This window comes from Amblyomma mixtum, chromosome 10 (assembly GCF_055824585.1).
Source record: "Amblyomma mixtum isolate Tamu chromosome 10, ASM5582458v1, whole genome shotgun sequence".
Classification (NCBI taxonomy): Eukaryota; Metazoa; Arthropoda; class Arachnida; order Ixodida; family Ixodidae; genus Amblyomma; species Amblyomma mixtum.
The window spans coordinates 176,981,896-177,053,984 of NC_143021.1; the positions used below are offsets into that span (position 1 = coordinate 176,981,896).

General features: G+C 47.1%; 1 protein-coding gene across 1 annotated transcript; it reads right to left on the reverse strand.

Moving 5' to 3' along the window:
• Positions 1 to 275: 275 nt before the first annotated feature.
• Positions 276 to 43,099, reverse strand: LOC149327843 (uncharacterized). The gene is made up of 9 exons (XM_089564982.1): positions 42,977 to 43,099; positions 41,157 to 41,239; positions 14,867 to 15,073; positions 10,172 to 10,370; positions 7,505 to 7,738; positions 6,329 to 6,462; positions 3,545 to 3,662; positions 2,687 to 2,968; positions 276 to 467 (listed from the first exon to the last, which is right to left on the reverse strand). Exons 1-9 carry the CDS (start codon positions 43,097 to 43,099, stop codon positions 276 to 278), a joined length of 1,572 nt encoding a protein of 523 aa, XP_089421108.1.
• Positions 43,100 to 72,089: the final 28,990 nt, after the last annotated feature.

Below are 72,089 nucleotides of genomic sequence, written 5' to 3' on the forward strand. Positions count from 1 at the left end.
CCCATGTACTGTGCGATGTCAGTGCACGTTAAAGAACCCCAGGTGGTCGAAATTTCCGGAGCCCTCCACTACGGCGTCCCTCATAGCCTTAGTCGTTTTGGGACGTTAAACCCCATAAACCAAACCAAACCCAGATCTTATACGCACGGCTCCTGTCCTTACTTGAGCTTTAAAGAAATATCCTGCTTCATCGACATCGTTGTTCATTTATTAAAACACGTTTCACTCATTCATGCCGTCACATTAGCAAGTGCTGCCATCTTTCCATCATTTTTTCAAACAATAAACTTCCGGTTCCTGTTTTCCCGTAGGACCTTCTGTGCGGCCACCAGCCGCGGGAACGTGTGGGGGAATGCGCCCTTGACTTGGCAGAAGCTGTCGTTGTAGACTTCGAAGGCGAGGTCGAAGAAGGCCCAGCCCACACGCCTGAACACCTTGTCGTCCAGGGGCATCACGAAGCGACGCATCTGCAGCCGTAATGAGGGAAGCGGGGGAGTAAACAGAGAGCCACGCATTGTCTGTTGCAGTTATCACATGCTCATAAATTTCCGGATTATGATTTGTGAGCGTTAAGGTGCCAAACGCTCAAATGGCGGCCGATGATGCTTGAAATATATAGAGCGAAGGATTGCACGACAAAGGCGGCACACTTCAAGAGCGTCATCATCCCGCGGCTTGTTTCAGGAACCGCACGAGAACAAAACAAAGAAAAAAGGACGTGCGCAAAAAAGCATGGCGGACCTGTTGAAGAGGCGACAAATATAGCTATGTAACGCGAATGTCTACAAAAGTAAAATAAAAACCGAATTGGATACCAACAGAAACATTAGAAAGAAAAATCAGAACGGTGTTCGCACAAGCGACAATAAAAAAAAAAAAATGCCGCCACCATCTGGAAGACGTTGAAGTAAAGAGCGTTAGCTGTTCGGTAGCGCCATCTATTGTCCATGTGATGTACTGCCACCTGATTAGGCTACTTTTGCATGCCTTTCGGCGAGCGGGCGCCTGCCGCCTTGAGGTCGGATATTTTTTTACCAATTTGAAGAGAGAAAGTTTTCGGCTCTTTGGAGGGCCCTTTTTCCTTACCTCAAGATACCCGGTCGCCATGAGGTATGAAATAGTGAGCTGCCGAGTGCTGACGACATTGCCACCATGATAAGCCTAACGATAAAAAAAATATGAACCTAATAAGATAATATTGGTGTCCAACATGTCCTCCTCATCGAGCCCTTTGCGAATGTCAATTAGTTAGATCATGACGTTATGGGTTAGTTAATTATAAACAATTAAATATAAGCATAACCACAACTAAATATTAACTTCATTAGTAAATTTTGGTGCCCAACCTGTTCTAGCCATATAGGGGATTCCAAATATGTAATTATTTTTATGATGCCTCATTAATTACTGAGTTAAAAGCAATTAAGCATGGGCATGTGACTAGTTAATTATGACGTCACAAAAGCAGTGACGTCCCCAATAAATCACCAGTTGGCTTGCTATATCGATTTACTATGGGGGCCGCAATCTTGAATTCCCCGGACTTAAAAAATTTCACGCCGAAGGGAGGTGGTAGCAGACGCCAATAAATCGAGAAACGTGATGAATAGGAGCTGACGCTCTTTAAAGATAAACAACATCATAAAGCAGCTAACGGGTAGCGACAAGGCCCATGTCCAAAGACTGGACGCCGAGAAAAGCGATCTCCTCCGCAAAAAAGGTAACGGCCGGCGTTCTCAAGTAAACTTGCTGCTTGTTTTTTATTCAAGTTAGTGTTAATCTCCCGGAGGTCCCGTGACAGTCACTTGACTTTGGGACCCTCGCCTGTATACTGAATTTATGTAACCAATATCTACCCAATAAAATCTGATCTTAAAAAAAAAGCTTGCACTTTCTGTTTGCGAAGGCTTTCCAGATGTTACGCGCGCAATAAGGGAAGGGGAGGGGGAGGGGTGGAGAGGACAGTAATCACGTAACGACTGCAGTCGATTTCAGGGAATTAGCACGACCGATCAGCTTGCAATTAATGCATCTTCCGGTGTATCCTTACATGCGGTTTGATAGCAGACAATGAGATTTAATAAATGTGCTCCCTTGCATTATGTAAATCGTTGTCTATATTTATTGCCACACTTAGCGCTTTGAGCCTTGTAGAAGTTTACAAGTTACATGGGGCAGCAAGCTTGTTCGGTTAGTGCCGTACGCCAGCCCTTCAAGGTTGTTTTCTTAATCCTGGGGGGGGGTGGGGGGGGGGGTGTACAAGATGGGATATCAAGGTCAGCTGTATGTGATCCGTTTACATCCCGGCGCTCTTTTGATGGAGCTACCATGGATTTTCTTTGTTTTTCGGTCAGGCACGCTGAAGGTACGTGTCATATTACACCAGATGCGGGTCGGCTTATTGCGAGCCGAAGCTGGAATGAACACGATGCAGGCATGACCTGTATTCATACTAGCTTCTTAGGCTCTTCAGTAGGTTCTTCCGTCGGTAGGGTGCGTACCGACAGAAAATGCTGTTTTATGCCATCACGAGCATTTAGTACAGGAACCGAAGCCGGTGATCCACAGGAAACCCTCACTTCATTTCGAGGCTTTCTTAAAGGATTTCTCAGCAGGAGTCACGAGAGTCGGGTAGTGTGACAAAGGACGGTGGCTCATGTGACAAGTGCGCTAATACTGCACTCGCCTTTTTGTCCACCGTCGCCGCCGTCTCGTAGGTGAAGAGCAAGGCGTCGCCGAAGCCCAGCGCGGTCAGGCTGTCGCCGTGCTCCTGCTCGCTGGGCGGCTTCTGCAGGCAGTAGGCGGAGAAGGGCAGGGCGTAGCGCCCCACGCAGGGCTCGCCGAACTTCACCGGACTCGTCACCTTCTTATTCATCCTGTACGTCACGAGGGCCAGCGTGGAAGACAGCGCCACTTCGACCTTTTTCTCGCCCTGCAGGCCGAACTCCAGGAACTTGAATATCTGCTCCTGCATCATGCGCATCAAACCGCCCCGTTAAGGAGTGACATGAGCTAAGCGAGCTGTCCAGGCGCTACCTGAAGAGAAAAAGCAAGTGTGGCACCTATATGAACCTATACGGGCATAAATTACTCCAGTTGTTGCTTTCTCTCAGTCAGCTTTAAGCGGGGAGAAGCAGTTCTAGAAGCGAGAGGAGACTAAAAGTGACTTGAGTTCAAAGTGGCTTGAACCTATAGTCATATGAACGAAATCTCAGTTAAGCACGGTCTCCTCTGTCTCAAATCAAATGTCAAGGTCAAGGTCAAAGCTGAAGGTCATATACCCAAAGGTCATAGACATATAATCACGTGGTCATACTACCATAGCTTGAGCCATACCTCGACGCAGTTAAGTTTCGTCCGACCTTGTGAGGCATGGATGATCATCGTTTTATCCTCGTAGAAATCTGAAGTTGTACCCCTAGTAGTAGAGATCTCGTTCTAAAATTTCCAAGGAATTTACTGAACTGCAGAGGTCCTGTCAGTCGGTAGTTTCAGGTCTTCTCCCCTGTCTACAACCAATCCGGAAGACTGCGGTCCGACTTACCAGTGCGGGCTTTGTCGCATCTTTGTAGGTCGTGGGCGACCACGAGCTGACCGGCAGGGAAGTGCATGATTTGCCAAAATCTTCCACGTTGTGGGTCACGAGTATGAGGAGGCTGATTCTGGGCATGAAAGGCACAACGAACCGCTCGCTAAATGTGGGCAAGGACACTCGCGTATGCCGCGTACTAAGCGGGTTCCTGAAGCAGCAAAGCTGTGATGTTATGCTTAAAGATTGCACATCGATGTACCGGACCTGTGCTGGCACCGCGGCGGCCTTTTTCGTTTACTCACTGCGAGTGGAAGCAACTCATACGCTTTCGCATAGTGGACATAGAAGACAGCTGTTTTAAAGTACACGGAACGAGCGAATTTGTTACAGGCTTTGGGATAGACGGTGACCGCATACCAGTATTTTAAGGCAAGGTCATCGATACGTGGCGGCTTACGACTTGACAGTCTGCGACATGATTTATTGGCTTGCGGCCTATAGCAGGCACTCCCCCTCGAGCCCATGGTCCAATCATCGAATTTTCCCTCACGTAATAATATGGTGAAGACACTGCCATATGCGTACATATCGACGATCCATCCTTATGGTGACGAACGTCAGCGCAGCCATTACAGTGGAGCGGGTGGAAAATAATAGCTTGAATGACGATCCGCATCCGATCGGCTTCGCTTAAAATGTTCTACGAAAGCAATTGGCGGTTTGAACTTAGGTATGTAAGATGTCTAATTTGTGTGCAATATGGTCGCCATGGAATCCCACGTAAGAGCAGACGTAACAATAAATGAAGGTCGATGCCCGCCCACATGTCTTTGCTGTGGTATCGGCAGCACGAGGTAGGAAGGGTGCTCGGGCCGACGAAAACCTCATCAAGAGCTACGGCACGTGACCTGAGGCTGCTCCCATTTGAAAAAAAGAAAAAAAAAACTTCAAAAAGAGGTTTCTTTCAAACGATGAAGTGAAGAACCCCGGGGCATTATTTCCAATGGGCTGCCCGTAAAGAAAAATGGCGGCGAACAATTACAATGCTCTAAGGATTAGAACGCATTGATATTTTTTTTACAGCGAGAGCTGTTATATGTAACCCTCTCCGGCGGATGTTGACGCCTTCGTGTCCGCTCACTTGACCGGTCACCAAAGCCACTAAGATTTATGGTCACGTGGTCCATCACGTATCGGTCGCATGTCATCATGTGATCAGCGCCACCCAAGTGATCATGTCCCCGACCGAAGTTGCGACAAAGTCTGCAGGTTTTAGACGTTATTGTAGATATTAGCAATCAGCTCTAGACAGACAGCAGTACGGCGACAGCTTTCGCCGTATTTATCCCGTCACACAGCACAGAGTAACCATTTTACAGTTTTATGAAAGGTAAAAATCACAAGGCAACCACATAGTCCGCCCTTCTTAAATAAATAGGCAAATTGGTCTTGAAACTTTTCAATCAGTCCACGTTTAAGGAAGAAGCGGTTGCAGAACTACCGTGATTAGTGGTTCCCGGCTCCTCCTTTCACCTAAAAATGTGAGAGCGCGAGCATTGTCGTATTTCAGCCTCTCGATCAAAACCTGACAGCCTGCATGCTTTGTACTTTACCTGCCCGAGATAACGTCGACACTGACACTGAAACCATACTCTTACACATGGATGTCGCTTGTACTGCCTATACGGACTCCTCTGGCGAAATTTTTCGTGCACGCTAGAGGGCCGTTTAAGGAAAAATCGAGGTTTCTTCTTTAGTGATAGACTTATTTTTTTTTTAACGTCTTTATTTCTGCATTTAGTAGGCCGATACCTTGCGGCAGAACTAAGGTGCTTCATGGAGGTTGGGGTGGGGGAGTGGTTGAGGGTGGTTTATTTATTTATACAAATACCTCACAGGTTCCACACTTGGAACATTGTGTGAGCAGAGGGGTTACAATATTTAGCAGACAAAAGATGGTACAAAGTGGAAAGAACAAAAGTAAACAATATTAAATACATTGGACTGCAAACAATTATTACACCGTACTTGAAGAAAACCGTATTATATTGGCACAGAAGAAAAGACAGCAAACAAATAGCGGCACAGTTCTAATGGAAAATGGGCTAATTTCACTAAAAATGGAGCTTCTATAAGCTAGAAAAGGTCAAAATTTTGTTACATGAAGGCAAGCCGAAGAATGCCAAACACGACAAATGTCGATGGCACAATTTCATGGCTGCGGGCCTAGCTCATGCACTGCGTGACGCGCCACTGGCCACTTCGCCATCAGTCCGTGAAAATGCTAAATGCAGGCATCACCTTCATCAGCCATTTCCGCAAGCAAACTGCGATGCGTCAAAAAAGCGCTGAAACGCAGATCCCTGAGGCTAGGTCTCACCGTCATCCATTTCAAAACGATGGTCCGAGTCATTTTAGTTCTCCATTTCGCCATTCTGAGTCGAAAAGAGGGAAAATATGCCTTTATATCTTGCGAACGAACATTAGCAGTGCCAAGAAACGGCACAGAATCTATTTTTACTTAGAGCAAATATTCGATTCAATTGTCCGCAGTGACCCTTTAATTTTGAAGCCCGTCAAGCCAAGAACCACAGGCATGCGTTTCAAAGCGGCCTGAGCAAGCGCGAATTGAAACCACGTATATGGTTTGTGAACCGCAATGCTGTTTAACTTTGTTCCATTGCGACTGTGGAATATGTTACAGTCAAAAAATAGGCCTAGAGCGAATCGCTCATCTGCGATCTCGAGCAACACTGATCGCGGCTATATGAGGGCTCTGCTATAGCAGCCACTTGCTTCATGTCCTTGACGGCCCGAAGGACATGCTTTGCCAGCTGTTCCTTGGAGGCGAGCTCCCTGCCGCTGTCCAGAAGCCGGAGGCCCAAGAAGAGCTGCGACCCTGTGAGTGTCCCCACGTATGTCGCCAAGTTCTGCGCAGAACAGCAGCAGAGTGTTACTTGTGGCTCCAAGCAGCAGCTTTTAACAAGATGACAACATGAGCATATACACGCAGGGACGAAGAACGCAGGACAGCATCTTGTTTTCTTTAGTAACTTATAGTACCCATTCCCCGCATTTAGCCACAGTGTATTTGTTTATCTGTTTGACTGTAGCCGGTTTTGTGGCAGGCTGCTGCTCACCTGCCCAGGTTACCTTTCATATATATATATATTACCTTTCAGCATTACCATTCATTATATATATATATATATATATATATATATATATATATACAAACACGCGAAGAAGAAAACATACGTGGTGAAGAAACACTACTTTGGTGACACTACTTTGGTGACGTTCCTTCCAGGGACCAGCCTTCGTCTGAAGAAACTGAGCTGCGGGCAGTCTCTTAAATCTATAACATCAGCACATACATTTAAGAGTGCCCGCAGGTCACCAACCGAGAGTGATACCATCCGTTTGCAATATTGAGCCGATTGCCGGTGCTACTCGGGCGGTTTCGAAACCAATGGAGCATATGTCTATTCTCTCACTAGTATGCTATTTGTTTCACGGGAATTATTTCAAAATGAACAACATAGGTATTGAAAGGGCCGTCGTGTGACACTGTTATAACGGTGTAAACTCCAGCCTTTAGTGTTTCCCCTTCGTCATTCGAAGCTTCTATAATATTTTAAACTGTGTTCAACGATTTCTGTGTGTGGTGCTTATACTGTTTTATGGCATGATTGCACATTACGCCACAAAATTCTCAGTTGTTTTTCAGGCGGGTCAGAAAAGATGGAATGCCCGTCGAGAAAAAGAATTTCTCTCAATTAAGCCACATTTGTAACATCGTAACACTGTCTCTGACAACTTTGCCTTTTGCACGTCCGGTCGTTGAAGCTAAGAAATCGAAGTTGAGTAAGTTTACCTTCGTTAACCAACTTTTTGGTAGACGTTGCTACCTGACGCTGAACACAGCCAATGTCAACATCACAATTTTGAAAACTGATCATGGTAACTTGCCTTGAACACGGCGGATAGCTTGGGATCACTCTTGAAGTCGGCCACTTTCCGTTCGAGCCCCATGACACCCAGCACCGAGAGCGAGGCATTGGGGAAGATCTGTTTCGCTCCCAGCACATAGTTGTCGGCCAGTTGTTTTCCATCCGCCGAGGCCGCCAGGTCCATGTACAGTCGGTTAGGCGAGAAGCTGACACCGAACGCTGTAGGCACGGACTTATCTCGCATTGTGGCAACCTGGGAATGACGCGGTGCCGTTTTTGAAATGTACGACCACTCGGCGGCTACAGATAAACGTGAGCTACGGAAGATAACGTGACATTTGAGATACGAATTATTTGCGAAATCGAAGAGACTAAGCTACGATTAGTTCAGACTAAAAGGAATATTACGGTATGATTAAAAAATAGTACTACCATTTATGAAGACGAAAAAAATGCCGTCTTATATTGATGGAGACAGTTTCGAATACTTGTATAAGTTTATATCATTGATTAAATACTTTCCATTAGAGGTCACGAATCTCAAACTTCGGTGGTAGGAGGTACTTTTAACGTTCATGAAGGCTGGCGTTCCGAGATAGCTATGCTTCATTTGCCTATTATTTCTTTACACCGCATAATAGAGACACAGGCCACAAGGAAACAAAAAGGGAGGTGATTGACCTCCTGAGATGGCACTGTCCTCGCATGAATTCAGCAGCTAGAACGCTTTTGCATTTTATAAAGAGGAATGCTAGAATAAAATTTCACTAAATAGCAGAAAAATCTATCTGCAAAAAGAAATACGTATGCATGCATGCAAAATGCCTACGGAAACTCTCCACAAAGTTTGGAGGGAAATCATGTGCACTAGTTACTTCATTTGACTGTAAAATAGGAGTGGCAGTACGCACGTGGCATTTATAATATACTACTCAATGACACGAAAAAAAGATATGATTTTAAATCGTAAAGTTTGGGTTCCGTTTCTGCTATGAGTTCAAAAAGCTATCAAAAATGTTTTTACTTAACTGAAGATAAAAAGAAACTTTGATTTCATAGGCGCTCTTCACAAGGATTATTTGTGACCGTGTTATTGCCACAGACGCATTTGAGCAGTTTTTCTTAGGTAAATCTAAGCAAACTGCTCGCCATTGTACGCCTCCACTCGATGCCGTAAGTCGTTGGTTGCATTTTTACTGCGGTTTATACTATTTATACATCATTATGAAAGTAAGAGATGCTGATCCGACTTCTAATGTTCTTCACATTTGTCAGCATGTTCAGTGGCTTGCCTTATTCCATCCCAGAACGAACTAAGGAGAAAATGCTCTATTCCGCCAGTCGCCAATGGTGGCCGGCTTGAAAAAATGGCGAAGGCACTTTGGCAACTAAAGTGTTGAGAGGCGAAAGCCGAGGACTCATTGCCGTGATGACTTCTGGTGGATGTGACGTCACACCGTTCCCGTGGCTATATCTATACCCAAATTGTGCATCTTTCGGGGATCTTAAGTGTTAATTACGCTTAATTACACATTTTCCCACCTAATTTGACACAATCCGATGTTTTTCCGACCATTCTGTGATAATTTTCACTGACGACTTCCAGTGGATCTGATGTCACACCGCTCTCGTGGCTATATCGACGTCCGCGTTATTTCGGCGCAATTTCGACGTTCTTGCGTATAATTAATTAACTAATTAATCTACAGTCATCAAACTTGTCTTCTAGGTTCATTTTTTTCCTCCTCTATCTGAAGAAGTCACTGGTTTTCTTTTATCCTTTTTAGTTCCCCAGTTAAGTGCGTGTGACACCCTCTGCTAACGGGCGACAGTATGAGCCATTAAAGGCTTTCGCCTTAAAATAGAGCTCGACTGCAGCGCCACCAGAAACGCTGCTTCAGTATGGCGTTCGAGTGATCGAGCATAGATAGTCACCTAAATAACTTTCAGTACACTCGATACGCAGCCTAAAAGAGGTATTTCGTCTTTTATGTTTCAGGCACTTGGCGCGACAGCAGTTACCAGTTGTGTTAGCAGACGAGATCTGCAAGGCACAGAAGTGCGTTCAAGACTGGGCGACGCAGCGTCGACTGGCGCGGACAAGCGACCCATCCGCAGTCTGTCCCTCACGTTGCACTGTCTCTTCTAGTAGACTTAATAGAAGTAAAACTGAATTCACGTGTACGCCTGCACAACCCGCGGTAATTATGTGGAGCGGGGAATCCTGCCTAAAGGACCCACCTATTATCTGTACGCCATGCACTAAAGCAACGTCAGGTGGTGCGCACCGAAGATTCCGACATGCTGTAAAAATTTCAGTCTCCTTATGTGGACACTTGATAGCACTTTCGGGATCTTTTGCGTGAATCAGGAAGTACCCATTTCATGAGGCGAATAAGCAGAAATGGTGAAGATAGGGTTAATTTGTAAATTTTAAGTTAAGTTTTTATACGTCCTACACAGCGTCTTAATCCCGTAGACTGGTCATAATAGGCTACGAAAGTGCTTCGACACCAACATGATGGTCTTCACAGGTGGAGTTTTAGGGCAGTTTTAGTCCTAGAATTCGTATGCGCCACCCGCTGCGCAGATATGCATCAATAGTTTCTCCGAAACCATTCAATGTCAGTTATTGCTGGCAAGCGTTACAGTGGCGTTAACGGAAGGTAATGTTCCGATACGATACCTTGAGGAAGGTTTTGAATTGCACATCTTCTGTGCTCGAGGTGAGCGTCGAGTTCACCATTTCGACGTGCGTGAACACAATGATGTCGCACAGGGCCTCCTTGACGGGGTACATGGCCGCGTCGTGTGCAGCGCGGCCAACCGTGCAGACCAGGTACCCGTAGCCGGTGGAAGCTGCAATGAGCAACCGAGGCCCCAAGCTGGGGTCAGCAAACGACTGTGGGGCAAAAGGGAGCACTCAGTGAGCGCCTTGATAGTCGAAAAAAGAAAGTAACCTGACTCCAGTATTCTCTAGACGGTGTGGTATCTGAAGCCCAGTCTCTTCAGCGTATATATAAGTGCGCCGAGGCGAACTTATAACAGTGAAAAAGTGAACAGAACAAGTGAAAAAGCGAGCACAGATAACGGCGAAGAATGTAAATAGAAGGGCACTCGGGAACAACTTAATATGAAACATTCATTCATTCATTCTTTCATTCATTCATTCATTCATTCATTCATTCATTCATTCATTCATTCATTCATTCATTCATTCATTCATTCATTCATTCATTCATTCATTCATTCATTTGAAGGAACCAAGTTGCGCTATAAAAAGATAGCCACAGGAAAAAGCCAAGGAGACAGACAGAGCGCAAACTGAGTTTATTTGTGTGAAAGTGCCTTATATAGTCAGAATCACAGCAAAAGAACAAGGGGAATGAGAGAGGGGGGGTACAGCCAATCAACTTCTGGTCAACTACAGGTGCGCAGAAAATAGTTTTTTTTTTGCTTTTTTTTGCCTTGGCTTTTTCCTGTCGCTGTCGTTTTTATAGCGCAACTTGGTTCCTTCAAAGCAATGCACCAACTTTCCCAACAAGAAGGTCTTCTAAACCATTCATTCATTCATTCATTCATTCATTCATTCATTCATTCATTCATTCATTCATTCATTCATTCATTCATTCATTCATTCAGAATTCATTTCAAACAACGAAGTGGTTGTCCAGGGTGACGTGGCAAAAGGCATACATTGCCTGACGAGGCCACTTGGGGGAGATGCCAGCACTACCTAGAGGTTCGGGCATGCATGAATGATCAGACTGTGATTGATCGCTTATTCTTTCTCAACGTGTATACATGCAGTGAAATGGTTGTGAAACCCAATATATAAGCAAAAGAATGATTTCATGGCAGGTACCTCAAATAGCCTGGAATAGATATATGAATCCTAGGGCTAAGTCTATAAATAATACAGCACTCCATTCATTTCAAGCAATGTACCTTGGATGCGAAGGAGCTAATTTCTTTGCACTAAAGTCACGTTACGTAATGACATCGTAGTGGCCGAGCGGGAACGCTTGCAGTTGGGCGACGTGTCATTAAAACATTAGTCATGATACGCTTTTCAGATTATTTATTTATGTACTTATTACAAGTACCTACAGCATCCATGAGGCATTATAGAAGGGGTATCAACGACTTGCACTTGAGGCAAATTTGACAGCTGAAGACCAGCGCTCGAGACTATTCTGTACAGCTGGTGAGTCCCTTAAACCAACGTTACTTCTTCTGAACAGAAATGCCACAAAACATTTAACATCAGAACTAAAGGAATATTGGCACTGACTCCAGCTGATAACTGTTCGAGTGCGGGGGTTAGACCTCATGTAGGAATATTAGCATGGGTCCTGACGACAGCTCTAACCTTAAGTGATAGGAGCAGAATGTGCACTGATACATGAAAGAGTCCCGGGTAATTTCATTTTCATCATTCGTTTGTTTATTTTCATTAAAATGCTCTAGATCGTCAAAGGACAGTGCTTGCACCCGGTATCAATCCGTAATGCCATTCTGGAACGCGTGATTAAGCACAGCCCACGAGATTGATTATCTTGAACTCCATCAAGCAGGCTGTTGTGGTAAGCCGTGCATTGCCTGCCTAACCAACGGCGTGCCTAATCCTGCGTGCTAATGCGGACACCGCAGCGTTCCCGGATGCACGCTCGGTGGACGAAACCTACAGACACGCGTCTGTCCGCGGTGGTTCTAACTGTAATTAGTGAAGATTCCTTCAAAATATTGAAAATAACTGTACAAAAGCGGTGAACTGCAGGCCTCTATACTCTGGGTTAGATGGGAAGAGAACTGGGTAGAAGAAAATTCTCGGGGAGAACCGTTCTATCCTCCCAATATTTGCAGCCTCCCATCGCGGCTAGCCCTACAGATCGAGCCCCACGCGAGGAAGGCGTCGGCATTTCACAGTCGCAGAAAGCGAGTTTGCAACAGTTGGCGCAAAGAGCTTTGAGACTTCATATGCAGCGGAGTTACCACTGGTCACAGTGAGCGCCGCCTTACTTTCTGTTCTGGAATAAAACCACTCGATGACGCAAGTAGTATTGCTGACGCTTTTGCAAATGGCTCGGTGACTATACTGTCTGGCTCTAAACCTATTACCTCAAAATGCGACGATATTTTCAGAAACTTTCAGACACTTTTCAAAACACATACCGTAAAAGGGAGCCTCAAAAGGGTGCGGGCGGGAGCCGTTAGAGTGTTTTAATAGAAAGCCCGATATTTATCTCTGCATGCAAGTTATACACATAGCACTTCCTCTTAGAAGATGAAAGGGATTTTTTTTTCAGACGCCTGTCCAATTGTTCTCTAATGCTCGTTTGAGTTACAGTGAGAAGGTTGACGACCGCAAAAACACAAAACCACAGCATGGGTAGCGGAATAAGTGTAGCGAACATTCCACAAACGACAGACCAGCAGTAACGAGCTTTGATGAACCAGCCCGAAAAGGCAACAGACACGTATAGAACAAGGACGACGTAGACAAAAGCTAGAGCGCTTCCGTCCAAGTTGTCCTTCTTCCACTTGTCCGTTGTCCTTTTGCGCTGTCTCATCAGAGATCATGGAAGACCAACCAGCCGAACATCAAGGGTTACTCAAGTCATGAACTGCCACTAGGAGGCCACACAAGTCACGCGCACTACACAGGAAAATGTAGTGCAGTTAGTGTGGTAGCCAGCATGCGCAAGGGAAAATTCATGCGGATCGAAAAACCGCTTTTGTGGCAGTCGAAACAACCCATTGTGATGTGCGCGCGACCTGTGCCGGCTCGTTAGAAATCAAACTTTTTTGAGCGTCAAGCAGAGATTGCATTTTCTTGAAATCTTCATTTCTCACCAGATTGTCATGATTTTAATATGAAATATAGAGCGCTAACTTCATTTTTTTTTCTCTATTTTCAGTGCAATGACTGTATAGACGCTTTACAGCGGCGTATCATGGGGGCTGCCATCTTTGATCACGTGATCACGCCGCCATTACTCGCCTCCTGACCGCTCGGCGCGCGCCTCGTCGCGACGGCTGCTGCGTCTGATGTTTCGGTTCAGACAGGCAGTGTTTCGGCTGATACGGTTGTAAAGAAGTGGGAAGACGACACTGTGGTTAGTCCGAAGCTTCGAAGGACATGTGAAAACCCTCATTTGATCACTTTAGGCGTGAAAACGTGATCGGGCTTCATGTCGCGAAGAGCCGCTGAGCTCTCCGCCTGTTCGATGCAACGGGTGGATCGCCTGAATGCCGCTGAAGGCTTTGCTTAATATTTTTATTGTTATTATCTAAAACAGCAAGGTGTAATGACCCTGCGGCTGCGCAGGTCGTTGTCGTATTGTGTACATGCATGCGGAGACTGCTCTAAAACGCTCACATGCACATCGTACTCATTTGTTTACAACTTGCTAAAGGTGCTTAGGAAGCCTAAAATATTTTATCTTGGTTTGCTAAACAAAGGAAGGCGACAAAAATTCACAAACAAACAAATGTTGCCCGATCATGTAAGCAGTACCATGCATCAAGCAGCCTTCACAAGTTTGCACGCAATCGTTTACAAGGATTCCGCGATATAATTGTTATAACGCGCACATGGCAGAGCGTTCACTACAAGAAGTTCATAATTAGGTCAGCCTCACATAGTATAAAATTGTAGTACGTTCCATGCCCGATATGCGGACATGAAAATGCTCGTGGTCTCGTTGGTTGTAAGTAATCAGCCGGAGTCACTTCTAGTGACTGTCTCGCATGGACCGCGAGGAAGGGGCAACCGCAGAGCACAGAAGCCGTAACACAAATGCTTTATTCCGATTTTGGCCCACAAAAACCGCGCTGCTTGGAGCGCAGTTCAACAGTAGCACCAAGATGGTGTGTAATATGCGCACTGACGGTAAGCGTTGTCCGCTCGCACGGCTATGCACTGCACAATCGTTTTTTTTTTTGTGACGTTTCGGTGGCGGGACAGCTTGTTCATGCGGCTATGTTGAGCACTTACCCTCGCAAATTTTCCAAGATCGAGTCCTTTCCTTCTATATTCGCTGTCTGCGCTGGCGAACGTGTGTTGCGTTCGCCCGTTCGGGAAGGGTGCACGTCCAACGCGCGCGAACAGCTAGGGGCAGTACGTCCTTGTGGTTCCGTGAAGCTCGCAAACGATCGCATCCCGCCCCCTTAACTGTTTGTCGCAATTCTTGCAATCCACAACAGAGCATGTATTTTCTCTTTCCACATTTCCACTGCTGCGTAGAGGCATACGCCGGCGACTTAAGAGGCAAGTAATGATGCCGTGTTCCAAGCGCACCTGTGGCGCCATCTGGTCTCAAACGGAAGAACTTCCTATTTTATCCCCAGCGATCTTTCTTAACCCTGAAGTACTCACGTGTGCGCGTCGTTGTCGTCGTCGTTGTCGTCGTTGTCGTAGTGGTCGTCGTGGTAGTCGTCGTGGTTGTCGTAGTCGTCGTGGTCGTCGTTGTAGTTGTCGAGGTTGTCGTAGTCGTGGTCGTTATCGTCTTCATTATAGTACTGGGCGGCATCGTTGTCGTCGCGTCTGATGTCACCGGTCTCGGCATGCGGGTGGTCTTGTCCTCTGCACGTTCCATGCAAAGCAGGCCAAGGTTGACACAAAGCGTTTTCATAAGGCAAGGGGAATGTCGAAACGCTTCTTCTATGGACTGTTGCAAACCGCTTCCGCTGCCGATTCCAGGGATCTAGCGTTGCGCAAAGAAGTCCATCGAGTAACGGGGCGACGCCCAGGGGTCCCTTTCTCTACTACCTGGTCACGAAACTCCGGCCAAAGTTCCATATAGAGACAGTGCGCGCCGCTAGTGGCGCGGCTGTCGGCGAGGGGGCACAAATGGCTGCGAGAGCCCTGTTCGCAGCGGCTGTTTTCCGGCCAACGGTCTCAATTAGCTTGGTATTTGTGCTTTCTCGGGATCGGTATTTGGGCTTAGAAAGAGAAGTTTATTTTTTCTGTTTTAACATAGAAAATACAAAACAAAACAGATGAACTTAATGCTCTGATCAGTCAAGCACATGCTCAGTGACGCAGCACTGAGCACGTCAGTAATGCAGTAAAAATGCCGATACTCGACCGCCGCGCAGGACGATAAAGTATGTCGACCATTTGCGCAAGAACTCAGCCTCGCTCATTGACAGAGCGTCCATGCATGCTTGTTCAAAGAGGCGCGTGCGCAGGCGCTGCAACATTGGGAACATTGTTCTTTGCGGACGCCCATTTAAGGATGCCACTCCACGCTGCCGCCACAAAACGAACATGCCGACACACAAGAGCACATTTGTGAACAGTTCGCGTGAACTAGTGCGCGCTTCGAGGCGGGTTAAAAACATGCGTGACACTAATGTCCAAAAGATGCGCGAAATAACACACTCAAACATTGCGTGCTGCAAAGTTTCAAGCAGACCGCACTGCGGGCATCGGGCGGAGGGCGCCACGCCCCACGCCGCAAGGCGGTCTCTTGTGGGCAGGACCCGCCAGCCTCGCAGCCAGCCGAAGTCCCTGACATCTGCAGGAAGCGTAGCTGAGGTCAGTATTTGGGAGGTATTTGGGCTTAGGATGGACGCTACTTTGCTGGTTAGCACCTGAAAGCTTGGCGGCAGCATCGAGACACTAAAAACCCTATGCGATCGACGGCGGCCGCTATAGTAAACCTTGTTAGCGGCTGTTTTCTGGCCAACAACTAACGCGCTTACTTTCTCTCGTTGCTTTTGATAAAAAAAAAAGCGATTTTTGTACATGGGTCCAGCCTGCGCATTCATTTTCACCGCAACTTGCCTGCAGTGTCACTCTGGAAGATCTAGCTTAGCGCTCAGTAACGTATCTATATTTCCGGGTTGGGCCTGTCTCGGCCGAGTCCTCGCTTTGATCTAGGTGCATAAGACTGCTTACGGCTGGTGTTTAGCTTGTGATGAATACTGCAATCTCAGAAGAAGATGTTATGGTGGCATTTTAAGAACCGGAGTGGGCGCTACAAAAGCGATCTCATGACGATTGCTCCGGCATTTTGATGATGCTATCTCAAACGTTTTTTTTTTTTGCTGACACTTTCGGAAGTGGCAAAGCCAGCTGCTGAAGACTCTTGCTATATAAGGCATTTATGCACACTCCGTCACGTTGTGACTACGGAGGCGCTGGCGAGTGCAAGGAAATTTTGAAATGTTTTGTTCATCGCTCATGTGCTGGTTTTACGCTACCAAAATTAGAGACAAGCTGTGAGCGCGGCCCCGCAATAAACCGAAAATGAGCAATGATAGTAATTACGGAGCAACTTGTACAAAAAAAAGCGGCAGGGGTTTAATGTAGTTAATCGTTGTTAAACCGAGCAGATGTGTGAACGCATGTGTTTAGCCTGTTTAGCGCATGGTTTTCCTCTGCCGGGTCGTCGGCATGTCTGGCGACGATATTACCCAAGCTCTGATCGCGGTTAAGCTGATCTAATGTGTTCGTTCCGCAGGTGGAAGTCGATGAAGACGACGGTATGCAATGTACGCAGCGCGAGATTGTGTTGCAGTTCAACACGAGGCTGTGCACCCTGGCCAATCCCCCGCCGTGGGTATGTGCCATTATGCCTGAGGACATCATCATCATCATCACGAGGCTGCTGCGATAGCATAGTGCTCTCGTGCAGTGACTAGCAAAGCTGGACAGTTCGCGCCGGCGGGGGTTCGAAACCCAGTCGCGGATATTTAATTTTATTTCTGCACCCTCAAAGTCAGGCACGCCACAATGTTCTTGGTTGGGTTTGACTCCGTGATCTTTCGTACCAAAAGCCACCAGCACATTCTCCTGGAGAGTACAGCTGTTTGAAATGAGACATCGTCACATATTTATGCTCAAGTACGCTGGTAGGCCTTCGAATTTCCGTGGAACGGCTCCGGGCCCGAGTTTGTTTCTCGCCTTGCAGCGACACTGCTTCTCAGTTGAACACAAACTCGTGAGACCAGATCCGTGTCGGAAAATGCCTCCCGCAGACACGGACGTGCTTGCAGTCGAGGCTAAAGCCACCGCTTTCCTGTCGAGATATTGCCCGATTCCATATTTTACGCTGCTCGGCGTCGCTCGGCAGACAGCACCGGGAGGCCTTTTCCTGCGTGCCTCCGCAGCATGCTCCGCAGCCGGAGCGGCAACCCGTCACACAGCAAGTATTCGGCATCGCAGGCTTGTGCGTCATGTGCACTGTGCTTGTTTTGGGAACGAAAGCAAAATCAGAAGAGAAAATTTGCTGCCACAATGTCGGCACCCCATTCCGCCCGTAGACTCGAGGCCGTAGAGACGCTCGCTGCTTGCTCGCGTCGTTGCCCCCACATAAAGGGGCTTTACCCCCACAAGACTCTTAGCGCCGCCTCGCGGAAGACGCGGTCAACATATGAAGCTCTCCCATAGCGCTACGGAGAAGATTCATGGCCATTCTACTACTGAACGAGGGACCGCCTTTTCAAGCGATGCTTCGAATTAACTTCAAAAGGTTTTTAACCTGAGTTACGGTGGTTCCCTTTCAAATTTGGCGTCGATAGCGAAAACGTGTGCACAGAAACGTGTAATGCACAAAAATATCCTTCTTTTTTAACCTTTGTTGTCTTCCCTGTAAGAAAGCTCATCCGCATAAGCATCTCACCCTCGGCTACATGAACGGTTATTTCATTTAAAGAGCAGTCTTGAATTGCTCACCGCTGCTTAACAACTGAGGCTACCGGCAGAAGCTTAACATGCAAAGCCTAATGAACTGAATCGATTTAAAACGTGAGTATAGCTGATCACGTGCCTCGAATCGAGGAGCCCGTCATGTTTTCAATTCGATGCAGCGTGGCATAACCAGCTTCTAGCATCGCATAGCATTCGGTTTGGTTTGGTTTGGTTTTATGGGGTTTAACGTCCCAAAGCGACTCAGGCTATGAGAGACGCCGTAGTAGAGGGCTCCGGAAATTTTGACCACCTGGGGTTCTTTAACGTCCACTGACATCGCACAGTACACGGAATTCTAGAATTTCTGCTCTAACGAAATTCAACCACCGCGGCCGGGATCGAACCCGCGTATTTCGAGTCAGCAGCCGGGCACCATAACCAAAGAGCCACCGCGGCGGACTAGCATTCAGCGTAAGGCTAGTGCGAGGAAAGTCTACATGAAGAAAACAGAAAATTGGCAGTGGTTTAGCTCTGGTTAAACCTAGAGGATTGCGAAAGCAACGAGGAGAGAGAGAGGCGATGTAGAGCGCGCGGCAGCGGCCCCGGCACGCTAGCTGTGCGCCGCTACTGCGCATGCGCAACTGGCGAGCGCGGCGGCGGCACCTGAGTCACCCCCGCAGCGATGGCGGCGGAGTGCCAGCTGTGCGCCATGTGACATCACTGCTCCTCACGCATGCGCAGTATGGCCTTTCGTTAGCTGTGCGAAATGGCTCGGCGACTCGCGTAGTGTTGCTTTCAGAACAACAACAACAAAAAAAAAAGGCTATCAATTGAACTACATCGGCTTACCAGCATAATTTTGGTGCAGTTTTAGCGCGCCTTCCTTGTAGACAGCCGTAAAGACAATACATCGCGGCAGGTTTTTGCGCATACGTGCATCTATTCTAAAAAATAGAGAAAGGAAATAAATGCAAACATGGCGTCCGCGCAGCGCCTAGCAGTCTCTAACAGGTTAAGTGTGTTCTCATACCTGCCACGAGCCTGATTTGCGGACGTAGCTCTTGTAGTCATGAGATGATCAGCAAGAGAAGGCAGAACCATCGAAAAATTTAGTCATAAATGGTTGTTGCGTTGGCTTGTGTATACTGGCCACCCAGGACGCCATGCTGCGTTGTAGGTTTTTTTCTCTACCAGTGCGCAAGCTTCTTGCCACAATTGTGGTAAGGCAGGGGAGTGGACAGGTGTCTAAGTAATAAAAATAAGAATAGGGGTGCTCATGCGTTCAAAACTTAACTAGGCCTACGAAGGCTCTCATTTTATAGTGTCAAGTGTGAAAGCGGATGCCGAAATTCTCAGGCCGAACACGGTTGTATTTACAGAGCATGCACTCCTTGCCTATAGGGCAACACCATTTGACTTCAGAGCCAGCTAGCGGCGGCGGACACTGCGTCACCGTTCCCGCACTTACTGCAGTCTTGTGACCATTGGCTTACAGATTTTTGCCACGACGAATGATGCGCTGCTCCTCGTTACAACTAGGGCCCCTTTCACTTGTGCATACGCAAGCCAGTATCATCTAGTAGGCCTCCAGCATGAGAGCGGCAGCGTGCTGATCTCAGGGAGTGCAGACCGCATTGCTTTGAACACGTTAGAGTAAATATCGATTTCTGTAATTTTATTTTTTGCACAGGTATCCGCTGCTTCTTACGGTTAAGCACTTAACAGTGCCAGACTGTGATCTGTGCCCCTAAAGGAAAGCCCTAAGGTTTGAGAATTGCGTAGAAGAGGAGCTTATGAGAACTTCCGCTGCTTGGCACGTGAGGTGATAAAACGAGGGATTAGGAGAACGTGTCTGCACCACGTCATGCACCCGTGGAATTGATAGAACACAGTTGCTCACCATGATATGAAAATCTGCGGGTTTCTCTCATAGCGAACAATGAACTGCCCTAAATTAGCACGCTCAGACAATTTCCAACGACAGAGTTATGCAGCATTTCTTAAAAGAAATTAAATGATGGTTGATTTGCGTTGTTAGGCCAGATGCGAATTAGGTGCGCTAAGAATTCGGTTTTCAATTTGGTTTAAGTGTCCAAATCCGGTGTTCAAGGATGGCAGCTGTTCGGATAGCGATAATGAGTTTGGTCATTCTATCCTTAACATTAAGTAAGGAGTCATTAAGGATAGCGTCTGGAGTCGCCTCCAGGTCCTTAGAGAAGCTCTCAGTAACTACCGCGTCCCTGGCTCGGCTGACGAATACTCGAGCTTTGATGTATGCCGCTTCGTTACCAGGGTTCCCCGAGTGAGCTGGGACCCATATCAACTCAACAGTTCTAAGTTTTTTTGTTTGACCCAGTATGTTCATTGCTACCTGAGGAATTCTGCCCCTCGCATAACTGCGTATGACGAATTCAGAGTCGCTTAGTATAATATAAGCGTAAGTGTTAATGATGGCAAGGGTTATAACCGCCTTTTTTAGTAGTGCCGGAGACTATCACTCTGCCTTGCGTGTCCACTGCTGCTAGTGCGAACGCTTGTTTCTGTGGGTATTTTACGGCGTGTACATATACCGCTTGTTCATAACGGCTGTGCATACTGTGCAGAGTTCTTGCCCTAGCTGTGCTGGAAACCGCTCCGGCACAACATGCTCAGCACACTAGTCACCTGCAGACAACCACATTCCAAGAGCTTCCTTTCCAATGTGTGTAAATCGGGAGGAGAAAAACAAAGCTCTTCGGTGATCCTCGGTAGATCGTTTGAATGCGTTCGCATTTTCTGTTGCTGCTGCTTATGTTGTAGCTAATGCCCACATAAGCGGAACTGGCCATTCTCTACATTTATAGACTTTTGGGCGCCCTTATAGCACTCTTGGTGCAGTGGTGCAGCGGATAAGCTATGCAGCGCTGCTCCGGTAAATGGCTGTTTCAAACACAGCCTCTGGTAGGGCTACTGGGACCACCCAGGTAGATATTCCTGAGATACCTTCCGCGACCAATAACTAATTTAACTGCCTCCTCCCACAGTAAGCACTTTTCTCACAATCCGATGGGCAGGTTGTGATGACGTCACAAGATGACGTCATCTAGGTGACCCACCTGCCACCTAGGGTGCTTCTGTAGGAATTTTTCGAGTATTTTTTGCTCACGGTCTACGACACCGGATTTTTTTACGACACCAGCTCCTTAACGTTCTTGCGCTAAGTCACCTAAAGTCACCCAATTTAATGGGCAATGAAACTTCTTTGACGTCCTGCGGATGATCAGGATGTTTGCAGGACATCCAGCGGAGGTTCAGTGCCGATCGCGTACGCACCTGCAACACCTTTTGCAATTGCCTAGAGTCGCGAGACACTTCCGGACGATAGGACAAAATGTTCTGCAAACCGAGAACGTGAAGGACGCGATGAGCGACCGCGGTTTGGCGGCCCTCAACGCCTCGTGCGATCCGCCGCGCTTCATGCCACCACGCTTTATCGGCTCATCCGGTTTGGCCTTATTTCTCTAAGTCTGAACAACGAACGCTTGTTGTGAAGGCAAAATAAACATAAGGAATATCACTCTGAGCCCTGAAAATCGCAGACAGGGTGGAACGTACAAAAGTTCTATTTGGCAATGGCGCGAAAGGTTTAAAGCTCCAATTTTAAGTACAGCCGGCCAACTGTTTAGCTGGCGTGCGCGGCGGCCGCGTTTTCCGTGCTCCTGTAGCTTATGACGCTGCAAACTTGCTAAGATAGCAAATTTAAGCAGAGGCTCACTAAGCCCGTGTTTAATGTTGAGCTTTCCCTAAGTTTGCTTCGTCACTAAGCGCAGGAGCGCAGAAAAGCGGCCGTCGCGCACGCCAGCTAAAGATTTGGCCGGTTGTACAAATTAGCTATGAAGGGAACCGCAGTGGAGGACTCGATATTAATTTCCGCCGCTAAGGATTCTTCAAGGGTCTCTCGGGCGCTGTGTGATTTGGGAAGACGTGCTTCTGTTACATTTCCTTGAGGGTTTGGGAGCCTCGGTGTGCTTTCATGGTCAACAGTAGAAACCACAGTGAATCATTGTACTTTTGTACTTTTCACATCGTGCATTGTGTGCATTGTACTTGCAAGCAGCGAGGTATTAATATCTCGATGTTTGTTTCATTGTTGTCATCTTGCTTTTCAAGCAGCCCTCACCAACGAAATCATCATCATCATCATCATCATCATCAGCCTGACTACTCTCACTGCAGGGCAAAGGCCTCTCCCATGTCTCTCCAATTGCCAGCTACAGCCACCGTATTCCCGCAAACTTCTTAATCTCATCCGCCCATTTAATTTTCTGCCGCCCCCTGCTATGCTTGCCTTCTTTTGGAATCCACTCCGTTACCCTTAGGGACCAGCGGTTAACTTGCCTTCGCATTACATGCCCTGCCCCAATCCCACTTCTTCCTCTTGATTTCAACTAAGGTATCATTAATCCGCGTTTGTTCCCTCACCCACTCCGCCCTCTTCCGATCTCTTAACGTTACACCTATCATTTTTCTTTCCATAGCTCGCTGAGTTGTCCTTAACTTAAGCAGAACCCTCTTTGTTAGCCTCCATATTTCTGCCTCGTAGGTGAGTACCGGTAAGATACAGCTGTTGTATACGAAAGAATCAACACTGCACCAGTTCTAAGGCCAGTACAAGGTTCTCGGGCAGACCTTAAATCTTTTAGCCTCGTCTCCACCACTCTGCTTTTCCTGATCCCTCGTAATCCTGCGTGACGTCACTAGTGGCAGCGTAACCACGATGAAGCAGTATAACTCGCGATGATTGCGACAGCCGGACCGCGAGCAAAAATAGACGTTGTAGGCTTGGTATAAACGTACCAGGCTTGGACGGCGGGCTGCTGGGAGGGAGCGAAATGTACTGCGCTGCATCTGTTTTTCCCGTCAGTTCCTCTTCAGCATCGCCAGCTGCAACGTCAGAAAGAGGCACGTTAACATGCAAGCAAGGAATATTCCCGAAATCTGTTCGTGAAGCACTGTCGCACGGTGATGCCTGTTTCTTAGCTTTCTTCGCTCAATTGTAGTGTACAGAAGTCTAACCGGTCGGTGCGCCTAAATCCGATTCTCTCCCTTGTTCGCAGCATCAACACAAGGCCCAAAAGGCGGAACACTTTATATACTAGGTGTTTCAGGGAAGACCACCAATAATGCTAAAAATATTACAGTTTCCGAGGTAAAGAGGAGCTTTTGGAGCATAGTAATACCGGTGTTAGCGGGCGTCAAAAAATAGGAGATTCATGTCAACTAGCAAAATGATTAGGTAAAGTCTAATAGTTAGCTCTTAACTAAGACAGACAGGCACGGCACCCGCTTGTAGTTAGAAATTTGTAGCCGGCTGTTAAAAATCCAGGGGGGGGGGGGGGCGCTTTGTTGACATAAAGTGCTGTGAGGCAAAAACCTTGAGTGCGGTGTAGCTGCTTGTGTCACTGATGTGTGGATAAGCTTCGCCTCTAAGAGTGGAACGCGAGAGCATCTTGCAACGCTGCCAGGGAGTCCACAGAACGCCATCGCCCGTTCGGCTCTACGCCTTGCTCGTCGGTAAATTGGCTTTTGAGGAAAGGAAATGTATCTGTCTCGCACATCTCCGTGGACACCTGAACCTCGCCGTAACGGGAAGGGAGTAAGATGGGAGTGAACGAAGACATTCCAAACCAGCGAGCTGGCATGTCGGATTGGTAGCGTGCTCGTCTCGCACTCCGGAGACCCTGGTTCGGTTCTCCAGCTAGACCAATTTCGTACTGGGTTTTAGTTATTTATCTGAACTGACTAGAAAGGTTACATCGTGGTGGAGCAGCGCAAAGGACGGGACACAAGAAACAAGGAAAGACGTACACAGGCGCTGACTATCAACTCGTCTTTCCTTCAACGTCAACGTCTTTCCTTGTTTCTTGTGTCCCGTCCTTTGCGCTGCTCCACCACGATGCAACAGCACCAACTAGCCCAGCAACTTGCTCTTCTAGAAAGGTTAATTAGGCTAATTTGTTAATTAAGCAATTAACTAAACTCAGTCCCACTTGGAGCATCACTATACGATTCCGTAGGAAACCGCGACGGCGCGAACAGATCAGCTGCTGTGGTCACTGTGTTAGACCACTGCGTCATCACCGCAGCCAAATAATTGGTTGCATGGCTACCAGCCAAAGTTCAATTGGCCCCGTTTGAAATTCGCGCACTGTGACGTCAAGACAATTTCGACCAATTGAAAAGCGTGACATTTCTGTTGACAACTCCTGCGTACAACTATGAGGCATTAAAGGCTTCCGCCTTAATAATGGCTGTATCACCTTTTAGAATCAGCTTTTTTTTATATATCAGCTTTTACAATTGGCGCACACGCCTCAGCAGCGATCGGGTGCGCAGCACTAATCAGCCGCTTTGGTGTTGCTTTAATTTGTTCACAGCACAAGCGCATGCAGAGGAACATCAACTCTAGGAGTGGGCGGCGGCAGAGGAGGCAACGCCGCAACCTCCAGTTTATTAAGGCGAAAGCCTTTAATGCCTCATGCTGTCGTTAGCAATCCGTGTCGGCAGCCGTGTCTGCGTCCGTGTCTGCGTCCGTGTCGGCAGCCGTGCCGACAGATGTGTCCGCGTTTTGACGGGTGTCCACTGAGATATATAAAACAGTTACTGCGTAATTTCCTTTCCTAAAATACAATTATCATTTTCTTCATTACGGTCTTTCACTCCACTTCCTCCCTTCCTGTACGGTGCGGTTAAGGTGTCCACCGAGATGACTGAGAATTACAGTGCCATTTCCTTTCCTCAAAAAGCGTTGCGTTTAAAGGGCAAGGCATCGCGCCGAACGGGTGGTGGCGTTCCGTGGACTCCCTGGCAGCGCTACAACACGCTGTCGCGTTCCACTCCTAAAGGCGAAGCTTAAGCGCCATTAATTAACAGTCAATTAGTACTAAGTGATTAACCAGTAATTAGCCATTAATTAGTAATTTGTCATTACTTCGTCATCAGTTATGTGTGACGTCATCCAGTGGTGACGTCACCAGTGTGACATAGGCAAAGTGGTGCGGAAAACGCTTTCGCCTCTACGCACTTTAGACAGTCAAAGTGCCCCCTAAATTTTGCGTGCCCAGCACAGGCATTAGTGGATGTGGGCATGATGACCTTTGCATCACTGTGTAGAGCTCGTTCCTCCGTTGCTGTAGCTTGTGAATCTGCACAGGTGGACTTGCTGTGCCACCAACCCACAGCATACAGCATGTGCATGCCGATAACAATGTCGGTGTCGTTTCTTCACGAGTGTAGCTCGTGCATCTGCACTCGCATGGCAGTTTGCACGAGCGTTTGCACGGCAAAGGGTCGGGTTTTCCGACACCGTGTACGAGCTCTTAATGTTTTGTTTGTTATTTTCATTTACTTCTTGAGCTTTGGACGCTCATGCGTTCTATCGCAGTCTGCCCACTTGGTCGCCTAGACGGTGCAAGCAGGTGCATTATCGTTGCCGCCGCAACGAAAACATGTAATACAGATCTTGTACGTAGACCTAAGGGGCTCATGTTAACAAGTTTCAGGACCTGCTGACTCAAATGTCCGTCTAACATTCTTCGTTGCTTCTATCCCTTGTTTCATTCGAATACATTGCTGTTTTGTGTTGTACCAGCAGTTACCTTACTTCTCTTACGCCCTTTTTATTTTTTGTTGGGCACAATGAGATTATTTGTATTATTATTATTATTATGTGTTATTATTATTAGTAATATGCATTAGTATGTATATGTATTGCACCTTTTTTGCTTACCACGTGAGCCAATGCTCCCCTCCCCCGTATATAATACCCTCGACTAGAGGTCCCGAAGGCGCATATTGAATGGATAAATAAAATAATGGGGTTATAGAATTGAACAATATTTGCGTGTTGCACGCACTGCCTCCCCTAGAGGGATCATCACAGGGATAACTGGAGGGATCATGGGATCCATATTGTTTCTTTAGAAGATGCACATAAGACTAGAAACACAGAAGAAAAATTATGGGACGGGTTACTAAGCCTAACTGCATGTTAAAATAACTTATAAGCAAGTATCCCTAGAATCGTTCAGCTATAAGCGTGTATAAAAACATTGCTCTTTTTCGGGATTTCTGTTGATAGATATTTGGATTATTAAAAAGAAAACAGATATCAGATTGAAACTCATCGTGTACGTCCACTATGCCGCTTCTGACGAAAGGGGGCTCAAACGGCAATGGCCAGACGTTTCGAAAATGAGCTATGAACTTAACAGCGTCAATAAGACGTGATACTAGAATTGCTATGAATTAGTCTCAGCGCCGAAATCCCGCTCGATCACTGAATCGATTACTTGATTGGAATGCGGTTGCTGTTCTCCACAAGCCTACTTCTGCCATACAGGCAGCGGAGAAAGTGAAGAGCTTTTCTAGTGAATGTCCCTTTCATAACTTCTGTTTAATAATCTTTATTAACTGCCAGGATTGTTTGATAACAAAAGGTATTAATCATGAAACAATAAGATTTGATGCGATTCTGCATTGGTCTAAGAGACGGAGCCTTGCTCCAAAAGCAAGATGCACTTTAAAGCAGCAACGGCCTGAACAAAAAAAAAAAAAACTAACAGAGGTTTAGCGCTTGTTAAACATAGTGATTCGTGCGAAAGATCTGTTAAGCACGGTTACGCATGGTTAGGTGTTGGAGTCGGTCCGGCGCGCCTAGTCCACGGCAAAACTGAGCGACCGAGCAGCAGCGAAGCAGCAGCGAAGCAGCTGTTGCCCCGCTAGTCACATGGTACAGCAGCGGCGAGGCTCCGAGCGAGCGCAGCTGCGGCGCCTCCCCACAGCGAGTCACGTGGTATGACGTCGCTTGCCCCACCTACGCTCAGCCGGCTCAAGGTCAAACGCGAACCAAACTTGACCTTGGGAGTTATGCGAAGCGTAGAGCTTTCGCTTTAAAACCTTTGTCGCATAGAAAACCTTCAAAGTAACGTTGGTTTGTGGTCACTCGAATGTAAGGAATGGATAATTTTTCCTCACGTGTCCCAAAGACGGAGTAGTATATGCCCAGCAGTAGCAGCAGCAGCAGACAGCAGACGAGGAGGGCCATGAAAACCTTTTGCTTGTTCTCCTCTTCATCTTGGTCGCTGAGAGGAGTTAGAGAACCTTTAATACCGTGGTTACAGAAGACATTGCTATTCATGAACGTAACGAACCTAATCTATTCGCCCCGCCGCGGTGGCTCAGTGGCTACGGCACTCGGCTGCTGGCCCGAAAGACGCGGGTTCGATCCCGGCCGCGGCGGCTGAATTTCGATGAAGGCGAAATTCTAGAGGCCCGTGTGCTGTGCGATGTCAGTGCACGTTAAAGAACCCCAGGTGGTCGAAATTTCCGGAGCCCTTCACTACGGCGTCCCTCATAGCCTCAGTTGCTTTGGGACGTTAAACCCCAATAAAACCAAAACCAAACCTAATCTATTCAGTAAGGCTGAGATCTGGGCGAGTTGGTATGCATTCATACTGGTGAACAGCGCAAAAAAGGCGGGACAACAACAAGACAAGCGCTGACTATCAACTGGGTTTATTGAAGGACGGAAGGGTATATACACAAAAACATAACACAAAGAAGTAAGAGATAGTGTGAAAAGGGCCGTGAAAATCAAAACTTATGTCACATGTGAAGTGATGTAAGCCAATTCCTTGTTGCTAAGTGCCACGGAAGGACTGCTGATGCATTCTACACCTTGCCTGTGGATGTGATGCGCTTCCATTATTTCGCGCGTGAGTTTATCTTTATGGCGGAACAGAACTTCGGTTTTCTTGTACTCCGGTGCGCACTTGCACTTTTTGCAGCGGAACTTTGTGCGCGGAAGCCCGCCGTCCTGTTCCGATTTCCTTTCTTGCTCCCTTTCATGATGGCATTTGCACTTTTGACAATGAGCGGCAACGTGGCTAAGAGTGTCACTTTTCCTTGTGTTTTCATGCTCCATGAGCCTTTTGTTTACGCATCTGCCGGTCTGCCCGAAGTTCTGTTCCGCCATAAAGATAAACTCACGCGCGAAATAATGGAAGCGCATCACATCCACAGGCAAGGTGTCGAATGCATCAGCAGTCCTTCCGTGGCACTTAGCAACAAGGAATTGGCTTACATCACTTCACATGTGACATAAGTTTTGATTTTCACGGCCCTTTTCACACTATCTCTTACTTCTTTGTGTTATGTTTTTGTATATATACCCTTCCGTCCTTCAATAAACCCAGTTGATAGTCAGCGCTTGTCTTGTTGTTGTCCCGCCTTTTTTGCGCTGTTCACCAGTATGAACTAATCTATTCAGAAACATGGGCCGTTGCTTCACTCAGTATTTGGGGAGCGTTACCGTCTTGACTGTGCTTCTCGCCTTTTGAGCATCGCCATGAGTTCTTACTCACTCGTTTCTCGTGATCTACGCATGGTGGGACTCATTTCAGGCTTCGCTCCCCCCCCCCCCCCCCCCCCCCCCCCCCGCCTCCGCACAGCTTGGGAGTGCCTCCTCCTGTTATTCCTTTTCCGTACACAGCTGCGCCTAGCATTAAACGCCTACTGCCAGGCTCCCTTTGAGTCCTTAAGGATCCAGGTCAGGAAACATTGATTACAGAGTGGGCCTAGTTTTCATAGCCCAATGTCCCCACTGTCCTTCAACAAATGTGGAGCTACATAATTTTCACCTTCGGCTTATCTCATTTCCCTTCCTTGCTTGCGGACAAGCTTCAGTAAAGCATTATACGAGCTACCAAGCCTTCTACCACACCACACCACACCAGGCAAGCGCATTCTTTTTCAATTGTGCTGTAAGCTTGTTCCCTCGAAGTAAGCTTCCTGCTGACAAACAAAATGGGGTGTTCTTCCCCTTTGTCGTTTTCTTGCCGTAGTACCACACCCATACCTCTTTCGCTAGCGTCACACTGCACCAGGAAAGGCCTCGCGTAGTCTGGGGTGGCCAGCACAGGCTGAGTTGTCAATGCCAGCTTCAGGGACTCAAACGCTTGACGTTTACGATCGTCCCATACAATGTTATTGGGCTCCTTTTTCTTGAGGGCATCCGTAAGTGGACTCGCCTTTTCCGAGAACCTGGAGCTACTAAGTCTTTGTCTGAAGGAGGCGTCAGAACCACGAGGCGCGATAGACGTCGGTTGTCTTATAATGCCTGGGCGTAGCGTTAATATACAGGGCGGGTCACGTAATACGGAGCAAGATTTTCAAAAGCGCCTAGCCCTGCGTACAATTGGGCCCAGCTGGATATTAAGGCATCGGTGTTGTTTTTTAGGGACAGCGGGGCAAAGCGCATAACTTTTTTACTTATCGTCATATAAATATGAAGCACATAAACGAATTATTTTCCTATTTAGGTCACAAAACACGTGCACTACAATTCAGCTTCAGGCTGATTAAGGTCTTTCACAACCACTGAAAGAAAAATGCGAAGTGAGCCTTGGTTAACCAGAAAGCAGTCAAATAGCGTCGAATTTCTCCATACCACTTTTTTAGGCAACGCGCTGTACAACTAGTTAGGCACCCTGGATTACCGCAAGTGCTGTTTATTGCAATTAGCTATTCGTGTTAACAAATGAGAAGCTTAAGAAGGCCCCTGGAGTTCTTACGACTGACTTATATTAGTAAAAGGCTACATGCAATGCGACAGCGTGGTGCACTCTATAGATAGCTTTGTCTCTTTTCCAACTCTTCCCTTCATAGAGTCCACCCTATGTGAAGAAGAATCTGTGCGCGTAATTTTGAGAACGCAAAAATACGCCTACGCAGACTTGAAGGCATAGCTGCATCAGAGCGATGAATCCCCTAAAGGGAATCTGAAATGGTTTTCTGAGAATTCGAATCCACAGAGCTCCTGGGTAAAGCATGCAAAGTGTTTTTGCACTAGCATTTGAAATTTTCACGTCATCATCGATTAAAACCGCAACCAAGGTCGGGCTTCTCCTCACTGCGTTGGGCAAGTGCGAGGAAACTCATTGTGACGTCATTATCGCTGAAATTTTAGATGTCCGCAGCATTCGCCTGCATAATGCTGTGCGTCGCCCGATGTCGTAAAACAATGCTTTGTGAGATTCACGTTCAATGGCGTTGGTTCTTTTCCATAAAACGCCTCTTTCTTCGCTGGAAACGTAGCGCTGTCGTATGTGACGTCACCATCGGGTCCTCTGCCCTTTGCTGTGCACTGCAGAGAAGCCTCAACACTGACGCCGTTTTATTCGGTGATTACGCCGCCATTTCAAAAGGTAGGGCAAAACGATTTCGTAGGCTTTAACTGCATGTGTCACACATTCGGACCATATAAACTCATTGAATTCTAAAACCTCCTCAGTTGCACTGCACAAAGCGTATGGTGCGGCTCAGACATGGAAGAGCGAAAATGATCACCCCAAGGCCAATATTTATCTTCCAAGGTGGCATATGCCTCTTTGTGGGGTTCCGCCGAAGAAAGGTTATCGCGGCGCTATTAATTTAAACCGCGGCGCAATACTTACAGGCGTGCTGCCGGTGTGAAGAAAAAGAAAGGAATGAAGGTCACGCAGTCGAAACTGTTTCGCGATATATTTCCATAGAAAATACATTTATAGAATAAATTCAAGCCGACGACTTAGTCGGGCAAGCAATTTAAATGTACCATAAAGCACCGCGATCCCTTTGTAGTTTTTTAGAGAAGGAGTTGCGTGCTATGTACGCCATATTGCAGAAAAGATTGTCCGGCAAGTGGGTAGATGCTTTAAAGGTACACTAAAGAGGATTCTGAGGTCGTATTTTTACAGAGGGAACTGGATCTACACGCTCAGAGCATTCTTAGAAACTCCGAATTATTGTCCTGTGCGGCCGTTGTCCCTATTAAATCGAACTAAACGGCCCGGCTCCCACCTTATATTTTTTTTTTAATTTACCTCTGAAAGTAGGCGGAGTCAACCAACACGTGGAGTGCCTTTCAGCCAGTTGTTCTTGAATTTATTTAGTTTTTTAAGTTTTTGTGAAGAAGTAGTTTACGTCTCAGACAACGTAGCTGAAAATTAGGTCCACGGAAATAAAAATACGCGTGGATTTTTGCTTTACGGATCACTCCGCCGACAGCAGAGTGGCAAGCCGCCACGTGATTGGCTTAAAAGCTCTCCAGTCGTTGGTTGACTCCTCCTTCTTTCGGAGGTGACTTAAACAAAAACAAAGGCGGGAGCCGGGACTGTTAATTCGATTAAATAGAGAAGTCGACCTCACAACAGAATAATCCGAAGTTTCTAAGAATGCTTGGAGCTTGCAGGTCGAGTTCGCGTGGTAAAAGGACGAGCTCAGAATCCTCTATTAGTACACCATTGATGAGCCGCCGCTCGAACACCACGGCGATGCGCAAAAAGTGCCCCAGAAAGCAACATGCTGCTCACTATAGAGTGCAAGCAGTGCACGGTAGAATTTTCTGACGCGTGTGTCATCGCTGAGCGCAAGGAAAAAGCCACTAGGAAGATTTCTCAGCATTTCTGATCAAAAAGACCTATGAACATTGTCTGAGCGAGCCATCGGTATCATTTACGAAAAAAGAGCTCGCATATCTGGCCAATCAAGCGCCATCACTGGGCCCACGTATCATTACCTACCGATGCCTTTTGTGTCAACATTTGCCCTTTTTCTTTTCTTTCTGCTCCTTGCTATGTATATCAGCCAAGTGATGCGCGATAAAACTGCATTTGCAATAGCTCCGTTACGGTGTCTGCTTGTTCCGTCCTGTACATTGTTTCGTAGGTTTTGTATCAAGAAAATGTGATGAAGGACAGCACATCAAAACCACATTTATGGACAAAGCTCCATGAATTGTGAACTGAACAAATATTACTTGATATGGAAGACATGTTTTGAAAGTACCCATGAAAACTATGAAAGCTGCAGAGGACAACAGCGATATCCTGTTCGTAAGATAGGATGCGCTTTTTTGAAGCACCGAGGGAAGCACGTCTCTGCTTATCATTTTTCACCACAGTACAAGTGACTTTTCGTATTACTCCGTGTCCGTCTCCGCGAATAATACCAGTGAAGCGGAGAAAGATCGAAAGCGAATAAAAACAGCGAGAGAAAGCAGAGGCAGCTATATTCTCTTAGGTCGAAGATGATCAGATGTCACAGTCAGTAATGTTCTTATTTTCGTGCCCGGCACATTGAACATTACTGCGACCACAACGAAAAGCTGTTTTGAGCGAAAGCTCTACTACTCGAGGTACAACTCAGAGTTTAACCTGGCTCTGCGCGTTTGACCTTGAAGCCCGACCAAGGTCGAACCAAGCACACACCCTCAAGAATAACAATGTATGACTATATGTATTGCTGCGCATAGCCAAGATATACTTGTATGGTGTGGTCTTACCTAATGACCAGCAACTACGTGACGGATGACTAGTGGTCACTTAGGCTTTAATTTTGATCGTCAGAGCTTCGATTCACATCGCCTGATGTGACGTCATGCGATGGCGTAACAATGACGTCGCACTATTCTTCGATATAAAAACCACCCGCGTTTCTTTCACTCGTCTACAAGGTTCAGCCGGGTTGAACCTCATCCAATTGCGTGAATCGACAGACCATGCGTAAAGACCTCGATTCTTTCCTTCGCTTATCCCATTGTTTGGCATGTTCCGGTCAAGGAAGGTGGAGCTTGCATATTTATTATATTAGATGTTTTATTATATTAGATTTATTATATTAGATATTAGATTTATTATATTAGATATTTATTATATAGATGGCGAGATCCGCGGACCGGTTACTCGAGGCGCTAGCTGCTCATGCGCAGACGGCGCCCAGGGGCGCACACTATCCACTGAGCCGGCGCAGCTCGGTTGCCATTGAAGGAGATCACGATAGCGGATCGCGAGGAGATAAATTTATATTGTTCTCAGATCTGCACGGGAGCGGTTTTGGCCCGCATTGTTGATAACCCGGAGATAAAAACACGAAGGAAAAATCTAACCTCAAAATGAACGCCACTAAATACCTGTGCCGAAATCGGCATATCGGCGGCCGGTATTCCAATCACTGCGATATGCGAAGAAAGGAATTGCGGACCGCGCATAGCTTTGGGACTAGCCAACCAGATGTTGGTCGGTATGGCCTGTGCTATTTGCAATGTAGCTTCTCTCGCCGGGTTGACCGATTCGCCGTGTCATATGTCTAAGATCGAGCGAACAGTTGACGCTGGCGTGATATTACTATAATTGGAACGGTGTACGGCCGTGACTTTTGCAGGAAAGTATCTGGGAATCTAGTCATTCCGCCAGCAAAACAAGGTCATCGATCAAAAGAGCTACCACGTGACCACAGAACAAGGAAAGAGCGTGTGGGTGCGCTAGAAGACGTTCCCAAGCTTGCGTGCGCATGAAGGGGCATGCAAAACGCACATTTCCTTAATGAAACTGATTTACTCGCAACAAAAAGACACAAGAAAGGAGTGCTTCCGCATCTACTTACGTTGCTCGAACGTGCTGACTGTTTAAAAAATGACAAACATAAGTTTTGCTGAAAGTGGTGTTTTCTCTGTTTTCAAACTGTAGGTAACACTAGTTAAAGACAAACATTTCGATATGAAAGTGACGTAATTGTTTTTTACTGAAATATTAGTTTCTGAAACAAGCTATTCGCTCCACTAATCCGGATAGAACAGCGGGGTCTCATATTGAAGCAATGCCACCGCTATGCTTTCGTTTGCCAAAAGCGGGGTTGCCAATCAAAAAATTTCATTACTAGTATAGGCGCGCTTCGCTTCATCTGTCGCTTGTCGTAACGCTCTCGCTAAGTAATGCTAAACATGCGCCAATCATTCGGCTGAGGTCCATACGGTCCCACAGCCGCCAAACGATGGCGTCTCTCTAGAATAAGAATAGTCAGCACGAGAAGTGCAAGCATGAAATGACTTATGAATGTTTTACCAAAGTGGAGCCGAACCAGGTTCCGAAAAGGTACGGCAAGTTAGGCAGCGTCGTGACAAACAACCCTCTACAGCTGGAGTAGAGGCCTAATTTGCTAGGGTAAGGGTGCGGGCTAGTTGGTGATCCATAACATATAAATACCAGCGCAAAACAGCAGGACACACGACGAAGAACGAGGACACAAGCGCTTGTGTGTCCTCGTTCTTCGTCGTGTGTCCTGCTGTTTTGCGCTGGTGTTTATATGCAATTTGCTAGGCCCTTCATGCAAGACGAGTTCGGAAAGCCTTGCTGCCTGTGCAATAAATACACCGTTACACCTGTGACCTCCCGAGTGTGCACGAAAGACACTAGGAAATACTCTCATTGTGTCATTGTTTTCATAGTGAGTTACGACGTGAGCATCATTACGAATGCTCTCACACATCAAATACAACCACCGTAAGGATTTCTGACTAACTTTTTTTCGGTGTATTATACTATTGGTATCTTATTTCAATCTGCAGGACCCGATCGAACATGAGCCAAGCTAGTACGGTTCACTGTGTCTGTGTTAAATGACTTCAGGGTACGTTGCAGATTTTATTTCGGTTATTCTCGCATATCGAAATATACAAAGCGAAAGAAAGGCAAAACTCAGGACCAGGGAACAACTACCGTCGACCCTGTCTGGCCTCGCGGGACTGCGCTCGTATGCATTAATTTCAGAAGCATGCGTTTCAGGGAAACAGTGTGCTCACCTTCGATAAAGGAGCTGCGGTCAAAGTCTGTAAGCAGAGGAAAGAGGTGTTTTTGAACCACGCTGGTCGACATGAATTTGCTCAAACGTTAGGGAACAGGCGGAAGAGAGAGGATGGTATGAGCAGTCGCGAGAGTTTTCGACTTCGCTCACGAGACGCAGAGAGGGGGTTATTGATATTCAAGAAATCTGTTCAGTGCGTGTCGAATAAAGAGCATATTTCGCTTTAAGTCTGTTGTTCTTAGCGCCTGACACGTTTTCCAGAAGCGCTTGTCCTATCTCATCTTTTTTTCTGCGTACCTATCTAAACAACATTGTCTCTGCTATGCTTCAATTTCATATCACAGCTTGCTGCAGCAGGTTGACCAAAGATGAACACGACGCTCCCCTTCCTAGCACACGCTGTCATGGCAAACGCAACGGCGTTGGCCAGATGTCCGGTTCGACTGGCGGTGCAGCTCACCTGTGGGGTCCTACTCGAGGCCGCCTTTGAAACATATGCGTAAGCCTAGTATTGTTTCCAGTATGACTTCCACACAACCCAAACCAACTTGTTAAGTAACAAGCCTTTCGTGCCAATGATTAGGCGCATTTCTACGTAGCTTTCAGTAGCTGTCAAACATTGCGACACGAAACGCTGAAACAACGCACAGACACGAAGTTTACGCGCAGCTACGTATCTCTGTCAGGAGCATATTACGCACACAGAGAAATTTAAAAAACTGAATCTACGCCCAGCTTATTGTCCACATATCGCAACCGCAAGAAACCCAGAAAGGCCTGACGCGTGTATTTACGAAGACCTATAGAATGTAGAAAAAAAAGCAATAACGAACGTGCATAATGGGTGAGAACCACGTAGAATAAAGCGCCAGCTTATAAACTTCGGGCTTATACAGGACATTAGTCGCCTGGAAAGTGCCTCAGATGGTTACGCCAGCGCCCCGGGAAACAAGAATACGAGGCCTTTCGCTCATTTTTGCAGCTAAGACCGGCTAGCGCCAAATCGCTGCCTTATCTGCCATCGTTGTGGATGTCGAAATCGGCAAGCGCACTGAATAACATACTCATTTAAGTTGATGCCAACATGCCCTTTTATTGTGGTTCGTTCTAACAAGAAACCTCGGCGCCACCGCTACATGTTCATTCTTGCACTCCCTTTCAGTACGTAGATAGCGATTAAGGCAGAATCCCCTAACCGATCAATTATTCAATCGAATTCATCTATACTCTTTTTGAACACTGAGGGTACCACGTTGGAGCCCGTGCTAGTCACGAACTAATTTCACAGAATTTGTGCGGGGTTGTAACATCCCGAAGCGACGCACGGGATGGACACCGTAGTGGAGGGCTCCGGGTTAACTTATACCACCTCGGGTTCTCTAATCTGCGCTGACATCGCACAGAACACGGGTCTTTTTGCATTCCGCCGCCATCGAAATGTGGCCGCCGCGGCAGGGATTCACTCCCGCGACCTAGGGTCCAGCAGCCGAACACCGAAGGCGCTGTGCGCGGGCTATGACAATACAAAGGCTATAAAAATGCGAATACGGCTTCTATTTCACTTTATATTAGGCTTCATTACCTGGTCAGTATAGTTTGCTTCCCAGGGAGGAGAGGCTCACTCTGGTTAGCGAAAGCAGTGCACTTGAACCACTGCCATAGAGCGCCCAAATTGATGGGCACGGACACTCAAAGAAGGAGACTCGAATACGCCGCTCTTGCAGCGTGACTGATCAGTGCTGGGTGAGTTGGCTCCACCGTGTAGGAAAACTTGTCGCTAACCTCTTCCGCAGTTTAGCTACGTCTGAAGAGCTTCGCTATCCATGCGGGGAGGACGTTAGAACAGCCTTTCGAATTCACGAGCGGCGACTCGGTTTAAGTTGTTCGCGTGGCCGCGACAAAATTTTCTGAATTACGACACAGAGCTGCGCACATAGTGGTGTCGTCCGAATCACCATTCTGTAGTACATGTTGGTCACAGAGAATTTGACATCATGACTGAGTGTTTAAACCCCAATTTTTTTTTGTATTGTAACGGGCCAGTTATAAAAAACCCTGATGGCGTTTCCGTTGCAAGCCCGTAATTTCGCTCTGTATTGGATTGGCTTCGCGCGCTAGGTATGGCTTGCGCGTTTCAACAGGTACTACGCTTGCCACGGGCCTTATTACCGTAAATAGATCAAGGCAGTTCCCAGCAAACGTCGATGTCTGCCTGTTGTCATTGCCTCGATTTAGTTTCGCCTGTGGCCATCTGACATAACCGGCGAATAGCGGATAAAAATATTGCACTTTCGCGAAGACAGGTAACAGACTGCATGCGCCGCTGAAAGCAGTGTAGTGCATCTAGCTATGAATGATGGCCGCCTGCAGATAGCGAACGCGAAGGAGCTCTACCCTTGGGCACAAAGGCTTCTCTGGGAGAGTATTGCACGATTGCATTGACTCCGGGATAGCACGGATGTGTTAACCCGACCGAACACGAAAGGGAAGGCAGTTACATAGCAATTTAAGCAGCTCAGTAACGTTAAGGAACCTTCCGCAGTGGTGGCCTATTCATTTAAGATATCGCCTTGCATGCGGGAGGTCTGGGGTTCGTTCCCCAGTAACCCCGGGTACCAACCGGTGATGCAATGGATACAAGCTCTCGCCTAGCCTGGCGCTCGGATTATTTGGGGTTAAATGCTCCGAAAATAGTTCTTTGGCACTGCCCTGCGTAGAGGACAAAACTTTGTGTCATGGCGCTCTTTCGCCACCAATGCCGTTGGGCCATAAAAATGCATCATCAACATCATCTTCACCAACATCTACATTGAGGAACTTTAGCGAACGACTCTCTTTCTCTTCATGGCTTCTGCCAAAACAGAGAAGTCTGGACCCTCTTCGTGCTAAGAAATGAAGTTATCATCTGTATCGTGCGCAATTTTCAAATGCGCTAAGTAAGGTCGGTAAGCCTTGATTATACCCGCCTAAGATTCATGCAGCAACGTCTTGGCCACAACGCTTAACTTTTTTTTCGTTATCACACTCTTAATAATAGCGGCACACGCAAACGTCTTCCTCGTGCACTTTGTTCACGAAATGAGCACGAACCACCTGCTTGAATCTCTCGGTGTCTCTACCTGCGCTGTCAGAAACGAACTTCGCGGGAAGCCTTTTTTTTTTCATGTGTAATAATAATCATCATCAGCCTGACTATGCCCACTGCAGGGCAGCGTATTCGCCAACTGCAGCCTGTACAGCCACAAGGCTTGAAACCACGGTGAATTGATCACGGTGACTGAAGATTTCACAACGGCTTACCTAAAAGGGATAATAAATCCCTAAATAATGCTTAAAAGTTTATACCAACGTATTGTTACTAACCATGTAATATTTAGTTTAAATTCAAAACTGATATTCCAGCGCTGTGAATAATCTGTGTTAAAGTATGCAGGAAATGTTTTTTAAATCTTAAACGGCGTTATATGCCACTAAGCATCACGATTTGCGACCTAAAAGTGGTAAAAATTAAGAAATGAAATAAAAAAAACAATAAAATTACAGTACAGAGAGCGGAGTCGAACGGCCGACCTTCCATACGCAACACGTGCCTCTAATCCACTGCGCCATAGCGGCGATGTCAAGCCGTCGTTCTGAATGAATATTTATAACCAGCCTTAATGGTGGCTGCTACCTGCCGGTGGGCGGCGCTGTCATCGCTGGCTGTACCGGCTGCATTTGGCGAACACGCGGCCCAGGGCCTCTCCCATGTCTCTCCAATTAACCCTGTCCTTCGCCAGTTGCGGCCATCGTGTCCCCGCAAACTTCTTAATCTGGTCCGCCACTTAACTTTCTGCCGCCCCCTGCTACGCTTGCCTTCTCTTGGAATCAACTCCGTTACCCTTAAGGACCAGCGGTTGTCTTGCCTTCGCATTACATGCCCGTCCCAAGCCCATTTCTCTCTCTTGATTTGGACTAGGATGTCATTAACTCGCGCTTGTTTCCTTATAAACTCTGCCCGCTTTCGGTCTCCTAGCGTTACTCCTATCATTTTTCTTTCGATAGCTTGATCTGCTGTCCTTAACTTAAGCTGAACCGTTTTCATTAGCCTCCATGTTTCTTCCTCACAGGTGAGTACAGGTAAAATACAGCTGTTGCATACTTTAGCAATAACTCCAGTGTTCCTGCAAAACCTTAGCTGAAAGGCTTCAGCTAGGACTAAACACCAAAGCTCATTGTTTGCTTAAGGCAGGGCAAATATCATGCTACCGTGTGAAGTGAATGAGCACGGAGGTATTTGCCGTCACCCGTAACAAGCAAATTTCTCAACCCGAGACAGCAAAGGTGAATCTGCTGGCCTTACTCACCACCCATAGCAGTCGTTGTTGTGCCCTTGCAGAACGGTCGTGGCTGTGTGCTTCTTCTTCTTCTTCTTCTTCTTTCCTATTCTATTCTTTCCTATTATTTCTCGTCTTCTACCGCAGCTGAGCGGGTTGAGCCGACAGGGCACGCTCGTATCGCAACTATCGAATCACGTGACTCGCTCCGCCCCGCCCGAGCTGCGTATGCGGTCTCGACGGCACTCTCGCAAGCGCCAGAAATCACGTGACGCGCATTTGGGTATATAAAAGCGTGTGACGTGTGCGCATCTTCGTGTGCTTACCTTAAGAGAGGTTTCGTTCATCTTACTAAGTTCATCCGGCTTGAAACATAGGTAATCTTTTTTGTACCTTTTACTGTTCAGTTTGGCAGCTCGCGCAATCCTCCTTCTCCCCCTCTTACCCGTACATAGTACAGAATAGCAAGCCGGAGAATAATCGTTCACGCCGAGTCTTCAACTATTATTTGTAAATAAATTTCACCGTTTCAATTTAACCGCGACAGCCATATGCGACCTACTCTGCGACACCCGCAAAGACTATTACTCAATCTGTATTTTGTCAGCCCCTATTTTTCGGGCCCAAACATGGAGGTCAAAAAGGAGGGTTGAAATAAATCTGAAGACTTTGTAGCCTGCATTGGAAAGAATTAGCGATAACAATCAAAGACGAAAAGAACATTATGGATCACAGAATAAGCTGCCGGTAATGATATCCTAGCGCAGATCAATGGGGGAAAATGGGCTTTGGAGGACGAAGTCAGGGGGAAAGGGGTTGTGCACAAAGGCTACACATACAGGGTGTTTCACCTAAGACTTTCTGCAATTTTTAAAAATAAGTTATTTGAATTAGATGCGCGCTTTTTCTGGCATAACATTGTCAGTGGTGTAGTACATCATAATGCAGCTAAGACGTGCTAACTAGCAGGCTTGTTAACCAATATTTAATAGTTAACTTTTAAACTATTACCGTTGGGCTCCTTAATTATTGAGAGGCATGTAGCCCACCGTAAGTAATACCCACATCAGTTTTTAGAATTTCGAAAACGCGGTTACCCTTGGCGCTGTGGCCCAACAAATTTCGCCTACATCGCGCCAAAATACATGCGGTTTGAGAAGCTTGAAGGCAAAGCAACCTCTCCAGTGAACCTAACTAGCCGAAATAGCCAAAATTTGTTGGGCCACAGCGCCGAGGATAATCGCGTTCTCGAAATTCTAAAACGGATATGGACATTACTTACGGTGGGCTACATGCCTCTCGATAATTAAGGAGCTCAACGGTAATAGTTTAAAAGTTAACTATTAAATATTGGTTAACAAGCCTGCTAGTTAGCACGTCTTAGCTGCATTATGATGTACTACACCACTGACATGCTATGCGACAAAAAGTGCGCATCTAATTCAAATAGCTTATTTTTAAAAATTGCAGAAAGTCTTAGGTGAAACACCCTGTATATGCCTTAGAGGAATATATACGGCTAATACGCATATGCTAGAGGCAATATTCTATGCGTATTAGCCGTATATGCGTATAGCTTGTGTATTCTATTCGTATCGCCTATATATGCGTATTATGCTCTAACGCATATATGTATATCGCCTTTCCGCACAATTTCACTCTTAGCCCGGCGCATCTTTACTGTCCAGGTTTTTAGCGCAGATTGGAGGCTTCCGCGTTTATTTTAGGCATCACTGCCATATTCTGATATAAACTCCAGAAGAACTCATTCTCTTCAAGGAAGGGCGTAAGACAGGGAAATAATCTCACAAAAGCTTGAATTTGGTGGAATTTTGTGAGGTGATTAGTGGAGAAAACATGAACACTGCTGAATTTAGCACCTAACGAGAGAAAGTGAAACGGTAGGCGTAGAATATATGCGAAACAAAAAATTCAAGCAACGTGCCACCACCGAGAAGCACAGGTAATCGGCACAATATTGTAAAGGGGTGGCCTCACTCTGGTTCTTCGTAGGACCGGTTTCTCCAACATACTACCAATATTGGGCCGATTACCTATGCTGCTTGGGCAGCCTTGGAAGGAAGGAAGGGTTGAAATAAGTCGCGAGATGCTGGAAGTTCACCTTGTGCAGTTGTGACTGCGGATCACCAAAATAAACGAAAAATCATCAGGACAATAAGATTAGGTTCACGGACATTCGACATAGGCAGCAGCTCTCAAGTATGCGTCAGAAAGAAAGTAAATACCGCCTGCCCCAACCTCGCCTCTCTCTTCGCAGCCACGCTCCGGAGCACTTACCACGACCATGTGCTCGCACTGCCATTTTTTTTTTCGTCATTCTTGCCAAAGGCTGCTAACAAGTGGGACGGCCTGCTCCAGTAAATTGCTGCAATCGCCTACTTCTAACCGCTTCTGGATCGGTTGATACTTTTTCTCACACACACAAACAAAAATTGTGTGCCGATGTTCAACGTGCTTACAAATGTCTGTGTTTATTATCTATACGCTTTAAGTATTCCCTTATGTAGCAATCTCCGGCGTGGACTGCTAAGATAATAAAGTGCAGTGAAGCTGTATCTTGTCAGCACCTATTTTTCGGGCCCAAACATGGAGGTCAAAAAGGAGGGTTGAAATTTATCTGAAGACTTTGTAGCCTGCAATGGAAAGGAAATTATTAGGGGTAACAATCAAAGACAAAAAGAGCATTATGAATCACAGAATAAGCTGCCGGTAATGACATCCTAGCGCAAATCAATGGGGGAAAATGGGCTTTGGAGGACGAAGTCAGGGGGAGAGGTGTTGTTGAGATCGTTTGCGTTTTCATTAAGTTGATAGTATAGAGGATGTTGCCATACTGGCATAACTGAAGAGAATATTGAGATGGCATTGTGCTGCGGTGGACGTATTTTGGTTGATGATGATGACTGCGACGAGAGAAATATTTTAGCTGTTCTTCCCTAAACATAACGACCTCATTATTTTCGTTTTTCTCGTCATTTGAACATACGTCTTGTTTCCTTTCTTCGCCCTCGTGTAACACCCTTTTTTCCCCTTTATTTTCTTTTGTCTGGCCTGTTCATACTCTCACCACTTATGAAATTTGTTGCGAGATCGAGAGATAGAGAAACAACTTTATTGCCGTAGAATATTGGGATCTAGGGCAGGTGGGCTTGGTGTGGCCCTTGGTGGGGGCGACTTCCTGAGCCCATGAAACGAGTGCTAATTGGATGGCCTTGTCTGTGTGTGTCTGCATGTTTGCATTTTACCGTGCCACGTATGTGTTTGTACTTTGCCGAGCAGCATCTACGTATATTGCGTGTTCGTCGGCAAGGTATGTGGCGTCTAGCTTTCAGCTCGCGGAGCTTATCATGGCGGCCAGTTAGCATGTTTTGGAGATATGTTTTATGACGAGGCGGCTGTGAACCCCTATCCGAATTGGAGCCGTGGGGTGGACGTCGCCTATGGGGTTGACGCTGATGTGGTCAAGTGTGAGCCGACGGTGCTTTGGTGCGGGAGAGGCGGTGGATTTGGGCGGTTTTCTGTGCCTCTATGAGTTCAGTGAACGTGTTGTAGATGCCGAGTTGGAGGAGATGCTGTGTGCTGGCGTACTGGGGCAGCCTCAGTGCCGCTTTGTACTCTGAACGTAAAATACCGTTCACTGCAGCTTCCTCGTACTTCCAGCGAAGTTGATAGTAGGGGTAGGAGTCGACTGTCCTGCTAATGAGCAAAGCTTGCGTGAGTCGACAGAGGTCGTTGTCCTTCATACCCCTGCGGCGGGTGCTGATGCGGCGGAGGAGGCTGTTGATCTGATTGGCTATGGTGCGGAGGCGCTGAATGGCCTCAGAGTTTTGCTTGCTGTTCTGTATTAGTATACCAAGAACGGGGATGATCCGGACCGGTGGTATGGGATGTACGTCGACTTGGAGCACAATTGGCTCTTGCGGGTCAGGAAGTGGCAGGCAACTCGTCTGTCCCTGATGGCCAATGATTCGGACATTGCGGGGGAGCACATGGGCACGAAATATGTGAAATATACGTGCAGTGCAAGCGCTGCGCATAGAACTCAGATGATGTGCTTCTAAAAAAGGTTATTTTCCTGTCTTTTTCACCATTATCCTCACTTCACAAATTGAAAAATAAAAAGAAAAACTGCTCCTTTCTTTTTTCCTGCCCTGCTCACTAAGCGCTCAGCATGCGCGCAAACAAATGCGTTCAGCATGCGACGCATTTTAAACCACCGTTCTTGCTTGCGCGATTTATTGCTGTGCTTTCAGTGTCCACGCGCTCAGCAATGAGCATTTCTTGTGTGACAATGAGCGTCTGGTTTTTTGAGCAAGACTCTTCGCTGATGTCGCAGAGTAGATCGCTTATGGCTGTCGCGGTTAAGTTGAAACGGTGAAATTTATTTACAAAGAATAGTTGAAAGTTCGGCGTGAGCGATGATTTTCAGGGCTTGCTATTCTGTACTATGCACGGGTAAGATGCGGAGAAAGAGGACTGAGATAGCTGCCGAAGTGAGCAGAAGAAAGGGACGAAAAAATTAGCTGCGGTTCAACCCGGATGAATCATGTAAGATGAGCGAAAGCTCTGTAAAGGTAAGCACACGAATATAAACACGCGTCACATGCTTTTATATAGCGAACAGCGCGTCACACGATTTCCGGCAGTTGCGAGAGTGCCGTCGGCTCCTCCGCATGCGCAGCTCTGGCGAGGTGCAGCGTGTCACGTGATTCGATAGCTGCGAGACGAGCGAGCGCCGTGGCCTCAACGCACGGAGCTGCGGCAAGGCATGGCGAATCACTTGGCATGACGTCAGAGCCAAGCCTCCGCTTCTCCTGGTTTGAAGGTCAAATTTCAGAGCCGCATGACCTTCAGGTCTGTACGGGAGGAGTAGAGCTTTATCTCTGAAAAATGAATTATCGGGCACTGAAGAGGCTGCACAAGCCGTATCATTTTAGAACGGCACGAAACGAAGACTACCTAAAATAGCGTCACGGCTCTGGCTGAGGTAGAAGACGAGAAAGAATAGGTGAAGAGGTGAACGTCTACTTCCCGAGGACATCATCATCATCATCGTCTACTTCCCTGTAGGCGTGTATACGACAGACAGTTTGGATAGCTTACTGAGCAACGCAAACAGCATTTTCGTCGCAGTGGATTTTAATTCGCACCACAGTACCTGGGCTAGTAGTTCAGACACCTGCGGCCAGCTTCTTCGGTCATGGCTGGCCATGCATGCAGTGGGCTGCTGCAATTCCGGAGCAGTAGCATTTATGCGAGGAGCTTATCGCTCAGTCATAGATTTAACATTAGTTACTCGTGGGGTGGGGTATCTGCATGGTCAACGCAGGACTCGGGTACATCTAGTGATCACTTTCCAATAACTTTTAATATTCTATCCTCTCTCCTCAGAAAAAGTGGGGCGACCATGAAATTTGTAAATCACATTTCGTACAAAAAATTAATGTCTGCCTTACTTCCCTCTATAATTAGCTCGAGTCGAGCAGAAAGAGCTCAGCAGACCATTTCCTTTCTGCAAGATGCTGCTGAGCATTCTGTATTCTCCGTGTGCACTTCAGCCCCTGACAGACAGCCGTCTCCATGGTGGACGTAAGAGTGTGAGAAAGCTTATCGTCGTCGCAAAGCTGCCTGTAAAAGCCTTTCCTATAACCGGAGCCCAGCTAACTGGATAAATTATAAGTTCTTCTCTGCATCATTCAAACGAACTGTCCAGAAAGCCAAAGAGGAATTTAATCAAAATTTAAATACGTATCTCTCAAGTCGCCAGAATAGGAAGGCTCTATACAGATTTATGGCGCACAATAAGAACTCTCTGGGCGCCAACCGCACTAAGTCAATAGTGTTGTCTCCTCAGGAGGCTAAGCAAAACCTTGAACGTATCGCTCAGGGGCTGGCTTTGCGTTTCCAGATGCAGAAAACAGAACCTTTACACACACTCGGCCCAAGCTCGGACTATACTGAGGTTGATGTGTTGGTGCTCCTGTCATTTTTTTCCTCAATGCAGTCTGCCGCCCCGGAATCTGATGGGGTTACTGTGGGTACGTTGAAGATTTTAGCGCAAGACTTCACCACTCACCTTCTAGATATCGTTAACGCGTCATTGAAAAAAACGTGGATTCCTCAGAGTTCGAAGATTCCGAAAATAATCTTACCTTTAAAGAATGCAGAGAATGGGTTTCAATGAGACAATATACGGCCAATTTCTTTAACCTCAAATTTAGTCAAGTTGATCGAAAGAATAATACGCAGTCCCCTCACAAAGCATGTTAATGCCGTAAACGTCCTCAGCTCTGCGCAGATTGGCTTTCGTCGCGGTTGTTTCATATGGGCCGCGCATGTGGATCTAGAAAGCCGAATCAGACTTTCAATGCGCAAGAGGGACGTTTCGGCCTTGGTGACATTTGATGTTGCTAAGGCTTATGACAGCGTGGAACACACGGTCCTTCTTAACAAACTTGCACAGCTTCATCCACCGCACTACATTAATCCCTGGATTTGTGAATTTATAAAAGACAGAATGTTCTTCTGTCCAGACGGATCTTTCTGTTCTAATACCTATGTCCAATCCAGACGTGTGCCGCAAAGATCTGTTCTGTCACCGCTGCTTTTTAACATATTGGTTCGAGACATCCCCATTCATCCCAACATTACAGTTTTTGCATACGCAGACGATATAGCTTTTTTCGCGTCAGAAAAGAATATTCATGTTCTTTGCCATTCTTTGCAGGCATACCTGACTGCTCTTGAAGATTGGTTGGACCAAATTAGTTTATCACTTCATGGCAGCAAGTGTGGCGTGCTGGTATTTCCTCCAGACACCCCTTTGTACATCTCGCTAGTCTACCGTTCCACCCCAATTCCGCAGGTGGAGTCGGTTAAATACCAAGGTGTTACTTACGACCCAAGATTGAACTGGCGCCAGCATATTAAGAATAATGTTATTAAAGGCGAACGTGCTCTAGGCAGGCTGACACGGGTAGGCAATAAAAATTTTGGCATGCGTCGCGACACCTTACTGTTTCTCTACAAAGCTTATATGAGACCAATTCTGGAATTCGGTTGCGTCTTGTTCTCTGGCAGCGCGAACTATAAGCTGCAGCCTTTAGCCTTACTGGAAAGGCGTGCCCTACTGCTCTGCCTAGGGCTCCGAGAATCGGCTTCCAATGCTCTCCCTTATCTGGAAGCCCGTATTCCCGATCTATATTCCGGCTTTCAACTACTCACGGTGCGTACTTTCCTCAGGTCTTTTGACCCGGCCTCCGGTGTTAATACTCCCATTTTTCTTTCCCACCCACACCTGTTTTTCTCTTGTCATTGGCCACGTTATCAGCTCCCGCAAGTTAGGTTTACGCAGAACCTGTTGGCCCCGCTTCAGGTCGATCTGACCTCCTTGCAACGAGTTGCTGACACGCAGGCTGATCCCGTCTTCTGTTACGACCATATCTTTCCGTCCCATGCAAAACACATGCCCGCAAATATCCTAAATGGTCTTCTGGCTGAGCACTTACAGCATTTTCCTCATCATGCTGTTCTCTCCACCGATGCTTCCGGGAGCTGTGAGAAGGCGGCAATTGGGATATATTCACAGGATCTGGCTTTCAGCTATTCCGTTCGTATCTCGGATTACACTTCTGTATTCTTTGCGGAGTTTTTGGCACTCGATTTTGCTCTTCTTAAAATTCCGACGCATGTAGCACAGGTACTTATCTTTACAGACTGCCTTTCAGTTTTAGTCGCTCTCCAAACTTCCGGCACCTCTCTATTGATGCGTTCCCTTAGGTTTTTTGTTCCGCGCACAGTAAGGGAGGTCCGCTTTGTCTGGGTACCTGGTCATTCGGGAATCTATTTCAACGAGGTGCCCGATTTATTGGCAAGGTCAGCTTTCACTGCCCCTGTAATATATCCCGTACCGCACCTTATTATGTTGGAGACCACCCATTTCCAGCGATTCCAACATATATCAGCCAGCTTGGGGGATCCGTTGCTGAATACCGTGAACTTTCAACATTTAAAGTTCCCAGGGAATGTTCGATCATGTAAGACAAGGCGGTGTGAAGTGTCCATGACGCTTCTGCGATGCAGAATCCCCCACCTCAACTTGTACTTATGCAGATGCGGGTTCGCTTCGAGTAACCTTTGTAACACATGCGGAAAAGTTGAAACAATTGACCATTGTCTCCTCTCTTGCCGGCGGTTCGCATTTCAGAGAAAACAGTATTTGGAAGGCCCTCTTTCGAGGTTAGGACTCCCTTTGTCTTCACCAGTTCTGCTCTCGTTTGGTGCGAGCGCCACGGGTTTCTCGTTAAGCTCTATTTGCGGCTACCTTCATGATTACATCATTGCAACTGGTCGTTTACCCTGCTAAATCCATATAAAATTCCACCGAATGTCCAAAAAGCGCATTTTAATTGATTCCTGGAATATCTAATTTGTTTATTAATTAAATTTTTAACAATTCATACATATTTTCTAATCTAAAAAATTCACTATTTTACTTCGCTTTTTTCCCGGTTTTATTTTTTTTTCCCTTGGCATTCACCACCGTACCTTGGCCAATCCCCCCGCGTGGGTATGTGCCATTTTTGTATGGTGAAGAAGAAGAAGAAGAAGAACCAAGCTGCGACGCCAGAGGTGAAGAAGAAGAAGAAGAAGACGCCAGAGCCTACCAGCTCACCCTACCAGTCTCTGCGCAGCACAGTCCTGCCGAGACTTAGCAACGCTCTAACGACCAGGCACTCAAGGTGGCTACTCCTGTTCCTGAGCTGCGTGCTTGTGATCTCAGCCGCCGTCTTCGTCGCCATCGCATCACTGGGCATCTACTTCAGCAAACGCCGGAGCACGAAACGGGGATCCGCCGACGCCGGAGGTAATTCCTTCTGTTGCCCAGAAGACGCTGAGGATATGGCTCGATTGGTGAACACCACCATCAATCCATGCCGAAATTTCTGCGCCCACGTGTGCTCTGACGTCATCAAGCATGGCCTCTGGAGGCACCTCGAGAAACAGGAAGAACTCGCGAAGATCATGGTGACAGGTTTCTTGCCGAAGGCATTGCAGAAGGTCGAGGCCGCAGAGTTCATCATCGCTTACTACCAGTCATGCCTAAAGGCCATACCGAACCGCCATATTTTCGTGTCCTCGTTAGCCACTAAGCTGGCTGTGAACCACAGGGATCTTCTTGTAGCACCTAACACCACAAACGCTTTAACTTACGCCGCTATATCATCGGTGAAGTACCAGCTTCCTTCCTTTCTTGACTTATTTTACCACCCAATCTTTTCCCATGTTTTCACGAGGGTAAAAGATCGATGCCGCAATGACACCTTGTCTACGCATCTTATGTCAGATAGTATGAATACCTTGAAGGATGAATTTGACGCTACGATCACTCTGGAAGAACTCTTAGCAGTGCACGCAAAAATATGCACAAGGTTAACCAAACTTAGCGATGCGGTGACAGAATATTCGACATCCGATGTAAGCGACGCCTTTGATACCGATGTATGGGATTTAAGAGACTTGCGAGCCGCTGTTGCTGCGATCGGCTTCTCTACTAGCAAAATAATGGAAATTTACGTTGAAGGGGCCGGCAAGATAAGGATCATGCACGACTTGTTCTCCATGAACGATTACGGTGACACAGCCGTCGTCAAGGCTGCTTACATGCTCTGGCACAGCCTTGCAAGCGTCGGGGAAGAGTTCTACGCTTCCTACGACGGTTCGTGGCCGCAGGTTTTCCAAATATGCAACGACAGCGTAGAGACGATCAGAGAAATTTGGGACCTCTTTACGGCAGAAATTCTAACAACGCCACAGAAAGACGAGCAGGCAATCGTGACATTCGCCGCAATGAAGAAAGCAGTCTTCTGGGACTGTCGTCGCAGCTGGCTATTCGAAGGTGAAGACGTTGCAAAGCTCGAGAACCATTTTAAGGATTTCACTCTCATGACTCCTACAGCGTCAAGTACAGTGCCAGTCGCTCTTCCAAAGCCAATGCCCGACTTCGGTGAAAACTTACTACGAGGCCGAGCGTTTAACTTTGAAGCCTTTAGGGCGCGTCTGTGGGGCCTGGAGGCTACATATATCATGGACATCGGCATCATTTCTGTCATCAGCGGCCGATATTTCCTGCTGCCGGCGTTCTTCTACGATGCCATCCGACGCAGCTCACCCACCTCGGAGCTGGCGAACATGGCTGCCCTGAGTTGGCTGCTGGCGGAAAGCATGTGGTCTGCTGTACTCTACGGCATCGCGTGGAATGCGAGAACTGAAGCCAACCTGGAAAACCTACGAGCTTGTTTCGTCAGGGCCTACTTGGGCAGTGATCGGATTCCCATGTTGACGAACGCCACGATGGCCGCGTCTCTTGGCTTGTCCTCGCTTCTGAGTGCTTTTCATCATCCCGATTGGAACACTACCCGAACGGTGATCAGCGCACTTCGGATGTCGCACGGCCAGCTTTTTTACTCTCTCGCTACCTATCTGCGTTGCCCGTCAAAAGGTTATCCAGAATTTTCGGGCTATGTTAACGTGCCACTGATGTACGTCAATGACTTCGCAAACGTGTTCCACTGCTCACCAGATTCTGCTATGACAAAGCTTGAGCTTTGTACTCTTAGTGCAAGGTTAACATAATAATGGATGTATTCCCGTGAGCGCCTTTGCGGTACTGCGGATAAGTCATGTCTGCGATCTTGGGGAGCGAAGACTGTGCGACCTCTTCCGCTATTTAATCCTAATTTTTGTTTTACCTGAGTTAAGAACTTTATGCATCCTGTTGTTTCGTGGTTTTCTTGTAATTTACCCTACCCGAAGGACAAGTATTCGACCAGTAGGAACTAATTACTGCATTTTTATTTCTTGAGTCTGCTTCGCCTGTGTAGGCGGCATGAGAGCTGGCATCTTGAAACTCTAGCGAAGGTCGATACTTCGCACCTTTGTGAACATTATCAGTACTTCCTTTGAACAGCGATGTTTCCAAACGAGCGGCACATAATAAAACTTGTCTTGCTTATGAAAGAACCCATCAAATATTTTCTGAGGTATAATATTCGGTTCATTTACCTAATGTCAAAATTGTTTTGAAAGGTTTAAACGCATACGGACGGAGAAATAAAAACATTTCGCAAAATATTTCGAGGCACGCAGGCCCCGTGGGTCTCCGCACGACCACACCCTCGGTATAGACATTCACGTGATGTTGGTCTATGACGTATGTGGCCAGGCTGACGGCGACATTCTGCACGTCCTGGTCCGTCGACCACAGTGAGGTCTCCCAGTCGACGACGGGCAGGACAGGAGAATGTGGGTAAGGGCGGTGTTGGGGTGGGAGCACAAGGTTAATACGGGGGCACCGGCGTAAAATTATAGGGGCTAGTGTAGGCAGTTTCCGCGTCTGGATGCGACGCCATATTGACTGTGCTTTGCAGGGAGGGATAGGTGGCGTGGCGGTTAGAATGAGGGGACCAGCGGTGGAGCTTGTGGTGAGTTTAGCAATGCAGTACATGGGCTCCTTCGAGAAATCCCACGCGAGGTCCAGCCGTGCCCTGGTTCTAGACTCTCGGCGGCCTGGTTACCAGGGTTCCCCGAGAGCGCAGACACTCAAATGAGCTCAGCCCATCGAAAGAGGGGGGGGGGGGGGGGGTGCATGTGCAACATGCAGCGGGAAGAACTCAGCCCCGGCATTGTTTGGAATGGTGGTTTTTGTGTCACTAATTAATATAACTGGCATCTATGTATGCCAGAGGAATTGCCATAGCAGTGTCCTCAGCCTCCTCAGGGGTGGTGCCTGAAGGGTGGTCGAAAGTTAGAGGGTTTAGCTGGGTGTTCTGGACACCTGGAATGGCGTGTGCTCATCGCAGGCGGCATCCACCGAAACGGCATTGGGCGCATTCCCGTACCACACGTGTGGCGTTGCCGCACGCGCCGTCCAAGGACCTTGGTCACTGTGGGGGTGCACGTTCCACCGTTATGTTTCTACAGAAATCCAAGTGAAAATGAGGGTAAGAAATGTTTCTCGTGATGTGTTGTTTGCGCGGATGGTGATGCCTCGCTGATTGAATATGCGTCGTCAGGTACTTGTAGCGGCTGCACTAAGGTACTGGGTTCGTAAGTGGGCCTTTCGAAGTTCGTGAAGTGTTATCGGCTCCGAATTCGAGAAGTATCTCGTTTCTACTGTTTTTCAGAAATTTAAAGGATGCCTTCGTTGTTAGCCGAAATAAGCAGTCTATTTGCTGGGCCTGACTGGCTCTTGGCCTGTGTATGGCATAGCATAAAGAATTGCGATTAGTTAATAGTCGTGCACGACGCCTAGCGTGCCCCCCTCACGGAGCCCATGTGCGCGCCCAGTAACCCTTTTTAAGAGCTGCTTGGTATCTGCATTGTCGTTTTCGAGTCGTTTAATTGTGCCTCCATTTTTTTTTGAGCTCGTTGAAGATAGACGTACACCACAGCGGTGGCTTAGTGGTTATGGTGGTCTGCTGCTGACCCAAAAGACGCAGGTTCGGTCCCGGCCCCGGCGGTCGAATTTCAGTGGAGGCGAAATTCTAGCGGCCCGTGTACCGTGCGAAGTCAGTGCACGTTAAAGATGGTTGGCTTTCGTTTTATGGGGTTTAACGTCCCAAAGCGACTAAGGCTACGAGAGACGCCGTAGTGGAGGGCTCCGGAAATTTCGACCGCGTGGGGTTCTTTAACGTGCACTCACATCGCACAGTAAACGGGCCTCTGGAATTTCTCCTCCAATGAAATTCAACCGCCACGGCCGGGATCGAACCCGCGTCTTTCGGGTCAGCACTATGGCGACCCTCATAGCATAAGTAACTTTGCGACGTTAAACACCTTAAAGCAACCAACCGTACTCTCCTAGAACACGGCTGACATGCGCCTTGTGTACCTGTCTGCCTTGAACTCGGATTTCTATTGGGGCTTGGTAGGTGCATCCATTAGGGGGCATGACTCTAGTCTGATTCTTGCTGAGACTTTAGCAATAGTATCTGCGGCGACGTTTGACGCGTCTCTTTGGTTTGCCCTACTGATCCGTATGTTGTCCAGAGTGTGATGTTACTGGTGTACGTGGTGTGAACTATGTGAAATATTTTCTGTAAATCTGTGGATAAAGGGATAAATAAGTGTGATCTTGAACATAAAGGGAGAAAGCACAGAGCCTTGCGGTGTGCCCAAGTTGGAAAGTGTGTGAGGTGATGTGCTTATATTGTGATGTGCTCTTCTGTAGTTGTATATCCTAGGATCTGTTTGAATGTTCGTGAGTGCCTCCAGACCTGATGTGTGTTGAACATTACCGAAGGCTTTTTTTTATATCTATAGCTAATATCGCCTTAGCATGCGTTGGTGTATGTCAGCCCAGAACTGCTGATGTTAGCTGTAGCATAGCGCCCTGTGTAGAAAAGGGGGGGGGGGGGGGAGGGAGGGGTCTCAAACCGACCATAGTCTGCCGGTATGGTCTCCTGCAATTTACGTATGTAGTTAGCCGAGCTGGTATAACTTGTTCAAAATCCCTAAGCAGGATGTGTGCGATATCTGGCGGATATTCGCTGAGGCAGTTAGCTTGTTGGGCTCTGGTTTTAGTTCTACTTTCCCATGTGTTCATTCTGCTGGGAGTGTGCCTTTTTCTCAGGGTCGGTTATAAAGGTTCTTCAGTTCATTGACTGATTTATCGTGTAGATTGCGGAGGGCGCAGTTGAAATCTGGTCTTCATCCAGTACAGTGTTCCCAAGGAGTTCTGCTGTCATTATCGTGTCTTCTAAATGAACATTTGGTTCTTCTGCATAGCGAGGAGAGGTTGTGGTTGTCCACAGGTGGCGCGGATATGATTACTGTAGCTAGTAGGATATGTGTGTCATGTCTGTGTTGATGGGTTAGCCCAGCTGTTATATTTCGTGTGTATCTCTTGCTGAGTAATTTGCGATTCGAAGATGACATTGCCTTGCTAAGCCACTCAGGACATGAACTGCAAAGCATGATCAATGAATTAGACAGGCAAAGCAGAACGGTGGGGCTAAAAATTAACATGCAGAAAACCAAAGTAATATTCAATAGCCTAACAATGGAACAGCAGTTCGCAATTGGTAGCGAGGTGCTGGAAGTAGTAAGAGAATATGTCTACTTAGAGCAGGGAGTGACCGCTGATCCGGATCATGAGAGGAAAATAACTAGAAGGATAAGAATGGGGTGCAGCGCATATGGCAGGTTCTCTCAGATCATGGTATCAGTTTGCCATTATCCCTCAAGAGAAAAGTATATAACAGCTGTGTCTTACCGTTACTCACCTATGGGGCAGAAACGTGGAGGCTAATAAAGAGGGTTCTGCTTAAGTTAAGGACAGCGCAGGGAGCTATGGAAAGAAAAATGATAGGTGTAACGTTAAGAGATCGGAAGCGGGCGGAGTGGGTGAGAGAACAAACGCCGGTTAATGACATCCTAGTTGAAATCAAGAGGAAGAAATGGCCTTGGGCAGGACATGTAATGCGAAGGCAAGATAACCGCTGGTCTTTAAGGGTAACGGAATGGATTCCAAGAGAAGGCAAACGTAGCAGGGGATGGCAGAAAGTTAGGGGAGTGGATGAGATTAAGAAGTTTGCGGGGATACAGTGGCCGACACTGGCAAATGACAGGGTTAATTGGAGAGACATGGGAGAGGCCTTTGCCCTGCAGTGGGTTTAGTTGGGCTGATGGTGATGATGATGATGTCTTGCTCTGGGTGGGCTATAGAAGGTTACGGAGTAGGTGACTTGTACGCTTTGTGACGAGATTCCTTCTTAGCCCTTGACATAGTTGGGTCCAATCCTACTTGCAGAGTTGTTCTTCACGTTCTTCAATTTGGGAGCCAGATCACTAATGACGTTTAAGCTTGCGATGGTGTTCCTGTGTGGTATACCGTTTAGTTAACTAGCGTTGGGCTTCATGTCATTGCACCATTCTGGCACCTAACATTAGAACCTATTCTTGTGCATCAAAGCTCTGCGTATTAGCCTCCCCCGGAATGCCAACTCCCTTGCAACGCAACTTCAAGCGATTTACAATGACATAGATTCCCTTCCGAATGTTCCATATTTAATGGAGTTCACCTCTACATGGTCTCCCTCATAGTCCTGTACAACTTAAAGCTATTCTACGAGAATTCTTGATTGCATAACTGATTCATTAGCCCTGCAGAAGATACGCGGGTCCTGTAAGCATACATTTGATCCGCTGTATGAATACAATAGATCACAATATTGACTACAATGACAAACCTTGACTCATCAGACAATTTGCCACCTTCCCCTCTTCCCCTACATATTTTCTTATTTTCATATTTTCATATTTATGTACTGAAATCACAAAGCGTCGTGGCAGCGAACATGCGCTGTAATTTCTCCGTGTTCCCAACCTCTTCCTCGTGTTCTTACTCGGGATGAGGAGCCATCCGTGCGCCGCATTCAACAGGAACTGCTCTGATCCTTTATTTCGTCCTCGGTGGCGTAAGTATCTTTTCCTGACGACTGACAAGTGCCCTTACTTGGTTTTACATCGGACCTGTGTGATGTACCACAGCTGTGCTCATGCGCTGCCACGATTTCCTCGTGAAACAGATTCCTCGGAGAGGTGAGCCTGCGGTGGAACCGCGAATTTTGATATGAAAATTGGGCTTTGGGCAATCACTTCAGTAGCAAGCTTTGCGTTTATGTGAGCGGAAATGATGTTCAATCCTTTTTCAGTCTTTCTCCTACATCCGGTTTCCCCTTTCTCATGACAGCGGGACAGCGGTGCCGTAAGTTTTTTTTGTGTGTGTCCATTGGTGTCTTTTAGCGTACCGCAGACGCAATGACGGAGACGTGTAGGAGTTTACCGGACACGTTCTGCGCATGCGCAGCTGCCTCGCCTGGCACCACCCATGTCACTGTTCGAGCAGAGGAGGCGTCCGGTAAACGGGTGTACGTCTCCGTCAGTACGACTGCGGGTGCGCTCAAAACGTCTAATATTTCTTAGGATCACCAGAAAGCTGCACTAAGAGGACGTTTGCATCAAGTTTTCAATTTTAGCGCGGGGAGACTTCAGTCACAAGCTATGGCATATTGCGGGAAACGAACCCGGCTCGCCCCTTCATGAGAGTGCCACAAATCACCGTATATAAGAGTATGAGCGTGAAACTAGAATACAGTACTTATTGCAATTTCATGTTGTAAATCCTCACTTGCCTGCTTAAGCATATGTCTAAAGGCAATGTCCCCCATTAAGAAAGAAATGTTCCGCCAGTGGCGCTACAGCACTTGTAGGCGTCGCCTTAGAAGAAGAAAGAGCGGAAGACGGAAGCTGTCATGATGAACCCCCTATATGCATGCGCGATCTATCGGTGCAACACGTGCGCCACTCTCGGAGTCGGGGTGATGACGTCATCATATCGGGCCATCTCTCGGCCTCAACAAAAATGCCGGTCGCCGGCGTAATTTCACCTAATGGGATATAGTATTGCTTGCGCATTGAAAGCTTGTTGACTCAAGGATGATTAGGGCACGTGGGGTTCCTGGGCCCCCGCACGGCCCGCTGCACTCAAACATTCATGATTGCACGATGGTCCGTGACGTACGCGGCCTGGCCCGTCGCGATCTTGTGCGCGTCCGGGTCTGCCGTGTAGCAGTCGGCCGACGCTGCACACGAACGCTCACACCACGGGCGTTTCCGAAGTACGGCAAGCCCCCAACGTTGTGCTGCATGCCGCGGTCTTTTTTATTGCGAAAGCAATACTACGCCAGGTCTAACCGCTCGTCGCGTGGTCCGAGGACCCCCCTGCTCCTCGAGGAGCCGCCGCCGCGCCTCACAGATGGTGTTACGTCAGCCTCTCCGGTGCTCTGGCGACGCGTGACATCAGCTTAATCTCTCCACCGCAGCCAGGAGAAGCCGGTCGTGCCGCGCTCCTCAAGGAGTTCGCCATGGATGTCACCGACGAAGAGTCTATATGCGAATCTGGTTGCTCTACTGCTTCTGAACAGTTTAACTCTAAGGCGACAGCGAAGCGCACTAGGAAGAATGCAAGAAAGAGGCAACAACGTGCGCAAGAAACGGAAGAACAACGAGAAGAACGACCACGGAAACGACGAGAAGCCGAAGCAGCTAAACGAGCTGTATCAAGTTCAGAAGCTGGGATTAGTCAAGCTAAACAGAATGAAGCCAAGCGGAAACAGCATGCCCAGAAAACCGAGGAACAACGAGAAGAATGTTTGCGAAAACGACGAGAATCAGAAACAGTTAAGCAAGCCACTTCAAGTTCAGAATATGAGTCCAGCCGTGCTATACGGAATGAAGCTAGGAGACGAAGACGTGCCGAGGAAAAAGAATAACAACGAGCCGAACGTCTTGAAAAGCGGATGAAAACCAAGATGTCCGCGCTTAACAAGCAAACAATCAGCACGACTGTGTGTGACCCAGCATAACATTTCATTGCTTTCGCAACCAACCAGGTTTAACCAGTGCTAAACCGCACTAATTTTTTTCATACACTTACCATTCGGGTGGGGTCCTTGATTGGATTGATCAGAACGCATTGCAAGGCTGCATCGCCTGTTGTGATTCCGGCCGAAAAAGAGGGTTTTCACAAAAGCTCGACTAGCAGCGCTAGGTTTCCTCGATGACAAAAGGATCAAAGGAGACACCGTGTAACAAACGGCGGCCGCCGTTCTCGTGAATTCGTTCGCAGTGCTCTAAATTCTTGCGAAACCGCATCGCTATCATTACACCCATTAAATATTTTCCATCCCTTAACCGCTGCACCACTGCGCCATGAGTGGTATGAGGACTCCCAGGGATCTAAGATAAAGTAGAGAATGGCCTTCTGCATATATGGGAATTAACTTCATACACTATCACGTCATACCGTTAAACAGGCCGCGAAACACATTTTCAGTGCATTGTTTTGCCTGTTGGTTGCCTAGAATGAGTTATAGTGATGCTATCAGCATTGTCCGTACCCCGTATATTCCGGTCTCTAATAGATTCATTAGCCCGCAAAAACAAATTCATCGCGCTGATGGTGTCACCACACAGTGGCGGTTTTCAGCAGTAGATGTGACATCATCGGGCGGGAGCTTGATGTCTGGACAAACAGTAAATATACTGCGAACTGTGTTAATAAATGAGCATACGTTTTGCCATGTTTCTAGATTTTGTATTAGATCAACAAAACCAACATGTTCGCCTTACGTGAAAGCACTTGAAAGGAAGAAAAAGAAAACATCACCAGAGGGTCTGGCTATTGTTTTGCATGGATGGAGCGGTTATGGTGCTCGGCTGCTGACCCAAAAGACGCGGGTTCGATCCCGGCCGCGGCGGCTAGAATTTCTTTGGAGGAGAAATTCTAGAGGCCCGTGTACTGTGCGGTGTCAGTGCACGTTAAAGAACCCCAGGTGGTCGAAATTTCCGGAGCCCTCCACTACGGCGTCTCTCATAGCCTTAGTCGCTTTGGGACGTTAAACCCCATAAACCAAACCAAACCAAACTTTGGACTTCTCTCTACACTTCTATGAAGGAGGAAACAGCACTTAATGCTACTCTCGATGTATCTGAGAACGGCTTGCGGACTCGACCTGATTGAGGCATTGCATTCTACAAGCGTTCATTTCGCTTCCAAGAAAGGACACAAAGAAAAATGACACTCGTTTAAGGTTTACTAGCGCTCATCGGCAGCATTGGCCGCCAGATGGCGCCACGTTCCCGTAATCAACGCGCAGTGGAAGAGCATGGTACGCGGGGACGATAGCAGGACGCGCTATGCTAAATGTATTTCGCGCTAGAGTTTGTATGAGTCAAGGAAAACCATTGATCAATGTTCTTGTCTGCCCATCGACGTGAGGACGAAGCAAAACAGGGCCAGCTGGGCATCCACATGGTTGTTGTAACCATGGAAACGACGCTGCCAGCCTCAGCGAACAACCAACCGTGATGGGCAAACTTCCGCGAGGTGCTTAGATAGGCTGTTTTGATTGGTTCTCTCCCAATGTCGTCATTGGGAGAGCGAAATGGGAATAGGAAGCCCCGCCAAAATCGAGTTGAGGGCAGTATTTTGTTTGCTTGTATATTGAAATTTCTTCATTGAATAACTCCCGTACCTATGCATCAATTCCGGTAATTATTTTTGAGTCAGCGTCTGTGTGACACAACGAATTCACCTGAAGTATAGCCGGGATCCCTTCAAGCAGTGTTTCGCAGCTACTTTGAGACGGAACTTAAGTGTCCACTCCACTTTCTTTATTAACCTTTTGGATCTCGCGGTCATCACCGCGGTCTCTCGCAGTGCAGAGTAGTAGTGTCGCACATGGATCCTATCGAATCGAGTTGCCATCGGCATCTAAAAAATTCCTTCAGGGTGAGCATGATGGTCATTTTTCTTCTTGGGGCGTTTGGTGTTGGCGCTCGTGGATATCGTACCCTTGGAGCCAACACTGTATCTATGAAACAAGTGCCGGACGGCAGTAGTCCATAAAAGCTGTCGTTCTAAGATAGCCGGCAACCCGGAAAATGGTGCGTGTTTACCTCCTCCATAACAAACAATTGTTAATGCTACATTAACCCATTAGGGACCAAGAAAAATCTAACACAGGGATTTTCTTCATTTTTAGCACATAATACTCTCATATAAAGAAAAAGATATTGCTGAAATTTCGTCACAATTGCTTTATTCCTTCCAGAGTTTACACAGGTGTACTTTTTATAGTACACTGGGTCTTCCCCATAGCACATGTGGCTACTTCACTGCATTCCTATTGGTGGCGTGAATTTTGTTATTATGTCTGCGATTTTTACGCAGGGTGATATAACACTTCTTGCAGGCCCTCATGAATATTTTCTGGCTATACTGGCACCGCAGTTATCCTAATTTCCACAGAAAGCTTTCTCCTTTTCAAAGAAGCATCAGATACGATTTAGCCAGAGTGCCTGCGAACCGCTGGTTACTGCATGTCAAGGTGTAGATAATAATGAGTAACGTTCTTACCAAAGCAAAAATAGTCAGCAGGCTCGTCTCTAGCAATTTGTCAGATTGTTCAGGCTTTCACAATTCCAAAGTTGAGCTTTGGTGTCAACAACCACTATCACTTTTTGTTCCTGATGCTGATATACTGGCAGTAGATGGCTTGATGCGAAAGGTCAACACCTGCCATACCACTCTTGTGAAGGGAAAGGAGTTTTGGCTTTAAAAAAATCTGTTTTTCTTGTGCTATAGGCAACCACCACTCTACAAAACACGTATGCTCACTGCTGTTATAGTTTCAAGCCATAGTTACTATACTGTTGATCGTAGACTTCAATAAAAACATGTAACCTATACTACTGAAGCAAGAATCGATGTTTCATGGCTGCTTCTATTTCATCGCTTTCTTTGGCCCGAGTGGACACTTCCTAAACCCGTTTTGGCGAACGGTTCCTCTAGCCCTAAATTCCTCCCAGTGGAGCGTTACAAGAATGTCTTGAGAGGTAAAACAATTCCAAAAATAGATGAAATGGTCACTAAGCGTTGAAATCACCTCAGGTGACGACAGGACAACACGCGCTTCCAAAAGTTTCATTTATGAACTCAAGTACTTTCCGCAGATGGTGTGAATGGCATAAGAGTAACTGTCTGCTCTGCAGAACCTTCAGTTATTATAACCAAACTTTATTACAACCAATTAAAACCATACCATCATCATACTCAAGACCGCTAGCGGCAAGTACAGCAGCCTCCGAGGCCCTGCTGAGCAGACAAAGTGATTTTTTCCGAAAAATTGGAAGGAACCATAAGATCTATGAACTGGAATAAATAGGCGCCGTTCTGCACGCAGGAAGGCCCAGTGTACTATAGAAAGTACAGCAGTATATAAATCATCACAGAGCAAAAAACGCCAAAGGTGCGGGACATTCAAAGCATTCGTTGTTTACTTTCGTCTTTCGTGCTGCTCTATACTTGAAACTAGCGTAATATGTACATAAATGCGGCCGTGAGAAAATTATAAGCAAGCAAATACCGGTGCAGTTCGTTGGAAACAAACATCCTGAAGTTTCACCGCGGAAAGCTGACATACTGAGCAGAGGAAGTGCGCCAAATTAGTTAAGGGTGGTTGGCCAATCCCCTGTGGACAAAAGCATGTCCTACTTGATAAGAAAATTCCAGTCTTTGGTGGTGAAACTATAAAAAAATTAACTGTACTTTTAAAAGTACGCTGGGCGCTAATGGGTTAAAGCTTCGCTGACTGCGCACTAAGTCATTGGCTGCGTGGGGGTCAACTAGAACCCTTCGAATAAGTACGGCGTCAATGCAGAAACTGACTGGATGCGACTTCACTCACGCGGGCGAAAGTACAGGCGATATGAGAAGGAAATAGCAGGCGTAGCAAGAACCGAGGCCACGCGCCTCGTACGTATCTGTTAAAGACGTGGGTAGTTTATGCGACACAGTTGGAGCGGTAACAATTTAACGGGCAGCGGCACGGGCAGGAGTGCTCGTGCTAGGCCCGGAGCCATTAAATCATATCATCGCCATCTGCCGTCGCGTCTAGTTCTTCGGCTTGCCGTCACGTAACGATATGCGCACTTTTAATGATGCGCCTTGAGGCGGGTAAACGCAACATTGCTACTTAGATTTCACGGTGCGAGAATTATGCAAGTATTCGCCATGAGTCGCCGATGAAGACGTTCGAAACTATTTATTTATTTATGCATTTACGAATATGCTGATCTTGATAGAAGACAATAGAAAGGGGGGACATGGCTCATTCAAAATTCAAAAATACAGGCACGCACGAAACAAAACAAGCGCGTACGTACCAGCTCAGAAAAGAGAATAACGCGGCAAACGACGCTTTAAATCCTTTTGAGATAAATCTAATAGCTTCTGCATTACAACTTTAACAGCAAGACCGTTCGAATGAGCGGTGGCCCTTAGAAAAACAAATATGCTACTTAGTTTAACGATGTTTTTCCAAGAGAATGGTGATTTCTAGTATGGTTTATTTGGTTTATGGGGTTTAACGTCCCAAAGCGACTAAGGCTATGAGAGATGCCGTAGTGGAGGGCTCCTGAAATTTCGACCACCTGGGGTTCTTTAACGTGCACTGACATCGCACAGCACACGAGCCTCTAGAATTTCGCCTCCATCGAAACTGGACCGCTGCGGCCGGGATCGAACCCGCGTCTTTCTGGTTAGCAGCCGAGCACCATAACCACTTAGCCACCGCCGCAGCCGATTTCTAGTATGATACCCGGGCGAACAAGGAAAGGTAGTTTGCGTTAGAATCCTTGTAAATTAGCTGAAAAAAATTTCAGCCGATATGGGTGAGTTACTTTGGAAGTAGACGGTAAGCCACTTCATTTAAGCAGGTCACCTACTGGTGTTCTTCCACATGAGTTGTATATAAAACTCCCTGCTTTTTTCTGAACTCCTTCTAGTCAAATAATGTTTTTCATAAAATGAGAGAAGTTATTAGATATCCATAAGCCTAGGTAGCTATATTCTGTAACTTCATGAATGAAAACACAGAAACCGATACTGAAAAGGTTCTTCTTTACTCGTATTCTGATATATTGATGAACAAACTATAAAACGTGCCGAAGATCGAAAAAATTCAGGGGGCACTTTGACTGTCTAAAGTGCGTAGAGGCGAAAGCGTTTTCCGCACCACTTTCAGTGCTTCTGTGGCACTGGTGGCGTCAGATGTAATTGAGTACTAACTACTAAGCGATGACAAATCACTAATTAATGGTTAATTACTGATTAATGCCTGAATACTAATTAACTGCTAATTAAGCTTAAGCTTAAGCTTCGCCTTTAGGACTGGAACGCGACAGCGTGTTGTAGCGCTGCCAGGGAGTCCACGGAACGCCACCACCAGTTCGCCGCGATGCCTTGCCGTTTCAACGCAACGGTTTTTGAGGAAAGGAAATGGCGGAGTAAATCTCTGTCATCTCGGTGGACACCTGAACCGCACCGTAGAGGAACGGAGGAAGTGGGAGTGAAAGAAGAAAGACGAAGATGGCCCGTAATGAAGAAAATGAAAATTGTATTTGAGGAAAGAAAATTACGCAGTAACTGTCTCACATATCTCAGTGGACACCCGTGATATTCAGGGGGGGGGGGGGTGCACTTTTTTGACCCAAAAGTGTGGTCACTGATGTGTGGTTAAGATGTTAAGCTTCGCCTCTACGCCTCGCTCGTCGGTAAATTGGTTTTTGAGGAAAGGAAATGTATTTCTCTCTCATATCTCGGTGGACACCTAAACCTCGCAGGAAGGGAAGGGAGGAGGATGGCAGTGAGCGAAGACACCGTATTCACTAGACGTGCCTTTGTTCATTCCAAACCATCGAGATTGCATGGCGGAGTGGATAGCATGCTCGTCTCGCACTCCGAAGACCGGGGTTCGATTCCCGAGCTCGACCAATTTCCTTCTAGGTTTTGTTTATTTATATGGCCTCACTAGAGAAGTAAATTAATTAGGCTAATTGGGTAATTAAGCAATTAACTAAGCTCAGTCCCACTTGGAGCATCACTATATGGTCCCTTCAATTGGTTGCATGGTTACCAGCCAAAGTACAATTGGCCCCGTTTGAAATTGGCGCACTGTGACGTCATGACCGTTTCGACCAACTGAAAAGCGTGACATTCTCTGTCGACAACTGCTGCTTACAACGATGAGACATTAAAGGCTTCCGCCTTAATAAAGGCTTTCGCCTTGAAATAAAACTGACCCCCACCATATGCACAAGAGTAAGGACACGAGCAGCAGAAGAATGCATCCAGGAGACGAAAATAATGCGCTGTCTAGGTTCGTGCGACAAGCAGCGGACAGGTCGTTCATCCCATATAGGGGCGGATGGCTAGTTAGTGGTACGTCCTTGCCGATGGAGATGTCCAGCACCTCGGTGACGTCGTACAGGATGCCCGCGATCACTGTTCCGCTAGAGTGTTTTCCCACAATGATGTCCCGGTCGTTTATCTCTTTGAAGTAGGCTTTCACCCTGTTCTCCGTGTTTGGCTCCCACAGGCACTTGGCTGGAAGGGCCGGAGGCGCAACTGCGAGGATGAAATCCACACAGCGCAGTATCGCGTCACATTCTACCATTCATCGATCGATCGATTTATTACCTAAGTAACTGATTGATTGGTTGCTTAGTTGGCTGAATATTTATGTAATATTGATTGTTTATGCATTTAAAATACTGGAAAACCTGTCATCTTCTCATCTCCTCCACATACTTTGTTGTCCCATGTATCCAAACCACGAGCTTTGCGCTAGCGAACACTCGCTCTAATTTATCCGCGTCTGCATCCTTTCCCGCGTGATCTTACTCGGAGGGATGAGGTATCAGTGCATTTAATTGGGCAAGGACGGCTTCGATTCCTTCGGTGCGTCCTCGGTGGCGTTGAAAACTATTGCCAGCGACTGAGAAGCGCCCTCACTGGGGCGCTTCATCGGACGTACCGTATTTTCGGGTGTATAAGACGCGCCCTTGTATAAGACGCACCTGGCATATATGCAGGCTGTCATTGAAAAAGTTGGTATATAAGACGCACCCGTGTATAAGATGCACCCCAATTTACCCAGTTAAGCTAGTGAGGCTTAATAAACATGCTGGTGCGACCATTCAAAATGCACCGTACATGTGAGAAGTTCATAACCAGCGCTAAGTGATCGAAAAAGGCAACACTCACGCCATACCTGCCCACGTTTTAGCAAAAAAGAAAAAAAAACGAAGGAACTCTTAACTTAAAACCTTCGAAGTCTTCATCTTTGGGTGCGCAATCAAAACGCTCGCCCATTTCTAGAGGCAACGCGGCTGAAACCTTCTCTTCGCACTACATACGTAATACATACACGGAGCAAACTAAGTTGCAAAGGGTGACTAAAAAAAAACGCTGACTTGTCTTGACAATGGCGAGAACCGCGATTGTCGCCATCTTTCGGCATTTCACATTACTTTTGCTTGGGTTCTCCGAAACGGCAGCGTGTTTAATGTCCCGGAAGTCGTCATCCCCGCCGTTTAATAATAAAGTTCACCTAATAAAATTGCTCACGGTGGTCCCCGTATTGAAGTATTAACCGTGTTACAACCGCATTATTGGTAGCCATATCTTTGGATGAAAAAAGCCTGAACGTCAACCTGAGTAATTTCTGAACTCGCAAAAGAAAAAAACAGAAAAATTCGCGTATAAGACGCACCCTTGTATAGGACGCACAAGCACGATTTTTGAAAAAAAGCTGCGGCTTATATACCAGAAAATATGATACATTGGTTCTCCCTCTATCATAAAACCTCCTGACGCACGTCCCAAATTAAAAATAGAGACAATGAAGCTGGAATACGAGCGATGATATGCCTGGATAGCAATAAGACATGATGTTGGGCTAGTCGGTTCATGGTTAGAGCGAAACAAAACTGCGCGAAGAAGACGGGACAAAGGAAGGCACGGATACACACACACAAAGCGCTTTGTGTGTGTGTATTCGTGCCTTTCTTTTGTCCCGTCTTCTTCGCGCTGGATAGCAATGGTTGTAAGATTTCTGTGTGGGCATTATTCCCCAAGATCACCGGAAAACTACATTAACCGAATGTTTGTTCTAGTCGTTTACATTTTTAGCGCAGCGAGATTTGAACCACAAGCTAATGCATAATGCGTGAAGCGAAGCGGGATATGCTCCGTCCCGCATGGTAGCTGATTGTTTCAGTAAACTCTGAATTCGATTTGCGTAGTTCTAACGCAGTAAGCAGCGCCGTAATCTTTTTTTTTATAACAACAGCTAACATCCTTCCCTTTAAAGCCATTAGTGGACCTGTTGGATATCTAAAAAAGTAAATGTACACACAGTAATGCAGTTTCTTTCGGAGCAGCTATCATCTTTTTTTTTAATCAACTGCCTCTAAATATCCCCATATATCAGAGACACTGTACATGAAATTGGAACACAATCCTTAATATAATTTCATGTTCAAAATCGCCATCCCCCTGTTTAATCATATCTCTAACGGCAAAGTCTCTCATTAAGGAAAATATATTCTTCTCATGTCGGTACAGCACGTGCAGGCGTCTGTTTCGAAGAAGAAAGAGCGGAAGGCAGAAGCTGTCATGTGCCATGCTTTAAGAGGAAGAAGAAGAAGCTGTCATGGCGAACCAAGCTGCGACGCCAGAGCCTACTAGCTCGCCCTACCAGTCTCTTCGCAGCACAGTCCTGCCGAGACTTAGCAACGCTCTAACGACCAGGCACTCAAGGCGGCGACTCCTGTTCCTGAGCTGCGTGCTTGTGATCTCAGCCGCCGTCTTCGTGGCCATCGCATCACTGGGCATCTACTTCAGCAGACGCCGGAGCACGAAACGGGGATCCGCCGACGCCGGAGGTAATTCCTTCTGTTGCCCAGAAGACGCTGAGGATATGGCTCGATTAGTGAACACCACCATCAATCCATGCCGGAATTTCTACGCCCACGTGTGCTCTGACGTCATCAAGCACGGCCTGTGGAGGCACCTCGAGAGACAGGAAGAACTCGCGAAGATCATGGTGACAGGTTTCTTGCCGAAGGCATTGCAGAAGGTCGAGGCCGCAGGATTCATCATCGCTTACTACCAGTCATGCCTAAAGGCCATACCGAACCGCCATATTTTCTTGTCCTCATTAGCCACTAAGCTGGCTGTGAACCACAGGGATCTTCTTGTGGCACCTAACACCACAAACGCTTTAATTTACGCCGCTGTATCATCGGTGAAGTACCAGCTTCCTTCCTTTCTTGACTTATTTTACCACCCAATCTTTTCCCATGTTTTCATGAGGGTAAAAGATCGATGCCGCAATGACACCTTGTCTTCGCATCTTATGTCAGATAGTATGAATACCTTGAGGGATGAATTTGACGCTACGATCACTCTGGAAGAACTCTTAGCAGTGCACGCAAAAATATGCACAAGGTTAACGAAACTTAGCGATGCGGTGACAGAATATTCGACATCCGATGTAAGCGATGCCTTCGATACCGATGTATGGAATTTAAGAGACTTGCGAGCCGCTGTTGCTGCGATCGGCTTCTCTGCTAGCAAAAGAATGGAAATTTACGTTGAAGGCGCCGGCAAGATAAGGATCATGCACGACTTGTTCTCCACGGACGATTACGGTGGCACAGCCGTCGTCAAGGCTGCTTACATGCTCTGGCACAGCCTTGCAAGCGTCGAGGAAGAGTTCTACGCTTCCTACGACGGTTCGTGGCCGCAGGTTTTCCAAATATGCAACGACCGCGTAGAGACGATCAGAGAAATTTGGGACCTCTTTATGGCGGAAATTCTAACAACACCACAGAAAGACGAGCAGGCAATTGTGACATTCGCCGCAGTGAAGAAAGCAGTCTTCTGGGACTGTCGTCGCAGCTGGCTATTCGAAGGTGAAGACATTGCAAAGCTCGAGAACCATTTTAAGGATTTTACTCTCATGACCCCTACAGCGTCAAGTACAGTGCCAGTCGCTCTTCCAAAGCCAATGCCCGACTTCGGTGAAAACTTACTGCGAGGCCGAGCGTTTAACTTTGAAGCCTTTAGGGCGCGTCTGTGGGGCCTGGAGGCTACATATATCACGGACATCGGTATCATTTCTGTCATCAGCGGCCGCTATTTCCTGCTGCCGGCTTTCTTCTACGATGCCATCCGTCCCAGCTCACCCACCTCGGAGCTGGCGAACATGGCTGCCCTGGGCTGGCTGCTGGCGGAAAGCATGTGGTCTGCTGTACTCTACGGCATCGCTTGGAATGAGAGAACTGAAGCCAACCTGGAAAAGCTACGAGCTTGTTTCGTCAGGGCCTACTTGGGCAGTGATAAGATTCCCATGTTAACGAACGCCACGATGGCCGCGTCTCTTGGCTTGTCCTCGCTTCTCAGTGCTTTTCATCATCCCGATTGGAACACTACCCGAACGGTGATCGGCGCACTTCGGATGTCGCACGGCCAGCTTTTTTACTCTCTCGCTACCTATCTGCGTTGCCCGTCAAAAGATTATCCAGAATTTTCGGGCTATGTTAACGTGCCACTGATGTACGTCAATGACTTCTCAAACGTGTTCCACTGCTCACCGGAATCAGCCATGACAAAGCCTGAGCTTTGTACTCTTAGCGCAAGGTTAACATAATGACGGATGTATTCCCGTGAGCGCTTTTGCGGCACTGTGGATAAGTCATGTCTGCGATCTTGCGAAGCGAAGACAGTGCGACCTCTTCCGCTATTTAATCCTAATTTTTTTTTTACATGAGTTGAGAACTTTATGCATCCTGTTGTTTCGTGGTTCCTTGTAATTTACCCTACCCGAAGGACAAGTGTTCGACCAGTAGGAACTAATTACTGCATTTTTATTTTTTGAGTCTGCTTCGCCTGGTGTAGGCGGCATGAGAGGTCGCATCTTGAAACTCTAGGGAAGGACAATACTTAGTACCTTTGTGAACATTATCAGTACTTCCTTTGAACAGAGATGTTTCCAAACGAGTGGGACAAAACAAAACTTGTCTTGCTTACGAAAGAACGCTTCAAAATTTTTCGCAGTTCAATATTCGGTTCATTTACCTACCGTCAAAATTACTTTGGAAATATTACGTGCAGACGGACGGGGAAATAAAAACATTTTGCAAAATAATTTTAGGCAAGCAGGCCCCATGGGTCTCCACACGACCGCACACGTGGTGTAAAGGTTCATGTGATGTTGGTCTATGACGTATGTGGCCAGGCTGACGGCGACATTCTGCCTGGCCTCGTCTGTCCACCGCAGTGAGGTCTCCCATTCGACGCCGGGAAGGATAGGATAATGTGGGTAACGGTGGTGTTGGGTTGGGTGCACAAGGTGCATACAGTGGGACCGGCGTAAAATTAGAGGGGCTAGTGTAGGCAGTTTCCGCGTCTGGATGCGACGCCATATTGACTGTGCTTTGCAGGGAGGGATAGGTGGCGTGGCGGTTAGAATGGGGCGACCAGCGGGGGAGCTTGCGGTTAGTTGAGCAATGCAGTACATGGGCTCCTTCGAGAAATCCCACGCAAGGTCCAGCCCTGCCCGGCTTCGAGACCCTCGGCGGCCTGGTTGCCAGGATTTCCAGAGAGCTCAGGCACTGAGATGAGCTCAGCCCATCGGTGGAGGAAGGGGGGGGGGGAGAGTATATGCAACATGAAGCGAGAAGAACCCAGCCCTGGCATTGTTTGGAGTGGTGGTTTTTGTGTCACTAATTATGTACCTGGCATCTATGCATGCCAGAGAAATTGCTATAGCAGTGTCCTCTGCCTCGTCAGGGGCGGTGCCTGAAGGAAGTTCGAAAGTTAGAGGGTTTAGCTGGGTGTTCTGGACAGCTGCAATGGATCCGTGCTCATCGCTGGCGGCATCCACCTAAACGGCATTGGGCGCATTCCCGCACCATATGCGTAGCGTTTCCGCACGCTCCTTCCAAGGACCTTGGACACTGTGGGGATGCACATTCCACCGTCACGGTTCTACAGAGATCGAAGTGCAAATTAGGGTAGGAAGTGTTCCTAGTGATGTATTGTTTGCGCAGATGGTGATGCCTCGCTTACTGAATATGCTTCTTCCGGTGGTTGTAGCGGCTAGACTAAGGTACTGGGTTCGTAAGTGGGTCTTTCGAAGTTCGTGAAGTGTTATTGGCTTGTCGAATCCCGTTTCTATATTGTTTTTCAGGAAGTTAAATGCTGCCTTTTTTGTTAGCCGGAATATGGAGTCTATTTTGCGGGGCCTTACTGGCTGCTGGTCTGGGTATGGCGTAGCATAAAGAATTGCGATTAGGTTATAGTCGTGCACTACGCGAAACGTGCCCGCCATCAAAACGAATCGCAAGGCTGCGTCGCCTGTTGTGAGACCGGCCGAAAAGGAGGGTTTCCACAAAAGCTCGACTAGCAGCGCTAGGTTTCCTAGATGAAAGGATGAAAGCAGGCACCCTGCAACAAAAGGCGGCCGCAGTTCGCATGAATTCGTTCGCTGTGCTCTAATTTCTTGCGAAATTACTTCGCTATCATTGCATGTATCGAAAACTTGCCATAACTTAACCGCTGTACCGCTGCGCCAGGGTTGGTACCAGGACTCCCAGGGGCCTATGAATGCAAAGTGGAGAATGACCTTCAGCATATACGGGAATGAACGCATTATGCTGTCGCGTCATACTATTAAGGCGGGGCTTAAGTGTCCCTTCCAATTTCTTTTTTCATCTCTTTTGGGCTGCTCCGTTCACTTATCGGGCGGAGGCACACACTTATTCATTTGAGGTCGCAATTTTTTGCGGGCAGTAGAAAAAACACCTTTAACGTCAGCCGTCTATGTGGGGACGTCGTTGCCGTTCTCAGATGATTGAATCCATTCCTTTGTTTTGTCACGTAGCCGCCTTTGTCATGCGCTAATCGGAACCAGTTCTCAATGCACGCATACAGAGTTCCTTAGAATTCATTAATGTCCTGTATTTTGCTTCATACTGCTAGTAGGGTTCGGCTCTTTCTTAAGTGAAGCTGATCAAATGCTGAATTTTTAACGCCAGTACTTAAACACTCATCTCGAAATAGCAGAAGATTTAGGTCCCCTTGGTTGTAAAAAAATTACAGGGACTACTTAGTGTGTTCATAGAGTTCGTATTATCAATACTTTTAATTCAGAACAGACGTACACGGTAGGCATCAAAATGAGTGCACGTCTATCTGCTTTAGCGGAATATAAAAATTGTGTTCTATACAGTGCCGCACAGCACCGCTAGGGGAAAAACAAAAATGTCAGCATCTATCCAAAATCTGAAGTGCGTGCACTGATCCCTTTTTATATTTGAAGGGACACGATGTCAAGAAGACTCAATCTGAGCTGGTGACGGTGCACGGTGACAATGACCCAGCCTATGACTCTCTCTTTGAATTGCGCAGATGATTTCATCATCATCATCAGCCCGACTACTCCCACTGCAGGGCAATGGCCTCTCCCATATCTCCAGTTAACCAAGCCCTTGGCCAACTGCGGCCACCGTATCCCCGCAGACTTCTTAATCTCATCCGCCCACTTAACTTTCCGCCTTGTCTTCTCCTGGAATCCACTCCTTTATCCTTAACCACCAGCGGTTATCTTGCCTTCGGATTAAATACCCTTCCCAAACCCATTTCTTTCTCTCGATTTCGACTAGGTTGTCATTTACCCGCGTTTAAGTACAGTGAAATAAGCCTGGACAAAGAAGAACGCACTGGACGACTGTCGCTCTATGTGACCCACAGATTGCTGCGCAAGTGGAGGCTCTAGTGCTCGTTGACCCACGAATAACTCTTGAAGAAATGATGAAGCAGGATGATGTGAGTGTAGGTTCAGTGCCCAGCATCCTTCACAACAAACTGCACATGAGAAGGGTCGCCGCGCGCTGCATTCCGCGGTTGCTGACTTCAATGCATGGCAACGCACCGGCTCACTCAGCACAGGTGACGGCTACTCATGCGGCCTCTTTAGACTACGAAACTTTGCCCCATAAACCATATTCACCCGACCTCGCTCCTAGTGAGTTCTTCCTCCTCCTTCGTGTTAAGAGTAACAAGTTATTGCCAAATCTTCCTGAGCTCAGAAGAGGAGGAGTTCTATAGGGATGGTCTGCGGCAACTCGTTCATCGTTGGCAGAAGTGCGTGGCCATGGAAGGAAAATATGTAAAAAAGACTGAACTCCCGCCCAAGTTTCTGTCTTCTATCTGTATCTGTCTACAAACACCCTTATATGTGCTGTAAATGTGAAAGCTCTGCTCTGTCATCGTTGGCAGCTGGTTCACTATAATTTTTACTATCTAGTACTGCTTAATAAGCAGTGCTAACGTCCGAAACGTCTTTCCGCTGAAGGCCTTTTGGTCAGAGGCCTTAGGGTGGAGGTCTTTGGGAAATACCACATGAGAAACGCTACATAAAAAGGGTTGCCTTAACAAAGCCACCACATCACTTCCGATTTAGCTAATGTCAATTTAGGTCTGATGACCCCCATTCCGGTTTAGCTTCCGGCCTGATGAAGCCACTTCTGGTTCCAGGACCATGGTGATGTCATACTGAATTGTCGCGGTGTGTGCTCGAAACCCACTTCGGAAGAAGCATTATTTTTGTCGCATTCCTGACGATGTATAGGCACTGCCCATGACGTAATGAGGTCGCGTCAGTTTTCTTGCCATTTGCCGTGGACGGTCGGCGAACGCCGGATTTTGACTGACGAGCCATATAAGGCTTTCGCCTTAAAATTGACGGGTATATTGAACATTCGCCGGCATCACCACCGCTGCAGGACAAAGGCCTCTCGTGACGTCATCCCTGTTCTGCGCCAGCTGCGGTAACCCTATCTCTACTAACTTTCCAATCTCGTCGCTCCATTGGACTTTGATTCTCACGGATACGCATTCTTTGTCTGCGAATCTACGCGTACCGAACTGGCCCCAATATCCAACCATCGAAACGCCTAGCGCAAAGATCCCAACTTTATATAAAGTTTACGTTTGGTGATTAAAGCACATAATTCAGGAGAGCTATGGTTACACCCTTCCTCTAGTTCCTTTGTTAACCCTGAATGGTCAAGAGAGTTCATTGTACCTCAGGAAACCGCGACTGTTTTTAGTTCCTAGGCATTACGTAAGAGATGCCGCTACTGTTTTTTGAAGACTACTATTACGGCAATCCCAAAGCCCTCGTTTTGAACAACTGAGCGAATTCTTCAGTGTAGCTGTCAGCCGTGCAGTGGTAATTATATATTCGATGGAAAGAATGCTAAGCATTGTTGAACGTAGTACTGTATTGTGCGGATATCCCACTTAAGCACCGCATTTCGCATGTTTATCCGTACGGTTCCTGCCCTTGAGCTTTAAAGAAGTAGCCGGGTTCATCGACAAAGTTGTTCGTTTATTAAAATACGTTTCACTCGTTCAAGCCGTCACATTAGCAAGTGCTGCCATCTTTCCATCATGTTTTCAAACAATAAACTTCCGGTTCCTGTTT

Coding starts and splice junctions, on each gene's coding strand:
- LOC149327843 (XM_089564982.1), bottom strand. CDS start 43,099: ATGTCCGAATCATTGGCCATCAGGGACAGACGAGTTGCCTGCCACTTC. Junction 10,371..14,866: donor GACGACAACGACGCGCACAC/GTGAGTACTTCA, acceptor TGCTGACCCCAG/CTTGGGGCCTCGGTTGCTCA. Junction 3,663..6,328: donor CGGGCCGTCAAGGACATGAA/GCAAGTGGCTGC, acceptor TTTCATGCCCAG/AATCAGCCTCCTCATACTCG.